The sequence below is a fragment of the Chlorocebus sabaeus genome, chromosome 2 (genome assembly GCF_047675955.1).
Source record: "Chlorocebus sabaeus isolate Y175 chromosome 2, mChlSab1.0.hap1, whole genome shotgun sequence".
Classification (NCBI taxonomy): domain Eukaryota; kingdom Metazoa; phylum Chordata; class Mammalia; order Primates; family Cercopithecidae; genus Chlorocebus; species Chlorocebus sabaeus.
Window position 1 is genome coordinate 35912422 of NC_132905.1, and position 71603 is coordinate 35984024.

Here is a 71603-nt window from a genome sequence, read left to right on the forward strand (position 1 = left end):
CAAAGTGCTGGGATTACAGGTATAAGCCACCGTGCTCAGCCTATTCCTTTACTTTCTTAACAAACTTGCCTTCACTTTACTCTATGGACTCGCCCTGAATTCTTTCTTGTGCAAGACCCAAGAACCTTCTCTTGGGGTCTCGATAGGGACCCCTTTCTGGTAACATGACCAACTTTCACTCTGCTTGGAGACCCTCTGCAAACCCAAGGCTGCTGTTGAAAGAGGTCTTGCTCTTCCCTATCCCAGAGGCCAGTGTTCAATTCTTTGACACTGCGGTCTGCCCCCTTACTGACCACTGATTTGACAGATGGCCCCTACCTCTGCCAGAAGACAGTGAGGGCTGTCTCCTGGTGTCCCTAGCTTTGGGGCAGCCAATATGCTGCCAAGTAGAGCCCTCTTTGGAGTATGCAACATTCTGTCAGCACCCAACATGCTCCCAGCCATAAACTTCCCTTCCTGTGCCTCCAGGGAGGCCAGGTCTGAAAGCCCAGAACCTGCTGTAGACTCACGGTGTGAAATGTCTGCTTCCAGGCCGTAATACTGGCTGCCTTTTTAACTCTGTAAAACTTGGGTGAGATGCCTGAAATTGTGGGTGACCTTTCAGATAGACTATCTGCCTGGTAAAGAATGGAAACTTTGGGCTCAAAATATTGGTCTATGTGGCCGCAGCAGCTGGGTCATCCAGTTCAGAGCACCCCAGACAGCCCAGTGTATTGTCTAACCCACTGTCCTCCCAAGGGTCCAGTGGGCCACAGCCATCACCTCCATGCTGGTTGGATGTATGTGGTTGATACTATCCAGCTGAAGACTGAAATGCCTGCAATCTCATGGGAATGTGACAAGTAGGAATATGACATTTTACTCAAAGCTAACAAGCATGGTTCCTAGGTATGGGTTCTTTTGCTAGCCATGTACAGCTATCTACTTGGGCTTGTATATCTTTTCATGTAAAGTTATGTTTCACCCATTTACCTGATGGCCGCCTTCCTCACTGAGGCCCTCAGAGCATCACATAAGCATCTGGGGAGACTGACAAAGGGACAATCTGTGCTTAGGATTACTATTTGGTTCACAAGACTGATCATGTGAGTTTTAAAACCTAACAACCCCCTCCCCAAGGTCCTTTGGTCATGCTAAAACTCCCAACAGCCAGCAGCCATCAGTTAAGGAGTCAGTTAAGTTGAAACTAGAAAGGCGAATGTAGACCCAATCTACTCTGTTGCGGGTCTTTAGTTCTTGACAGACTTTAGGGGAAAAAGTAGTTTTTTTTTTTTTTTTAATGGGTTATGAGCTAAGAGGGACAGTTTGCACAGTTTGGACAAAATAGAAGTACTCTTACCAATAAATATGTCTCAAAATGACAAATAAAGCTCTCCAATTGGTGGCTCGGAATCCCAGCAAGAAGTGATGGGCACAGGCACGATGAGCTATGTACAGAGTGTAAACAGTAAGGCCCTTGAGGGGAAGTAATAAGGGCTAGGGCCAGGTGATGGGGTGTGCACGGAGGAGCCTGGGTGGCGGAGAGTGGGCCCATGGATAAATACAACAGGCTTGTATGACGGCCATACAATCTGCCACCAAAGCTTGTGTGGTGGTGGTAGGTCCACTGGGTTCCTCCAGTCGGCAGTAAGAAGGAGAAATTTGTCCATTGAGGAGCCCTGGTCCCACTGACTTTTTCCCTAAGGGAGGCACTGGGTTAGCCGACCAAAGCTTCTGTGCCCATTCTCCAGAAGAGGAGGGGCAGGCCTTCCTGGGCATGCTTGGGGCTGTCTACTCAGGGTTCAGGGCATGGAGGATGGGGCAGTGTTTCTCAAATAGGGATTGGGAGCAAATGGCCCACGGAGCCCGCAGCCCCTCCCTTCTAAGAAAAGAGTTCTGGGCACCTGAGTCCAGCAGGGGGCCCCATTACTTTTCACCTTTCAAGGGCTCCAGCCTCAAGCTCCACCCAGTTCCTCAGGGATGCCACAGAGCAGCTGCCCTCATCAGTTTCCGGGTCTCCGATTTGCACGGGGTCTCTTAGAACAACGCCAGCCTCCCTTTCTAGGCCCCCTTACCCCCAAGCCCAGCACACTCCGCGGCCTAGCTCTGGGGTCCTTAAATATCAGTCTCCCGCAGGTTACTGTAGTCGGCCAATTCGTAGGCCTGGCAGGCGGCGCCCTCGGCCACCTCGTGGGGAACGCCTAGGGACACGGCCTCCACCTCCAAGCGCTGGGAGCACGCTGCCTCTGCGCGCTGCGCGCCCCCGGCGCAAATCTTGTGCGACAGGCTGGAGACTTTGGCGCGCAGCTGGGTGGTGGGTCTCCGGAGAGGCCCCAGCAGCCTCCACTCGCGGAAGGCGCTGGGTGGCTTTCGACGACTGGCCACCGGAGCCTGCATCTCCGGCGTGCCTGGGGGGTCGGGGTCGGGGAGCGCGGTGAGGGCCAGCGGCGCTCCGGGAGGCGCGTCGCCAGAGCTCCGGTTGCAATCCTGGCGCAGGCCGCTGGTGGAGGCCCGCCAGTGGTGGCCGTAGACACGCCAGAGAGGGCGGCGGCGCCGGCGACGACGGCACTGGCAGCGCAGGAGACGGAGGAAGGCGCGCTTGAACTCGCGGCTGGAACAGGGGTAGATGAGCGGGTTCACGCAGCTGTTGAAGTAGCCGAGCCAGAAGATGACTTTGAAGACGCCCTCCGATGGCTTCAGCTGCGGGAACAAGGAGCCTGTAGGGAGCAGAGACCGATACTGGTTAGCTGCTTGGGGAGGGGGAGGCCAGGCGGCTCTGGGCGCAAAGGGGAGATCCTTCAGTAGCCTTGGCTGAGTCATTGACTAGGAGTTCTCAAGGGATCCGTGCTGTAAATCAGGAGGTCCATGAACTTGGATAGACAAAAAATAATAATTGTTTTCACTCACCTCTACCTGATATTGAAGATTACCTTCAATGAATGTAGGCAACAAACCTGAGTAGAGTTAGACAAAACCAAGTGCAATTGCTGTTTTTGTAGCTCAAAACCGGTTCAATATTGGCAGTTTCGTATTATGAGACAAAGTAACAAACATAGCCATGTTTGCTCATTTCTGCGTGCCAGCATAATTTCACAAAGTCCCCGACTCTGTGACAAAGTACGGCTCTCTGGAAAGATGCGTTGAAGATAAAATAGGATAGAACATATGCCCCTGCCTCCCTGCCACATCTCTTGTCTGAGTCACTATATTCCTGAAATGATAAATGACCCTAGTTCTTGCCTCTTCCTACACAGAAGATAACGTCTGACTAGGTTAGTAATTATGCTGCTATGAACAGATATACTCTTACACCCCAAACTCAATATAATTCTGCTTTAATAGAACTTCTGAACAAGTTCAATATAATTTTGTACATATGGAACCCCTGCCACCTATATATAAACAGTAGATTAAAATACTGAGCTGGAGCAGTCTGATATAACCTCTCTGAAGGGCTGGGCTACAGGGCTTAGTCTATAGTCCTCAATAATACTTCTAAATAAAACTAATGTTAATTTTTAAAAGCTTTTTTTCTTTAATTGATAATATGATTCAAACGAATATTAGCAGTCCCCACAGATATTTTTCTATCACTTTCAGTTGTTGCAGATGTTTTGAAATATTCTCTATGCTCACTTTTGGGAAGTGACAGTCATTAGAATGCACCACAGATCTTGTTTTTTTTTTTTTTTTTTTAGACCCACAGAGTCAATTTATTTGTGATAAAGGTACAAAGATAATTCAATAGAGAAAGGGTAGTCTTTTCATTTGTCTTTTCAACAAATGATCCTAGAACAATTGAACTAGATCTTGTTATGTAATACCTTAATGCAGAAGCATATTCATTACCAAGTCACGCATTTCCTGTAAAAATATTTTGATGGCTTTTCCAATAACATCAGTTTCATTTGTAATCTTTTGTATTTTGTTTTATGCTTTTGAAAGCGTGACTCTGAGAAGGGACCCATATGCTTCCCCAGGTGCCTAAGTAGTCTGCAACAAAAAGGGGTAAGAACCTTCGAATTAAATGTTGGCCAAGGTTTGCTCCCTGCCAGGTGCTGTGCTGGGTTCACACACACGAGGAGGCATTACACATGGCCCTTATTTCCTAGCTAGTATGTGAATCAATATCTTTGAGATGCAGGTGGGGTGATGATGGTGGTGCTCAGTGTAGACAGTCCCTGACTTTTGATGGTTTGACTTAATTTTTTGACTTTACAATGGTGCAAAAGTGATATGCATTCAGTAGAAACCATACTTCAAGTACCCAAACAACCATCCTGTTTTTCACTTTCAATATAGTAGTTAATAAATTACATGAGATACGCAACACTTTATTATAAAATAGGTTTTGTGCTAGATGATTTTGCCCAACTGTAGGTGAATATAAGTGTTCTGAGTGTGTTTAAGATAGACTAGGGTAAGCTATGATGTTCGGTAAGTTGTATGTATGAAATGCATTTTGACCTATGATATTTTCAATTTATGACAGGTTTAACAGGACATAACCCCCATTGTAGCTCCCCGTTGCCGCTGCGTGTGCATGTAGGGTGGCAGCCACAGGCTCAGAGACAGCTTAGGGGTTTTAGAGGATGTACAAGAGTCAGCCAGGATGAGGCATCACAGAGGGTATTACAGGTGGAAGGGACAGGTGGGCAAGAAAATACCAAGTTTGGGTCCTGGGAATATCCTACAGGAGAAACTCAGAAAATCTCATTTGGGACAAACAGTGAAGGGGCTTACATGCTGTGAAGTTCAGCTTTCATTTTGTGGATGCTTACAAGCCGTGAATATTTTTAAGCAGGTGAGAGATAGAGCCCGGAATTAAGCCTCCATAAACACACTGCTCATGGGCTGTTGAAATGCAGGGCAATGGGGCTGTTCCAGTGGAAGTGGTCAGGAAAGGCTCCTGGGATGGCTTTGAAAAAGGAGAGTGCCAGGCAGGATGGGGCAGGGACACTAGGATCTGAGTTGTGCCAGGAAGACCCTCCTTTCCACAAACATCTCCCCTGACATCCCTATCATGGACCCAGAAAAGGTCATTTTTCCAGAAAGGCACATGACCAAATGCAAAGGTACGATCCAGGCAGCAGAGGCCACTCTTTCACCCTCACTTACCCTCAGCAGCAGTAGGGGCAAGAGAGCAGGGGGCCAGGGGTGTTCCCTCCTGGATAGAGGCTGCAGGTGCCTGTGAGACCATGCAGGCCAGGGGTTGGGGGAGTCCTTGACAAATTATGGGACATTCTCTCTCTTCCTCTTGCCTTCAAAGAAAAAAGAGCAGGGATCCCTACTGAGGAGGCAGAGGCATCATTCCCCTCTCTTCGACCTGGGGATTATTAACTTTACTGATCACTTCTCCTCCCACTATACAGGGACAGTTTCTGGTGCTAACAGCCACCGCAGGGGAAGAGGAGGGTCCCATAGCATCATGGCACAGGCTTCTCAAACCTTGGTCATGTGGCCCTGAGCAAGTTATGTGGCCATCTAAGTTTTTTTTTTTTTTTTTTTTTTTTTAGATGGAGTCTCGCTCTGTCACCCAGGCTGGAGGACACTGGTGCGATCTCGGCTCACTACAATCTCCGCCTCCTAGGTTCAAGCAATTCTCCTGCCTCAGCCTCCTGAGTAACTGGGACATGCCACCATGCCCAGCTAATTTTTGTATTTTTAGTAGAGGCGGGGTTTCACCATGTTGGTCAGGCTGGTCTCCAACTCCTGACCTTGTGATCCGCCTGCCTCAGCCTCCCAAAGTGCTGGGATTACAAGTGTGAGTCACCGTGCCTGGCCCATCTAAGTCTTGCTTTCCTTTTAATATTATTTTTCTAGAAGGAATTTTGTGAAGATTCATATATTTTAGGTCCCAGCACTTAGCAGGTTCTTAAAAAGTATTGGTATCTATTACTTTTTTTTTTTTTTTGAGACAGGGTTTCTCTCCCATCGCCCAGGCTACACTTTGGTGGCACGCTCTTGGCTCATTACAATCTTCTCCTCCTAGGCTAAAGTGATCCCCCTGCCTCGGCCTCCTGAGTAGCTGGGACTACAGGCGTGCACCATCACACCCAGCTAATTTTTGTGTTTGTAGTAGTGTTTTGCCATGTTGGCCAGGCTGGTCTTGAACTACTGACCTCAAGTGATCTGCCTGCCTCAGCCTTCCAAAGTGCTGGGATTACAGGTGTGAGCCACTGTGTCTGGCCTATTAGTATCTATTACTTACCCCCATTTCTGTGGCTTTGAGTGAAGAGACCTCAGATCTGGGAAGGGACCCAGTTTCTAGCTCTGGAGAGTGGCCAGAAACAGCAGCTGAGACCTAGTGGGTTTAGGGGCCACTGGTGCATCAGTCAGGATGTGTGAAGGAGATTATTTTCCCTGGGAGAGGGGTTGGGCCGTCCCTGGAATGTGGCGGCCACTAGTGTTGACCTCAGCCTCCAGGAAAGTGGCCCTCAAGAACAGCATTGCTCAATGGCTGCGAAGTAAGACAGAGTGCTGAAAATAGCCTTCTGACTCAGGCTACAATTCTTTTATATTTAGCCCAGGATGACAAATCAGTGGACTATGCTTTTCAGTGGTGAGCCTGAAGCTGGCCAAAGGGCATTGTTATTTGCATGGTTTTTATTCAGACTGGTGGGCAACATGGTATACTGTGGTATGGCCAGGTCACGTAAACATTAATGTGGTAATTTATGCTCAATCAACCTGAAGTCTGCTGTGAGCAGGGAAGTCCTTACATGAGAAGGAGCTGTAATACAAACTCAGCCTTTAATCTCCAAGGTTTTCCCACTGTATCCTGTTGAGGTTTTGTCTTACTTTGGGCTCTCCCAGAGCAGATTGACAAGAATAGAAATACAAGTTGTTAATTTGGGAGATAAATAAAACAGCTTGAGTGGAGTGGGAAAAAGAGACAGGGAAGAGAAGGAAGCCAATAAAATGTGTGTTATCAAGTTATTGATCACTATGGGCAATGGGGTAGCTCCGGGTGGCTATGAAAAGGACAAACCTCAGTGTTCTCACACCAGTAGGGTAAGGGAGGTGGGGTATTTATACGCCCATTCCCATCAGTCATTGTTTGGGCTGCTCCCTCTGGGTGTTAATTTTCCACACTTTCTGTCTGCCACATGAGTGTGCAGAGAAGTCCCTGGGCAAAGAAATGCAGGCAGGTGCTTCAACAGAATTTGGCCCTCATGCACTAAAGCTCTGGGGGAGATGGGTGTGGAACCAGTGGCATCTGCCACAGCTTTGTTTTACGTGCTCTCTGCCCACTGCATGTAGACATGTTGCCTGGAAATACAAACAATCTGTGTGTTGGGCTCTGGATTCCACAGGCAGTGGCTCTCAAGAGACTTCTCCTGTTCTGCTCACAGATGGCAGGTCTGAACTTCACACCCGCCTCTGCCCACAGTGCTCCAATCCACCACCTACACCTCCCTGCACTTGCCCACTCTCTTGGCTGCACCTCTCAGCATTCTCTCATGGGCCCACAGCCTCATGCAGGGATCTCTGGGAGTCAGAAGGACAACTGGGCATTTCCTTCGCTGTGGCATACCATGAGTGTGAAATGGGGAACTGCCCCAAGACCCCTGAGCATGGGCACGTGGCTCACGGGCCTTGTTCTCTTGTGGCTCCAGTGTCTCTCTGCAGTCCTCTGTCTTCATGTGCAACAGCCAAGTGGCCATGCTGAGTCATGCTGCACTCTGGCCACAAGGGGCTCCCCCGTTTTGCCTCTGGGCTCTTGCACATGATTATCCTGGAATGCCCTTCCTCTATATCTGGTAGTGCCAGCTCCAGTGGCACCTCCTTCTGGAAGTCTCTCTTACGCCACCTGCTCCTGACCCAGCCGAGCTATTTTACTCCTCTCCCATCCGCAGAACATCACACTCCCTTTTAAGTGCCTAGAGCATTATTAGGTAATGATCAATTTCCTGTCTATTTCACCTGTAAAGGTAAGCTAGTAGGTACCTGATACATTCTTGGACTCTTTTCTGTGTATCGCATCTTGCAGCTCATCCATCACCAACTCCTGTTGGCTCCTAAGTCCCCTCTACTTTGTATCACCTTCGTGTTACTACCTTAGTCCAGGCTACCATCCTTGTCTACCTGCAGTGCCTCTTTCTTTTCCTTCTTTTCTTCCTTCCCTTCCTCCCTTCCTCCCTCCCTCCCTCCCTTCCTTCCTTCCTTTTTTTTTTTTTTTGACATGGGGGTTTCACCATGTTGGCCAGGCTGGTCTCCAACTCCTGACCTCAGGTGATCCGCCTCAGCCTCGGCCTCCCAAAGTGCTGGGATTACAGGCATGAGCCACTGCTCCTGGCCCCTGCAGTGCCTTTCTAAGCAGGCTTACTGCTCCTGCCTTGTGCCCCCGAAGCTTGCTCTCTATACACAGCTGGGGATCGTTTTAAAATACAAGCCTGAGCATTTCATTTCTTCACTTAAAACCCATTAGCCACTGAGTGCAACTTCCTGCCTTCTCTCTCTCTTCCTTATCTGTACTTTGACCTCCTGCCAACTCCTTGGATTCCTCCTGTCATCTCCTTCTCTGCTTAGCTGAGACTCCTACTCACCAGCACCTCAACTGTTCTCTTTTCCACCACCCCACCTCCTCATCCTTCTGGATGTAGGGAGACTCATCCAGCCAGATCCTGACTCTGGAGCACTTTAACCGCTCCCTGAACATGCTTGGGGTCTCCGACCTCAGCTCTATGTCCCATATTTCCAGTGATCTAGGCTCCTGTCCTCTGCCAGCTCTCTCCCTTTTCCTGTACGGCTCTTTACTGCATTGCAGGTAGACAATGATGGGAGTGTTGATCAAGGTGGCATTAAGGAGGTGGTGCAAAGTTGGGGGGATTTGGCAGCCAAAAGGAGTTGGTAACGGATGAGGTGCAAGGTGTGATACAAAGAGAAGAGTCCAAGAATGTATGAGGTACCTACTACGTGCCAAGCATGGTGTGGGGAGCTTAGCCTTAAAAGGTGAAATAGAGAGGAAACATAGAGTTACCTACAGTGTAGCCTTTCCTATACCAAATCTTTACCCCTCTCTCCAAGCCTTGCAGCCTGCCCCTTCTTCTCCAGAGCAGTTAATCTTACCTCCTGTTTCACAGGGAAAGCAGAGGCCACAGAAACTAGGCACTCGCCCCGCCTTCCTCACCTCTCATCTTCTTTGGTAAGGAAGGGATATCTCCTCCCACCCAAGGTTAGTGTCCCTACTTGTATGGTGGAGCCCTCGATCCTTAAGCCACCCATAAGCCTGCCTTGGTTATAGCTGCTGCCTCTCTGGTGGCTCCCTGGCTACCACCTTGTTCTCTCCACCTCTCCAGCCCTCACCTACAGTCTCCTCGTCCCCACCTGACCTCACTCTTTGCTCTGATGCTTTACCCGACATGTTCTGCCCCTCCCAGGCCTTCAACCTGTGGACACTGCCCTCATCCTTCTGGGTGCCACTCATCTCATCTGTGGCTTCCAGGATGACAGTCTCTTGGTTTTTCCTACTCCTTGTCAGTTTCCTTGCTGCTCCTTCCTCACATCCTCACTGCTAAAATGTAGGAGTGCTTCATTTAGTCTTGCAGTTTCCTGTCTTTGCATTCTCCTGTCAATGTCATCCAGGCTCACGGTGTTAAATATTGACTTTACAGCTCAGACCTCTCTCCTTAATTCCAGACTCATAGATCCAGCTGCCTCCTAGACATTTCCATTTTGGTGTCTAGTGGATCTCACTTATCCTGTCCTCATGAAGCTTACATTTCATTGGGGAAGACAGGAAATAAACAGGATAAACAAGGAAAATGTAAAGGTATCAAAAGGTAAAGGTATACTAGGAGAAAAAAATGAAGTGGGAAGGAAGATAGGAGGTGAATATGCCTGTGATATGTGGCTGGGAGTGGTGGTATAAATTCTGGATAAGGTGGCCAGGAAAGTCCTGATGAGAATGTGACGTTTGAGTAAAGAGCTGAATGAAGTGAGTGAATGAGGTATGTGGAGATCTGGGGAGGAACATTCCAGCAGAGGAAATGGCACATGCAAAGGCCCTGAGGTGGCCCTGGTATGTCTGTAGAATGATGACAAGGTTGGTGTGGACAGAATGCAGTGACTGAGGGCAGAGAGGAAGCAGATGAGGTTAGAACTCAACCACCCACCCTCAATGTGCCCTCCCACCCTGTCTGAGACACCATCATCACTTGCCTTGATGAATCCAGCAGCCCCCTCACTGCTTGTGCCCCTGCCCCCTGAATTCTTTCTCAACCTGGCAGTTAGAAAGATTTAAAAGACTGGTCATGTCACTCCTCTGCTCAGAACCCTCCAATAGCTCATCTGCCTCCTCCTGGCAAGAGCCTATGACTTACACAGCTCAACATGTGCCCCCAAATCTCTCGTCTTCTCTCCTTCCCCTACCTACTCTGTTCCAGCCACACTGCCTTCCCTGTTGCTTTTTGGACATGCCAGATGCACACCCACCTTGGACCTCTGCACTTTTTCCCCAGAATTTTCTTCCTCTAATATCCATGTGATTCACACCCTCACCTTTGTGATGAGATCATGCTGACTTCACCTTTATAATTGCAATATCCCCCAACTCTGTGCTCCCTGCCTGGCTCAGCTTGCTCTGTTGTGCCTCATGGTACTTGTCACCTCGTGTCCTATTTGAGTCACGATTCATATGTCTATTGTCTCTCTCCCTGCAATGAACATCCCTGGGGTGGGGCCGGGGTCTGTTTTGCTTGGTGCTGCATTCCCATTGCCAAGAAGACCTCACAGGCATATCATGCACACAGCAGGTGCACAATACTTGCTGAGTTTGCTGAATGAATCCCTCCTCTGTATTCTACACATTCAACTGGTCACCACGTCCTGTGCGGTAGATGTGCTTTTTAGCAGGTCCCCCGCACTTCACCATGTTCGTTAAGCCTTGGCTTGCTCTGTCATTTCATTTTGCTTAGGTGGCAGCAGCAGCCCCTGACAGTGCCTGGTTTCACAGCCCCTGGCCTCAACCCATATCCTTTCCACTCTGCACACAGCTGCTGGGAGACTTTTCCTTAAAAGCTGGTTTCTCTCCTTTCCCTTCTGAAAACTGTCAGTGGCTTCCAGTGGCTCAGAGGAATCAATCGAAACATGTTGCTGCCCACAAGGAAACACAACGTTTCTAGGGCCACTGCTGTCTTTGTCCTGCCTTCCTCCAAATTCAGCCACGTTAAGCCCCAAGCAGATCCTCCCACAGCTGGGCTTCTTCTGCCTTTCTGCCAGGACTTGCTGCTCCCAGAAGCCTCCTCCCCCAGTCCCTGCAGCCCCAGGTCAGGTGTCTCCCCACCCAGCCTGGCTCAGCTGTCCTTTCCCATGCAACTACAGGTTCAAACAATTTGCTATTGCTCCATCTACTCTATGTGACTCTTGGTTTCTTGAAGGCAGGGATGGGACCTCCCTCCCTCCCTCCCTCCCTCCTTCCCTTCTTTCTTTGCTTCCTTCCTTCCTTCCTTCCTTCCTTCCTTCCTTCCTTCCTTCCTTCCTTCCTTCCTTCCTTCCTTCCTTCCTTTTTTCTTTTTTAAGTTTTTAGAGACTGGGTCTTGCTGTCACCCAGGTTGGAGTATAGTGGTGCAATCATGGCTCACTGAACTCCTGGGCTCAAGTGAGCCTCTTGCCTCAGCCTTCCAATTAGTTGGGACTACAGGCACGTGCCACTGCACCTGGCTAATTGTTATTATTATTATTATTTTTTTGTAAAGACAGGGTCTTGCTATGTTTCCTAGGCTAGTCTTGAAACCCTGGCCTCAAGTGATCCTCCTGCCTCGGCCTCCCAAAGTGCTGGGATTCCAGGAGTAAGACACTGTGTTTGGCCTGAGAAATTTTCTAAAAGGCATGTTTTTGCACTGTCCAATATGTTTTTCTTTTTATCCCAGCCTCTAGCACAAGTGCCTGACTCAAACGAAGCAGGGACTCTGAAATATCTGTTGAATGAACAAGTAAATGGCACTTGAATAGGTGGCCTCTAATGTGCAGAGGAAGGAAAAGGGAGCTGATGTTTTCTGAGTGTTTAGTACCTTCTAGGCACCGTGCTGGGCCTTTTATGTAGCTCTCAATGAATCCTCATGGCATCCTGCTTTGCAGAACGATTCTAGTTACCCAGAGAGCAAGTAGCCCTTAGGGTCAGGACATGTATCTGAGTTGGTCTAGTCCTGAAGCTCCTGGTCCTCTCCTGATGTCACTTAAACATAGAAACAGAACTCCCCTTGGGCTTCCAGGGACACTGGGGTCAGGAGGCACAGCCACTCCCTTTGTTCTTCCTGGCAGCTGCCCCACCAGCGGTGAGCCCATCCCACCTCTGGGTTTTCTCTCTCTTTCTTCCTTTCTTCTTCCTTTCTTCTTCCATTCTCCTTCCTTCCTTCCTTCTGTTTTTTTTTTTTTTTTTTTTTTTTTTTTTTTTTTTTTTTACAGAGTATTGCTCTCTTGCCCAGGCTGGAGTGTAGTGGCGTGATCCCGGCTCACTGCAACCTCCGCCTCCCAGGTTCAAGCAACTCTCCTGCCTCAGCCTCCCAAGTAGCTGGGAAAACAGGCGCCTATTACCACGCCCGGCTAATTTTTTGTATTTTCAGTAGAGATGGGGCTTTGCCATGTTGGCCAGGTTGGTCTTGAACTCCTGACCTCAGGTAATCCTCCCGCCTCGGCCTCCTAAAATGCTGGGATTACAGGCATGAGCCACCGCGCCCGGCAGCCTCTGGGTTTTCACAAGGCTGGTCTATCGAGGAGGCTAGTCCTCCTCCTCTCTCCATAGGGGGCATTTCCCTTGGAGCTCAGCCTCGGCTCAGCCTAGAACCTTCTCCAAGGGTGTTCCTGTGATTGCCTACTCTGCTGGGGTTTGAGGGGGTGATAGCGGCTTCTGGAGCGTGTGTGCTCAGAGCACACTTCATTCTGCTTACACCAGGCCATGTGGCATTTGCTGGCCTGCATGTCCTCAAGGGCGCCTTGCAGGGCCTGCCACATCAGGTTCAGCTCCACGTCCATCCATCCAGACTGCTCAGAAGGGTTGGGGTGGGGCTTGCTGGCTGGAGAGAGTATCAGAATGACCCCAGACTCCTGGGAGGAACCCAGAGAGCTGCTTGGCTATCTCTTTCACCTCCTTCAAGTCTTTGCTCACAAAGTCTCTTTTAGGCTTGAAGTCAGGTACTGTTGGTGCCCTGCCCAGGGCCCCCCAGGTGCTGTGTTTGCTGTCAGAGGCTGGCCATTGTGCCTTCTCTGGACAACTGCCCTCAGTCAGTGGGAGCTGCTTCGACTGGATCCATGACACCTGCTTCCCAAGGGGACAGCCTGCAGCCAATGACAGCCAGTGTGGTGATAGAGAAGGCTGGGCCCCTTGCCTCAGCACAGTCCTGTTCTGCCTTTCTTGCACCAGGGATCCCTGTGGGGTTGGGCTAAGGCCAAGCTTTGCCTCAACCACATCCTGGCTTTAGCTCTTCCCTTCTGGCTTCCTGCCCTCCCTCACAGGTGTCTCCTGAAATCCCTCTTTCAAAAAATTCCTAACTGGGCACAGTGGTGCATGTCTGTAGTCCCAGCTACTTGGGAGGCTGAGGCGAGAGGACTGCTTAAGCCCAGGAGTTCAAACCCAGCCTGGGCAATTTAGGGAAACCCTGACTCTAAAAAATAAAATAAAATATTTACTTTTTAAAAAATCATCCAGGCTGGATATGGTGGCTCACGCACATAAATCCCAGCACTTTGGGAGGCTGAAGTAGGTGAATCTCTTGAGCCCAAGAGTTCCAGACTAGCCTGTGCAACATGGTAAAACTCCATCTCTATAAAAAGATATAAAAATTAGCCAGGTGTGGTGGTGCACACCTGTAACCCCAGCTACTTGGGAGACTGAGGTGGGAGGATCACTTGAATATGGGAGGTTGAGGCTGCAATGAGCTATGATTGCACCACTGCACTCCAGTCTGGGCAACAGAGGTGGGTACATGCAGCCACCATGCAGGTGGCTGCATGTACCTGCCTTTTTTTGAGACCGTGTCTGGAAAAGAAAAAAGATCACCCAGCACCATGAGATCTGTTAGAAAAAAACAAAATCCTTCAAGAAGAACCCCCATCTCAAACTCTGCTTCTAGGGAACCCAACCCAAGACATTCTTTGTCAGTGCATGGACACGTCTTCCAGTGTTTTTGCTTGATCCCCAAAACCTTGGGACCAGGGATTAGCCCTTAATGGCCATCATCACTCTTCTTCCCCCTGCTGGGGAAAGGTGGGACCTGAGTGTGCACGTTTGTGTTCATTTCTCCCCATTCAACAGGAGGCTTGCAATGGGGTGGGGGTGAGCATGGCTGCATGAACCCACCTCTGAGGAGACCCAGTAAGGACGCAGGGAGGAGACGGCCAAAAATAGCACTCCCGCCTGCTCCTCTCTGTTTCTTGTTCTTGTTCTCCCTTGTGGCGAGTCACCATCCAGCTGGCTGGGCTGCTCCAGCCTGCCTTCCCCATTCCCTGTATTGGGGTGCCCATGTCAGGAGTCTAACCTAATGTTTGGGGGACTGGGCATCCTCTGGTCAGAAGAAGTGGAGTCTCTCCTGTGTCAGCAAGAAAAGCCACTCTCTGGCGTGTTGGCTGGGCCGACCTGGCCCACATATTGTTGGGGAAACTGAAGCAGGCGGTTGTTTACAGCCCGGATTATCATAAGCCAATCCGTTTTCCTAAGGAACAGGAATGGCCAGGCCTGCAGGAGCTGGTGAGATGCTGCTAAGGCAGGGAGGGACATGGCTGGAGTCGAGCAACTGACTGGCCAAGGCTTGCTGAGCGCTGAAGTCAAGGGGCGGACTGTGTGATTAATAGCACTCTTTTGGCCTCACCAGAAGGAACTTGTTCTTGGCAGATTGACAGAATTCACAGCCAGCCTTGCTCCATAACTTGTAGACGACCATGAAATATCAGGCTGCACCTCAGCTTCCCCCATCTTCCTACCCTCTCCTCCACTGGGACTTTTCTATCCATAGTAAGCCATTCCCCTGGCCACAGAGATATAGAGGAGTAAAAACACCCCATCCTTCTAGATATTCAGTCTCCTCCCACCCTGCCAGCAGGGCTAGGAGAGAAGGAATTCCCAGCCCCAGACTCCCTTCCTCTCCCCCAGTTTGCTCAGCTGCTCACGCAATGGCCCTAACCTTGGAGCGCAGTAGCAGCCCTCCCCAGGAGAGGCTGGGACCTCTGTCCTTCACAGGCCTCTTTGCTACATTATAAAGGGTCAGCAAGCCTCTCTAATACAGTACACTTGAGCTGAGACCTGAAGACCCTGTGAGGGAGTGAGCCACGCATCTATTGGAGGAAAGAAAATTCCAGGCAGAGGGAAAAGCATGTGCAAAGGCCCTGAGGCAGCTGGGTGCCTGACAAGTTGGAGAGACACCCAGGAAGTTAGGACTGCCAAAGTGGAGAAGGGGAGGAGGAGAGTGGTAAGAGATAAGGCTGTTTTGAAGGGGACACAATCATGGAAACCTGTCAGGAGGAGGTGACCTGGATACGGTCCAGATCTCAGATGGATTGTGAAGACTGGAAGGGGTGAGTCGAGGGCACCCTGGGGCCTGCTGTGCCAAGCCAAGTCTCTTGCCTTCCTTGCATCACCAATTTTCTGTGGTGAGAGGTAACTGACAGGGTCCTCTCACTTGAGATGCACCAGGCGTAGGTCAGAAGTCCTTCTGTGCCCTTGTGTTTGCCTTGGGATCCTTGAGCTACCTGGGGCTGGCCCCTGACTCCCTTCTGTAGCTGAGGGGCAGGTGAAGGGAGGGCAGCTCCTAGAGCAACGGAGGCTGCCTGATGGAGCCCAAGCTAGGGAGATGAGCCACAGGCCTGTCCCACATCCTCTTGCCTCCTCTAGGCCTCCACCACACCCCACCCATTTCTCTTTGACTCTTTGTTTGCCTCTTCTTCTTCCTTCTCTCTTCCCACATTCCATCTTTCTCCCCCTTCTTTCTCCTCTTTGTTGTCACTTCTTAACTCACTTATTTCCTGATTTGTGGTTTTGGAATGGCCACACCCCAAGCTCTGAGTGACCAAGGCTGCAGTTCTGTCCCATGGCCAGGCTGGACCCTGATCCAAGCATGAGCCTCTCGGCTCTGGGGCCACACTGACAAATGGCTCCTGGGTGTGGGCAGAGCAGCACTAATACCAGGGGAGAGAAGGTTCCCAGGCAGTGGCCGTGCTGTCCGGGAATCCCAGCACTGAGCCGACTGGGCTTTGCCCACTGGGCTCCACACTGGCTTTCAGAGACTCAAGACCCTGTTCTCCTAGGTGATCAGTTGCAAAGTGAGGGAAGTCCTACCCTCCAGCGTGCACAGGGTGCATGGCGGGGCTGGAGGGTGCACGGCAGGCCTGGGCTCAGGTGGGGGCAGAGATGGGCTTAGGGACTCAGAGACTTCCTCAGGGACTCTGGGGGTCTGCCAGGGCCTGGGAGAGGATCGGGCCATGCAGGAAGGGGCCACGTCCCATGGCAGTCCTCAAGATCCCCTCGTGGCCAGTATCCAAGACATGGAAGTGAGCCTGGGGGATGTGTGTAGGGGCTTCAGGCTTTGGTGAGATGGAAAGGTGAACACGTGGCTTCTAACTACGGCCCTTAACCCTGGCCCCAGCCCGACCTCTGACCCAGGCAAGAAATAACATGGACTCTGGGGCCAAAGTAGTTGGGTTACAATGCCAGATCTGACACTTATAAGCTGGGGGGACTTTGGTCATATTACTCAACCTCTCTGGTGCCTCAGTTTTCTCATCTGTAAATGGGGCTGCTACTAGCATCTGCCTCATAGGACTGTTGGGGGATAAAATGATTCGAACAGCACCTGGCACGCAGGATATATGTGTTTGTGATTAGTTAATTAAGGTGGGAGAGTGGGAATGGGAAAACCAAAACAGACTGAGGGATGTTTGGGAGGTCGGAGTGCCTGCGTGGGGCATGAGGAGGAGCTGAGGCTGATGCTCAGGTTCCTGGCTTGGACTCCAGAGGACAGACAGAGATGCCATTTGCCAAGATGAAGAATTTGCGGGGAGTGGCAGGCTCGGGGGAAGAAGCAGAAAGGTGGGCCTAGAAGAGGAGGACAGTGTGGCTGGGGTGTGGGAGTGTGGTAGATGGAATAATGCCCCCAAGACGTCCAGACCTGTGAATGTCACCTTCCATGGCACAGGGATCCTGAGATGGGCAGATTGTCCTGGAGAATCCAGGTGGGCACAAAGGAATGACAAGACTCCTCAGACGGGAAGCAGGGAGGCAGGAGGCTCAGAGCCAGAGAGGGAGAGGTGGCAATAAAAGCAGCAGTCGGACCATTCTGCGGATGGATGGAGGCAGGGCCACGAGCCGAGGCATCCAGTGGTCTCTAGAAGGTGGAAGGGGACAGGGAGAGAATTCTCCCCAAGTCTCCAGAGGAAATGTGGCTTGCTGAGGCTTGGATGTTAGGACTTCTGGCCTTCAGAACTGGAAGGTAATATATTCTTTTAAGCCACTCAGTTTATGGTAATTCGTTACAGCAGTAACAGGAAATGAATACAGTTTGTCTGAGGGGCTGCTGGCACTTTAGCGGCTGGACTTGGGGCTGGAGCTGAAGAGGGCTTGTCTGGAAATGTGGATCTGAAGGGGAGAGGGGTCTCCGAGGAAGGCTGAGAAGGAGCAGCCAGAGGACCAGGATGGGGATGGGAGAGAGATATTAAGGATCATAAGAAGAAAGGGGAGAGGGACAAACTGATATACAGGAGTGAATGAAAGGACTTAAAAGAGACCCCTAGCCAGATGTGGTCTCAGCTACTGGGGAGGCTGAGATGTGGGAGATTGCTTGAGCCCAGGAGTTGGAGGCTGCAGTGAGCTGTGATCATATGACTGCACCCCAGCCTGGGCAACAGAGTAAGACCCTGTCTCTTTCTTTAAAAACAATTAAAACAAAAATTTCACTCCATTATTCTGCTCTGATAGACTCTGTCTCTTGAAAAAAAGAAAGAAAGAAAGTAAAAAGAGCCCTCTGAATGTGAGCATCTGGCAGCCTCCGGTGACAGTGCTAAGGCAGATCCAGGGAAGTGTGTGCCCTTAGCTCTGGGGCAGGTGTGAGAATGGCAGGAGCTACCCTGAGTGGGGCTGATGCATGTGGCAGGTGGAAGGTGGAAAAAGGTGTTCTAATCAAGACAATGTCAGGACTTTTTTTTTTTTTTTTTTTGAGATGGAGTCTTGCTCTGTCACCCAGGTTGGAGTGCAACGGCTCCATCTCGGCTCACTGCAACCTCCGCCTCCCAGGTTCAAACGATTCTCCTGCCTCAGCCTCGCAAGTAGCTGGGACTACAGGCGCATGCGACCGTGCCTAATTTTTGTATGTATGTATGTATGTATGTATGTATGTATGTATGTATTTATTTATTTATTTTAGTAGAGATGGGGTTTCGCCATGTTGGTCAGGCTGATCTCAAAATCCTGACCTCAGGTGATCCACCGGCCTCAGCCTCCCAAAGTGCTGGGATTAGAGGTGTGAGCCACCACGCCTAGCTGACAGGATATTCTTTTAAGAGTGAAGAGGGTCGGCCGGGTGCAGTGGCTCAAGCCTGTAATCTCAGCACTTTGGGAGGCTGAGGTGGGCAGATCACTTGAGGTCAGGAGTTTGAGACCAGCCTGGCCAACATGGTGAAACTCCATCTCTACTAAAAATTTAAAACATTAGCCGGGTATGGTGGTGGGCGTCTGTAGTCCCAGCTACTTGGGAGGTTGAGGCAGGAGAATCACTTGAACTTGGGAGGCGGAGGTTGCAGTGAGCAGAGATCATGCCACTGCACTCCAAACTGGGCGACAGAGCAAGACTCTGTCTCAAAAAATAAAAAACAAATAAAATAAAATAAAATAAAATAAAGCAGCTATTAATCTTTAAAAAAAAAGATTAAGAGGGTAAGTAGCAAAGAATATGAAAGACTACAGCACTAAGTGGGGGAGGGCTGAGGACAAAGGGGTCCACGGGTTGAGGGAGAATCTTTAAGAAAGCTCTGGACATGTCGATGTGCTGTGTGTGTGGACAGGAGACAGGTGGGAGACAAAGACGGTTGAGGAGTAACTGAAAGAGTAAGGCTCCTTAGAAAGGAAAAAGGGTTGAGAGAGAGTCAGAGCTCACAGAGAATCTGCAGGACTTTTGGGGAGACCCTGAGGACTGTGTCGAGGCAGCAGCCTGACTATGGAAAGTGTGACTTTTCTCCAGCAAGTGCTCAGCTAGACCTTGGTTTGCACTAGTTTGCTACAATTTCAGAAATGCTGTGATCTCTCTTTGGAATATTTACACCATGAAAATAGGCAGACGCTATAAATCAGCCTCCATCTCAGAGCCAATTGTTAAAAATTTACCAGGACATCATAGGGAGGAATGGTGTAATTCAGGATCTGGGGCTCACAGAATTAGGAGGAAGTGAGGGAATTAAAGACGGCAAGAGAGGATGAGGTGACAGATCATGGGAGCTGGCTAAGGAAGGGATGCATAATTGACTGGGAGACAAGGTGAGGGCAGGAAGGTGAAGGCTTGGTCAAGGCTGGGGTTGATAAGCAGGTGTAATGGGAACCAAGCAGGGAGGACAGGAGCAGATGGACTCAGGAGGAAGAGCTTCGCCGAGAATTCTGGGGGAGGGAGATTAAAATGGGCACATGGACCAGGGCATAGGCCTTGGAGGAGGGGAGGAGGGGAAGGTCCCTGTAGTCTCAAGGCCAGAGTGTCATCATGGGTCATCCTCAGTACAGTGGAATCACACTGATGATCAGGGTAGGGGTGGGAGTGGGGAAAAAACAGTGTGATTCCGATGCCCAGATCTTTAATGAATGGAGCAGGGTGACCAACAGTTCGTCAGATGTTTGGGACAAACATATCAGCAGGAGCTGGGCAGAGGACAAGATCTTCAGGGGAGGCGGAGGAGGAATATATGCCCCAGGACAGAAGCCCCCGACAGTGTTGTGTTTTTCTTCTACCGAAAATAAAATGTATTTCCTAGATCTGTCCATTGAATCAGTGACCAACTCAGTATTAATGAACAGCTCACACACAGTCATCTTCCATTTAAAGAGACTAGGGCTCTTTAGAGAAATGGCTAATTCTAGGTCTAGGGCAGAAAAAAATGCAAGCTGAGCCTGAAGCATCTTATCAGACCAGAAAGCGAAGAAGAGCTCAAGATGCTCCAGGTTCTGCCAAAGATCTCTGAAGCCAACTGGAAGGAGTACCCACTGGCCAAGCCCAAAACAATGATGTCTGTGATGTGCTGGAACAGCAAGGATGTCTAAAAATAATGACATTACCATGGTACTAAAGCAGCCGCAGTGGTCACGTCTGGAGAGAATGCTAGAGAACTGACTCTTCCTCTGATAAATAAAGAGGAATATTGAACATCTTCCCTGCCTTTGCTGTACAGATTCTATTTAAATCAAACAGTTAGTGGTGAAATCATTTTAGAATGCTAGTGAATAAATGCAGAAGGAATGACAGGATTAGAATATCCCTGCTTCAAGCCCCAGTGATATAATGGGTCTAGGCCATGGTCAATGGCTGCCAAAACCAACGGGTGAAAGGCTGATGGGTCACTTTGTAATGGACAGAGCAGGCTGACAGCACATGAACTCTGGTCAGTCTTCACACCACAAAAGAGAAGAATTCTTGCCAGACCAAACCTGCACCCAGGAAGTACAGGGAACAGAGGGACACGTTAAATGGCACTGTGGAGATGCAAACTCCAGACTGTGGGATACACCTGGGGACAATCTGGTTTCTTCACTAAATAAATGGAAAGAAAAAAAAAGCAGTGGAGGCTTCCCAAGTAAAGAAACCTAGTAGGCAAATTGACCATATGTGATGTGTGCTCCTTCTGTGGATTCTGCTTCAAACCAACCAACCAAAAATTTACGAGGCAGACAGCAACATTTCAACACTAAGTAGATATTTGATGATATTAAATGATTTTATTTTATGTGTTATAATGGATTGTGGCCCTTTTTTACAGTTATTATCTTCTAGAACTATACATTGAAGGGTTTACAGATGAAGGGATACCATTTCTGGATGTTCTTCAAAATAATCTACAGTGGCCGGGCACAGTGGCTCATGCCTGTGATACCAGCACTTTGGGAGGCTGAGGCAGGTGGATCACCTGAGGTCAGGATTTAGATATCAGCCTGGCCAACATGGTGAAACCTCATCTCTGCTAAAAATACAAAAATTAGCTGGGCATGGTGGTGCACACCTATAATCCCAGCTACTTGGGAGGTTGAGGCAGGAGAATCACTTGAATCTGGGAGGTGGAGGTTGCAGTAAGCTGAGATTGCGCCACTGCACTCCATACTGGGAGACAGAGAGACTCCATCTCAAAAAAAAAAAAATAAAAAATAAAAAAAATAAAGATAAAAAAATCCGAAATAATCTGGAGTGACGGGAAAGTGGGTGAGGATGGAAAGAATCGAGGTTAGCTTTTGGGTTGAAGTTGGGTCACAGGTACACAGGGGTTCATTATACCAACAGGGGTTCTTTCTACCAATGTATGTGTTTGAAATTTTCCATGATAAAAACATGAAAAAACCCCAACCCTAGCTCATTGTTTACTCATAATAATCACTCCATAAATATTAACTGTTCTGTTAAAGATTTTTTTTAGGTCACAAAAATGGGGAATCACCCCCAACCCATGACAGATAAGAAGAGTTGTCTTTGAACAGAGGGCTGTTACGCTAAGCGAAATAAGCCAGTCACAGAAGGAGAAATACTGCATGATTCCACTTGTATGGGAGTATCTAAAATACTCAAATTCATAGACTCAAAGAGTGGGATGGTGGTTTCCAGGGAGAAAGGGGGCCAGGAAATTGGGAATTGCTAATCGACAGGCATAAAGTTTCAGTATGGCAAGATAGATAAGTTCTAGGGATCTGATATGCAACAGTGTGCTATAGTTAATGATATGGTATTTACACTTAAAAGTGTGTTAAGATGGTAGTTTTCATGCTACATGCTCTTGCCACAATACAAGAAAATTAAAATAATAAATAAATGGAGGGCTGTGCTTTGCCACCCAGACCCTTGGCATGGCAGGATGGGAATAGAACATGGGTTCTACCGTTTCCTTCTTCTGCACACATTTACTGAGCACCTATTATGTGCCAGGTGCCACAAAAGCACAGACAGGAGATGTAATGCCAGCCCTTTCTTCAGGCTTTTGGGGCAGGAGACAATGATGCCATTACTGAGGACCTACCACAAAGCACCCCTCACGTCTCCCCTTCATCCACAGACCCCTGCACAACCTCAGGCAGCCTGTGGAGATGAGTCCTTTAGCACCTGGCCGACTCTCAGACATATGCATAATCCACTCTCCACATGGGGCCACCAAAGTATGCCTTCCAGCCTGGACACCAATCACTAAGCATGGCTCACAGTCTCCCTCCTGCCTCCTCCTGCCTTCTCTCTAGCTGTAACGAAGGCATAACATGTAGACAGTTAAATTTAAAAAGCATGTGTATCTGAAGCACACAGCCTGATGGCCTTGTATATGCAGGCACCAATGACATCACTGCCCAGGTCAAGGTATGGAGCTGTCCCAGCCCTTCAGAAAGTTTTCTAGCATTCTCTTCCAGTTAGTACGCTCACTGCACACACACAGGTGGGTAACCACTATCCTGGATTTTATCACCATTGATAAGTTTCCCCGGTTTTTGAACTTCATCTACACAGAATCATAATGTGTGTACACTTTCAGTTTCAGATCTGGCTTATTTTGCCCGGTGTAAACATCCATGAAATTCATCCATGTGTGCATCAGTAGTTTGCTATTTTTCCTTGTACAGTGGTCCAGTCTATGAATACATGGTTTATTTATCCATTCTCCTGCAGCCGACATCTGGCCTCATCTCTTGACCCCTCTTCTCATAGGCTACACATTTTAGGTCTCCCAAACCACATAGCAACCCAGCAATACTGCTACTCCTGTGCCTACATATGTGTACTTCCCGTTGCCCTCACACTTCATGATACATATCTGAATATTGACAATTACAGTGCATTGTGATAAAAGTTCATGCAGAGTGTTTCAGGAATACATGGGACATCTAAGTCTGGGGGTCGTGAGGGACACAGGCACTGCCACAGAGCACAGACTGACAAGATACGAGAGAGGCTCAGGTGTGGCTCTCAGATGGCTGGAGTGGGACATTGGCTGGGCTGTCCTGGGACTTCTGATATCAGAGCCTCTGCCCAGCTTGTATGCCTTGAGGTGCATTTGAGGGGGGGCCCTTTGCTGTGAGTCTCTGGGCTGCTTTGAGTGGATGGCATTTGGAGGGCGGAGGTCAGTGATGCTCGGTGACCTGTCTAACAGGAGAGTGCTGGGATTGAAGGCCTGGGGTCTGTGAGTGGTCACTAGGAATGACAGGGGTGGGGCTGGTGTGTGTGTGTGTTTGTGTGTGTATGTAGGTCTCGGCAGACAGTCCACCTCTGGGCATGGCTGGGGGACACTTGCCAGGCAGCCCAAAGCCAAACGCAGTGAGATGCTGCCGCCATGAAAACAGGCAGGAGGGACACGGCCTCTGGAGGCTCCTGGGAGAGGAGGAAGCTTTTCTGCAGGTGGGTACTTGCCTGGGGCAGGGTTTCCCTAGCCCCTCTGGTACCCCTCACACCCACAGGGAGGATAATCTGCATTCTACACCAAACAACTGGCCTAGACCTCTAGGGTCAGGGGATTCTCGCACCAAGTGTCTCTGCCCAGAGGCTGCAGAGGCTTTTATCAGGGACTTTTCCAACAGGCCCACCTGTCCCAACAACGCAGCCCCGCTTCAGCCACGCCCCCTCTCTCTGGGTCCTCCCTGAAAGTCCGCAAGCAGCAGGCTCTCACTGCAGCCCCTCCCACACTCACTCTGCAAGTCTGGGCTCCTCAGGGCATCCAGCTGAAGGATCCCGTTGAGGAGGGCAGATTTAGACAATTCCCTGTGATTTTCCATGGCACCCAGCCCTGCACCAGCTTGCTGCGGTGAGGGTAGGGGATTGTACCTGGCATGGGCAGGGCTGCCAAGAGCGCCTCCTCCACAGGCCCCAGGGATTGGTGTCCCTACGTTCCATCTCCAAGGTGGAGCACCTCTGACTGAAAGCGGAGCACTACTAGCTATCCCCCCTGGTCACAGGCAGGGAACAGGACTGTCGTGGGTCACTATGCACGGAGCAGATGGCTCAACTGGACATCACCACGGAACACGCCAGGAGGGTGCCCTCCCCTCTCTCTAGGTGAGGGGCATTCTACATGCACCTCTGCACCTCCCGCACCAGCAGCTTCCTGGGGGTCCCAGAGGAGCCGGTGCTGCCCTCCCTGGCCCTGCTCCCTGAAATCGCAGCATCGGGGCATTTGAGGTCTAAGGTGCTCGGTGACCCTCTGCCTGCCTTGGGGACATGCCCTGCAGTTTGTCCTCACAGGGAAAGTGGGGCAGCTGGAAGTGTGGGGGATGATACCCAGCTACTCTCTGGGATTCTCTGGATTTTAGGTGTCCACATCTGTGTCCCAGTCTCTCCCAGCCAGTGACTTGGGTCCTTAGATGCCCCCACAGTTCAGGACAGCCCGCCTGTGGTGCTGCCTCTCTGGCCTGACCACAGCATTCCAGGTTTACAGGTGACAGCCCATGGCTCACAGTGCCAATGTTCCTCTGGAACTCCAGGCTCTTCCCTGAGGCTCTGGGTGCCCTCCAGGCCACTGTGGCTGCTGCTACCACCTGGCTTTGTGTGCGGAAGTGAGAGTGAGAGCACCCCAGGTCTGCTGTGGCCCTACTGGGTGCCTTTACTTCCAGGGCCTAGGTGGGCCCATTTCTTGCTGGCATAGACATCACTTCTCAATCTCTCTGTCTCTGGTGCTTGTCACAGCTGGTGTGGTGATCAGGACGTGGGAGAAGGCAGGTACCACCTCAACAGCCATCCTGCTCCTCCTGGCTGCCTCTTTTTCTGCCTCCTTTGGGTCTTTCAACATCAATGCTCCCCGAAGCTCTGTCCTGAGATCCTTTCTTCTCTTCTCTCCCCTCCTCTTTCTGGGAAACTGCACCCCATGCTCCTGCAACCATCCCAATCTTTGATCCCTGCATCCAAGTTTCCAATGTTCTCTATCCCCTACCACATACCTGGTACCTCCATACCAACAAATGCCAGCCCCTGGGGGTCCACATTTCCCCCAAAAGTTGCTGCTCAGTGTTCCCTGTTCCTTTAAAGGCGTATCCCTCCTCCCAGGCCTGGGCCTCATGCTGGGGGTGTCAGGACCTCCTGGCCCCCTCTCCTTCCTGCACAACCTTCAGACCCCTCCTGCTCCAAATGGGCTCTGCCCTCCCTCTCTGCTGCTTCTGCCCTCCAAGCTATACTGGGGCAGATCGCAATATTTTGTTTCCTTGTTTGGCCTCTGTCCTGTTTGCTCATCATTGCCAGATTCAACTCAATTCAGCTCCACCAATGTCCCTGGGCTCTGCTCTGAGGCACTCGGAAAGGTGCCCTGAGAAGCCTGGTGCAGCACAGACCATTAGGAAGGAGGAGGTAGGGCCTCCTCCACCCCCCAATTCCCTACATCACATGTGAGGCACAGCAGAAATGTAAGGACTGAGAAAGAGCTGTGGGTGCCAGCAAGGAGCAAAGGTCATGGAAACTAAGGGATGACTTCCTGGAAGAGCGAGTCACGTGATGTGGACCTCAAAGAAAGCAGTGGCCTTTTGCAGTGTTGATTGGAACAAGGAAGAGGTAGAAAAACCTAACATTCAGCAGGATCAGCACACTGTGGAATACTCTCAAATGTACTGCTGTGAAAATGGCCCAGCATGGATAAATCTCAGCCACATAATGTTGGGTGAAATGGCAAATTGAAGAATGATGATATGCATGGCATGGTGCCATTCATATAAATCTCAAAGACACACAAAACAATATATTATTATGGATACAGATGTTTGTAGCAAGGGTATAAACATCTGTATAAGAGTGATAAACTCCAGATTTATCTCTGGGGAGGCAGGGAGAGAAAGAGGAAGGGACAGGAGAAGGGGATCTAGTTATGGCTTGTTCTATTTATTTGAAAAGAGAGAGGAAGGGGTCTAAGGCAAATATGGCAAAACGTTAACATCTGTTCAATACACGTGATTACAGGTATGTGGATTCTTGCGGTCATGTTTTCTCCTTATTTGTGCATTAAACTAAAATTTTAAAGGAAGTTAAAAGGAAAAAAAACAGGGAGCTGGCATTCTACACAGGTTGGGCATTCCCTACAGGGGCCCAGTGTGAACCAAGGGGCAGGGGTTGAATGAGGGTACCCAGGAGCCCAGCACAGCTGGGCGAGGCTGGAGCAGGGGTTGGGGCGATGGGCCTGGGGGATGGGCTTGTGTGTCTAAAGGGGTGGGCACCAACTTTCTCCTCCCTGCTTACTTACCTCCTTCTCCTAGTGTGTTGCTTAGGTTCAGCTGCTTGCCCCATCCCTGCAACAACCTTTGGCTGGATGATTTTCAAGGGTTACTTATTCATTCCTTACCCTGTATTGAGTATCCACTACAAAAGCTACATTTCCACGATGGTCCTATAGATAGGCATTGTTACCATCACCTCTTCTCTATTTTATAGATAAAAAAGCAACCAGAGAGGGGTTAAAGGATTTGCCCACGGTTACACAGCTAGCAGGAGAGAGGCAGAGCTGGGATTGGCGCCAGAGCCTGTAGTCCCCACTGCAGTGCTCTCTATTGCTCCCCACATACCAGGCACCATGCTGAGTGCCATGGACTCAGTGATGACCCAGGTGACACCGCCCTGCCCTCACACAGCTTCTGGGCCAGTTCCAGAAACACACCAAGCAGCACACAGATGTAATTACGACCGATGATCTAGTGAAGGAAGAGAACCTTGTGCTTCAAGGGAGAAAACAAGGACACGACTGAGGGTCAAGGGTCCAAGAAGGTCCCTCTGAAGAGGGAACATTTAAGACCTAAAGGATAGAGTTGGCCAGGAGGGATTGGGAAGGGCAGTGAAGACAGAGAGAACAGCAAGTGCAAAGGCCTGAGGACAGGCGTGGGCTCCGGCAAGAAACCGGAAAGGGTCAGAGGGGAGGAACCCAGAGCAGAGGGAAGCGGCAAGGCCGTGAGGGCAGAGGGGGAGAGGGCAGAGAGGGAGACAGCTCTCATTTGAGATCTCCATTGTAGGAAGGGGGACCACATGTCTGCATGGCTCCAGTTCTAGCCTGTGGTCCCAGTGTAAATATTCATAGTGTCCTATTTTGGTTTGGACAACAATGCATTTGAAGGTCAGCCTCTCATAGGTGATGATAGAGAGTTTGGATTTTGTTCTCAGGACAGTGGGAAAGCACTGAGGGCTTTTAATAGGAGAGTGACACATCTAATTTATAATATATAAAGTTCACTGTGGCTGCAGTGTGGAAAGGGCTTTCGGGGGCACAGGAAGGAGGCCATTGTCTCTTTCCTGACTCAGCCTGGCAGTGTGGAAGGGTCCAGGCCTGGGAAAGGCAGCGAAGGCCCAGCTTGGGCCTGCGGAGGTTGCAGCCATGGGTGGATTTGACTCCCGGCAAATTCGTCCCCGGAGATGCTCTTCCCCCTCTACTCCTCGCACTGGTCCAGCCTCCAGTCCCAGACCCGGGGCTTCCAAGAGGGGCCTCAAGGGGTAGGAGGCGGCCTCTGAAAACAGCTGCCCACCTCCCAGGACTGCAGGGCAGCTTGTGAAAGAAGCAGGAAAGTTCCCCGGAAGAGCTCAAGGACTCAGTAAGCTTAAGAAATAACGATTAACAGTATGAACTTTCCGTTTGATAAGTTATCCCTATCCCTGTGCTTCTCATCGCTACACAATCTCCTTCCTTTCCAAGAGGGGATTTCAGAAATGAGAGCCCAGGGCACTCAGAAACACAGCTGGGGAGGGTCTCAAAATGGGGCCAGCTTCCAAACTGAATGAGTGCTGGGGAAAAGCGGGTGGCTTCTGGCATCTGCTAACGTACCTGTTGACTGGCCAGGGCTTGCTGCCCATGAATGAACACATGGAGGCCCACCCACTCTGTGCACCCACCTCCCGGGAGGGGGATCTGTAGGGGGACACACATACTGCCGACCACATATGGGCAGATGCCCGCCCAGATTTTCACAGACGTTTTATTTTTAGAGGGGCCAGCAGCATAAGCCCAAGGCTTGGAAGAGAAGAAGGGAAGGACAGAAAAGTTAGAAGCCTGTGAAACAAACCTGGCGAGGATGAAGACCCTCTCTTTGGCACTCCACAAAATGGTGCATGCTCACCTGCCTCTTAGGAGACTCAGGACTTGCTAAGCCAACCTTCCAGGTTCAGGTGGGGGTCGCCCAAGTCTGGGTGCCACAAGGACACCGCCATAGGCTCAGGGAGAACAGGAGGGGCCGGTGGGAGAGGGGTCACTCACCGAGCGGCAGGACAAAGAAGAAAGGGAACCAGCAGAGCACGAAGACGCCCACGACGATGGCCAGCGTCTTGGCCGCTTTCTTCTCACGGGAGAACTTGAGCAGGCGCACGGAGAGCGAGCTGCGGAAGGTGTGGCCCTTGGCGCTGCGCATGCCGTGCGCCCCGTCGGCGCCCGTGGCCGCGCTACGACAGTGGATGCGCAACACCACCTCGGAGGCCTTGCCTCGCTCGCGCTTGACGCCCGCCTCGAGGCTGCGCGTGGTGCTGCGCGCGACCACGTACACACGGCAATACATGACCACGATGACCGCCATGGGCAGGTAGAAGGAGCACACGGAGGAGAAGACAGCGTAGCCCGCCTCCTCGGTGATACCGCAAAAGCGCTCGTCAGGGGGCACGGGCTCCTTCCAGCCCAGCAGGGGCCCTACGGACACCACCAGGGCTACGACCCAAAGCAGCGCCAGGATGGCGGCCGCCTTGCGCTCGGTCATGATGGCTGGGTACTTGAGTGAGTGGCGCACGCCCACGTACCGGTCCACGGAGATGGTGCAGAGGCTGAGGATGGAGGCTGTGCAGCACAGCACGTCCACGGCGGCCCACACGTCGCAGAAGGCCCGGCCAAAGGCCCAGAAGCCCAGAACCTCCATGGTGGCCGAGAAGGGCAGTACCGTGGCACTCAGCAGCAGGTCGGCCACGGCCAGGTTCACGATGAAATAGTTGGTGACAGTCTGCAGGTGTCGGTTGCAGGCCACTGAGAGGATGACAAGCAAGTTACCTGCCACGGCCATAAGGATGAAGGCTGCCAGGAAGACGCCCACGCCCACGCCCTGCGCGCTCACCACCAGTCCCCCGACGGCCGCCGTGCCATTCACGTCGCTGCCCGGGCCAGCGCTCCCTGGCTCCCCCGCGGAGCTCCGGTTGTCCTCGCCGCTGCCTGCGCCCACCACGCCGCCACCGCCGCCCGCGCCCCCCGGCACGCCGCCCACCGCCGGGCCCTCCGAGGGGGCCGCGCCGCCCGCGCTGCCCCCGCCGCCGCCCGCGCTGGAGCCCCCTGCGCTGCTGTCCGGGCGGGGTCCCTCGAAACTGAGGCTCAGGAGATCGCGGAAAGTCATCTCAACGTGCGGCCGTCGGTGGCCGGGCCGGGACGCAGAACGAGCGGCCAGCAGGAAAGGGAGCACAGGGCATAGCCGCGGGGCTCCAGATGCAGCTCCGCACACGGGTCTTGTTGGGGTCCTGCCTAAGTTCCTGTGACGCGGAGCGCGGCTGTCCGAGAGCGGAGCTGCCTGGCCCGGGCGGCGGCCGGGCTCCCCGAGGCCGGCAGTGGACTAGAACCGAAGAGCCGGGGCTGGCGACGCGCGCGGCTCTCTGATCGTGTCCAGCAAGCGGGCAAAGCGGCGGCTCCGGGGCCGGGCGGTGCAGGCAGCGGCCACTGCGGCGCTCCCAACTCTGCGCGGGGGGCGGGACCGAGGAGGGGCAGCGCCAGGAAGGAGGAGGGGGCGACCCGGGCCGAGAGAGGGGCACCACACTCCAGGGGAGAAGGGACCCTTCGCTCAGGACAAGCAAGTGTGTCGGGGTCTAGGGGGGCTGCGGCGCTGGCGCGCGCTCGGGTCCCGCAGCAGCCACCCACGCCCGTCCGCAAGTGCCCAAGCCCGCCCTCTCCCCCTCGCGGTGCCCTTTGCGTTCCTTCCCGCTCCTCTCCCGGACCCCCTCCCCCTTGGTCCTCAGCGGCGTCCCTGTTCCTCCCGCCCTCTCCCCCGAGTCTCTCGGTCACTCGCTGGTGCCCTTGGGCGCGCGGTGCGTTGAAGGCGCGAGTCCCGGGTCTTCGGGATACCGGCTTTGGCCGCCAGAGAGCAGCAAGCGCCTGGGATCTGGGGACTGCGGACCGGACGGCGCAGTGCCGCTGCGGGTTGCCTCTTGGGACTGCCCATATGGATCTGCTGCACCTCCTTTTTCTCAGGCCACTGGCCAGGGCAGGGTTTCAGACACCTCTGCCCAGTGCGATGTCGTGAAGAGCGCCCAGGAAGGGTTGGAAACCTGTTCTGGGCTGAGGCTGGGTACGATGGGCTCAGGAGCAGGATGCTGTGGCTGCAGCCCTCGGACCCTGCCCAAGACACGCTGGTCTACATACACTGTTACTTGTCTCTGTATCAGATGCGGGAATAAATCTTTCTATAGCTACCCTAAATAAGGGGCCTTGTTCTTGTTCTGGCCTTGTTAAGAGGGAGGGTGTAAGTGCCGGAGGATGGGAAAGGGCACTTGGCAGGATGGTTAAATGGGGCGGGTGTGAGACAGTCTGGCTCCGCATCTGAATCCAGGCTCCGCCCCATATTAACTGTGAGACCTCTTTGTGCCTCAGTTCCTCATCTGTAAAATGAGAATAAGAAGTGATGTCTACCTCCTGGCCTGAGGGTTAACTGAGTAAATATGGGTGAGGGCCCCAGAGAAGTGCCTGGGTATGTCAGCGGAGTAGGGCTTGTTCAGGGCAGGCTTTTAACAGGGAGGATGGAAGGCAGAGGAGGTGTGGGGCTGGTATGCACCCCCGGATGCAGGTGTGGGAGAGGGTATGAGAAGCTTCTTGAGCAGCAGCAAGACTGGGTAGGGAGAGGCTCAAAGAAATCATACAGTTAGCCAACATAAAAATACCGGCTGCTGGCACATGGCAGGCACCATGCTGGATACACTAACTGTAAGGAGGGTAATGCCATCTCATAGTCGCAGAATGAGGAGGGCTTGAGCCCTACCAGGGAGATGAGGGCCTGTTTGCAGAAGTGTCTGGGAGGGGACAGAGAACCCATAGCCCTAGTGTCCACTGGTTGTGGTTGACACAGGGGCAGGATGTCTGAGTTTTAGATGAGAAGCTGCTTTGGAGAAAAAGTAAAAAACTGGAGAAATGTTGAGAGATGAGTGACCTCCCTCCTCTCCATTGCCCAGTCCAGGAAGATAAGGCTTTTATAATCATAGGTTGGAAACAGCTCTTCCATGGCCTTCCCCATTAAATCTTTTATTTTGGTTTTTGGAAACTTACTATAGTGAGTTGAAATGAAAGCAACGTGACTTCTAGGGATTAGCCAGCAGCTGACCAAAAGTAAAATCTTGGGTTTGGGCTTCCTCTCTGAGAGGGGAGGGACAGTGGGAACGGAAAGGGGAGGCCAGGAGCTCCTCTCTGGGGAGAGTTAGATGGCAGGTCAGTGTCTATGGGTGGCTGCTGTCACATAGTGTGGGATAGGTGCAACCTTGGTGGAATCCATTCTATTCTGGGATTGGCCAGTTTTCAAAGACTGGGAAGAGGAGACATAGTTAAACCTAGAGCTGGGGCTGGGGTGCTGGGGACTACTTGACTGGTGTCACATAGAGATGTGTGCCTGATTCTGGTGTGGAGAGCCAGCAGAAGGCTGACTGGAGGTGTTCCTGCCAGCAGGGTAGGAGGAGTTGTGGGATAGAATGCCTGGAAGAAGATGGGGAAGTCTTTCCCCATTTCAGGTCTTGGTGGTCCTCTGAAGTTCTGCAAGATGATTCCAGACGTTCTGGAGCTCTTGGGAAATGAATATGGAAGGACAGTGGTTGTGAGATCGTTGTGAGTTTCCTGTACCTGCTTATCAGACGCTGAAATCCGGGAACGGGCCGGCACAACATGCTGGTGGCAGGGGCAACAAGAGAAAGAGCTGTCTCTCTCTGAAAGGAGATCTTAGCAGTGGAGGGCTGGGATAAAGCTCAATATCATCCCAAGCACACCATTCACACCCAGATCTTTGCTTGGATGCCTCATGAGCACCTCGAATTAAGCATGTTCCTAAGTTAAACTCACCATCTCTGACACTAAAATCTTCAACTTACTGTATTCACTTATGAAAATGGAACCAGCATCTATGCAATTGCTGCAGTTGGAAACCTAAACTCCTTCTGTTTCACTGTCCACCCCAAATTTAGCCAGTCCTAGAGTGGTGTTGATTGTGTTTGCCTACTTGACTTTGTGAACCCATCCCCTTCTCTCCAACATCTCTGCCTAAGGTCAGGCCCTGATCATGCCTTACTCAGATTTTCATTCATACTCCAATAATGCCTCCTAGTCTGTTGCCATATGGGTCTTCCCAAATCTGATCATTTCACTCTTTCAAAAATATTTCTTTGATGACTCACCACTGCTTTTAAGTTCATAGCACATTTAGTCTAGTGGGACTGGACTCTTTCCTGTTTCTTACTTTTTTTTTTTTTGGTGGGGGAATGCTCAAAGTAAGTTGTTTGGAAGGCGATTTGTAGGAAGCATGTTGAGGTGGTTGTTTCTTTAAAATGGATGCTGCTTTGAAACTGGGCCACATGGGACCCTGGGATTTATTTGGATTATAAATGAATGAATGTGAATCAGAGGCTTTTGTTCCTGAAATGATTCTTACATGAGATTTGTGTTCTAGCATCTCATACATGAATAGAATGCTATCCAGAGGGACATCCTCTGGAAAAATGACTAGAACTTTTCCTATCTGAACTCAGGGTCCAGAAACTGAGTCTCTCAGGCACATAGGTACAGCATTTTGTTTGTTTGTTTATTTATTTACTTATTTAGTTAGTTTTTGTAGTGACAGGATCTCGTTATGTTGTCCACGCTGGTCTCAAACTCCTGGGCTCAAGCGATCCTCCCACCTTGACCTCCCAAAGTGCTGGGATTACAGGCATGAGCCACCATGGCACCCGGCCTCCAGAGCATTTTGATCTGGAGTCTGTCACCTCCAGATTATCCTTAAGGGTGATTATCCTTAAGGGCTTCCTGGAGGAAGTGAATTTTAGAGAGAGCTTAAATGCCCTTTGGGTCAAGAATTAACTTCCTTCCTTCATCATTCCCTACTTTGACTTGGTCTGTGAAAGTGGGACCATCTTTCTCTAAAGAAATGTTGGGGCCGGGCGCAGTGGCTCACGCCTGTAATCCCAGCACTTTGGGAGGCCGAGGTGGGAGGATCACGAGGTCAAGAGATTGAGACCATCTGGCCAACATGGTGAAACCCCATCTCTACTAAAAATACAAAAATTAGCTGGGTGTGGTGGCGCGTACCTGTAGTCCCAGCTACTCAGGAGGCTGAGGCAGGAGAATTGCTTGAACCTGGGAGGCAGAGGTTGCAGTGAGCTGAGATCGTGCCATTGCACTCCAGCCTGGCAACAGAGCAAGACTCTGTCTCAAAAAAAAAAAAAAAAAAAAAAAAAGAAAAAAAGAAAGAAAGAAATGTTGGTGGGCTTTCCGAAACTACCATGTGTATGACCCGTCAGTGTTCTCGGCTGAAGGATACTGCTGGGTTTATTCCTTTGGGTAAAATATTTGCCGTAGGTGATAGAAGAAGAATGGTTGGGGCTGGTGGTAGCATCATTTGTGATATTGTGATATGATGTGAACTCCTCTCCCTTATTCCATCAACTATCCTCTCAGCTGTCCCCATTAAAGTCAAGTTCCTAGCAGGCCATATGTTTTCCAAATGCAGAGCCTTTCCTGGGGCAGCAAGGGAAGTCATAGCAGTTTTGGCAAGAACTCTTACCTAAGAGCCAAACATTGGTGTTCTGTGCTTCCTCCCTATATGGTCTTTGGCAAATATTTGGACCTGGTTGTGTCCTTTATAAAATGGGGCAAATGGGATTGAACTAGATCAGAGATCAAAGCAAGCTAATTCTTTAAGTGAAGCCTTCATAGAAACCCAGTATAGGCTGGAGTATGGGAGCTCACGTCTGTAATCTCAGCACTTTGGGAGGCCAAGGCAAGAGGATTGCTTGAGTCCAGGAGTTTAAGACCAGCCCGGGCAATATAGTGAGACTTTGTCCCTACCAGAAAAAAAGAAAAAGAAAAAAAAGAAAAAGCTGACTGTGGTGGTGTGCAGCTGAAGTCCCAGAAACTCTGGAGGCTGAGGTGGGAGGATTGCTTGAGCTTGGGAGGTTGAGGTTGCAGTGAGCCGTGATGGCAGCACTAAACTCAGCCTGGGTGACAGAGTGAGACCCTGTCTCAAAAAAAAAAAAAAAAAAAAAAAAAAAAAGAAGCCCAATATAAACAAGCAGATATTTGTGGAGAGGCTTTGATTGGATCATAGGCAAAGTCCTGAGACCCTTGAGGACTCCCTCTCACGGTGCATCCTGTTCCCTGAGGCATTCTCATGGCCTTGTGAGTCCAGGAGCCTTGCGAGCCACGGGCAAATTGCTGGCCCAGTGAGCCTAGAGACCCTGTTGGTCTATGGGTTCTGTGTGATTTGGCAGTATGGCGCCCAGTTTACATGGAAGACTAAGCACCTGCATTTATCTCTTCTCCCTTATGAGACCTCTTTAGAGTGACAGCAAATAAAAAGGAGCAGTTTGTCTCACAACTGAGAAGTTAACTCCTATACTGACAAACCCTGGACTCTAGCCCCTAAAAAGGAGGCTTGATGGAACTCTGCAAGGGGCCATGAAGGCATTGAGGAGTTCTGGACCACCTCCTTGCTTGTGAAGATGATACAGATTGGTTGGCACTGTCAGAGTCAGGATGCCAAATGGGAGACAATGGTGATGGAGAAGAAATCATGACAGATGTATCCTGTTTGCGGGAACCAGCTGGTCAACCCCCAGTTTCATCCCACCTCATCAAGCCTGGGCAGCCTTTATTCATTCATTCAATACAAGTTAACTAAGCACCAGCTATATGCCAAAGAACTGTTCTGGGCATTGGGGATATATATATATATATATATATTTATTTATTTATTTTTTCTTTCTTTCTTTCTTTTTGAGAGAGAGAGGGTCCCACTCTGTTTACCCAGGCTGGAGTGCAGTGGCATGATCATAGCTCATTGTGAACTCAACCTCCCAGGCTCAAGCCATCCTCTTGCCTCAGCCTCCTGAGTAACTGGGACAATAGGCACGTGCCACCATGCTCGGCTAATTAATTTTTTTTTTTTTTTTTGGTAGAGACAGGGCCTTGCCATGTTGCCCAGACTGGTCTCAAACTCCTGGGCTCAAGCTATCCTCCTGCCTCAGCCTTCCAAAGTGCTGGGATTACAGGCATGAGCCACCTCGCTCAGCTCATGATGTTAAATAAAGCAAATTTCCTGCTATCCTGGGGCTTGCATTCAAATGGCAGAGAGTGCTACCCGGAAGAGTTGGGAGGAGAGTTTCGCATTGCCATGGACAGAAGTTTTCTCTGGGTTTGATATCTGGGTCTTGAAGATTCTTTGCAATGAAATCGCCAAAGAAAATCTAAATCTAAAAGAACCCTTTTTCAGAACCTCCTCATCCTAGAATAGCAGTGGGAGCTGATTGCCAGAGCAAAGGGTGCAAATTCATGCATGTCATTGGAAGACTTCATTAAAGCTGCCAGTTCCTGGGATCAGCTCCTATAAAGAATATGGATATCCATTTCATTCTTCAGCTGCACATTGATCTCTGGCCCTGGCTTGACCTTTTACCTTACCATGCCTGATCCTTACCCTTGCTACATCCTAACCCATAATACTGACTGATCCAAAACCTTCCTGACCCCCTTAATTAGGCCATTCTTCCCTAGATCCATGCTGTGGTAGGGAAGGGCACTGGGTGAAAGGGTAAGGTCTCAGTGTGACCCTCCCATACGTTCAGGACAGCAGAGTTTGGTGCTCAGGTCATGGGTCAGGGAGTATCTGGAGAAAGAATGTGGTTTCTGCAGGAAGGAATTTCTCAGTAGTCCATCCTCTCAGTCCCATCCCTATGTCAGCAAAGGTTGGAGGGAACTTGAGCCAGTTATGATTTGATGATTTGTGCTAATATTTGCCTACAATTAATAAAGTTGGAAATTAATAGAAATGGTAGTAGGTGGCAATGAAATGAAATTCCCACTCAGAACCTGGCTAGCAGCCTAGTGCTCTAGGGACCTTTGGAATGGCTCTTCGCTTTGCAGCTGTGTTTGCTTCTGCTTCTAAGAGATATTCTTTTGTTTCTTTTTACTTTCTTCAGGAGACAAGATAAGCTGGGAAGCAGGATAGTGAACAAAGTTGGAAGACACACTGGAGTGGAAAACTCTCAGGGCAGAGATTAGTCAGGATATGTTAAAACCTATAATGAGCAACGCCCACATTTCAGTGACTTAACACAATACAACTTCATTTCTCATTTACTCAAAGGCCAATGTGAAAGTACTTGATTGAACAGCTGTCCTGGACAGATCTCCTCTATGGGACCACTCAGGGATCTAGGCTCCTTTTGATGTGTGAATTCATTGTTTTCTAGAGACTTGGAATGCTCCAGAACCCTGGAGATTTCTTCTGGATTGTCTATAAAAGACATCCAAAGAAGAAAGGGAGACTGTGGAGAATTACATGGATATTTTAGAAACCAAAAACAACAGTTGTGTCTAAACCCATTAGTCCCATGCCCTCACTTACTTGCAACGGGGAAATGTGGTTTAGCCAGGTGCCTAGGAATAGGGAATGGGTTTGGCAACTGTCCAGCCTGTCTATACTGCAGGACAGCAAGAGTCCCAGGAATACTCAATTTGGGTCTTGGCTAGGAAATGCCTTATGAGGTGCATAGTGAAAAGAGCAGAGAGATTGACTGCCCTGAACCACCCCCACTAGTACTCTACCCAGGCCCAGTGGACTCTTCCATGACTTTTCATGTTTGCTGTTTCTTCCAGACCAGGCCCAACATCTACATTTCCAGCATGGCTTGCTAAAAAGGGCTAGAATTGGGAATGCCATTTGGGAATGTGCTGCTGACAGTTGGTGACAATTCCAACTCACTCAGCTCTGGGAATGCAATAGGAAAGTTAAGGTGGGCATCAGGGGCTCAGCTAACATTGTTCTAACCTTCACAGAGAGTAAGCAATCAATCCCTCCCTATAGAATCTACCTCATGGGATTCTCTTACCTTCCTTTATCAGGAATTTTACCTGAAATTCCACCCCTATAATCTGGGTTTACTAACTCCAAGAGCAAGTGTGTTTCTCATTATATTAAATTCATCTCCTAGTAGACGTGACATACAAGGTCACTATCTCCTCCAGCCCCTTAGATCTGCTTAGCCATTGTGGGATGGTGAACTAGGAGGAGTAGGGAACCCATCCAATGGGAATATTCGGTGGTGATGGAAAGAAAGGTGAGAAAGTTCCAGGGATAAACTTTACAAACCTGACAAGTGCTCTGGCTCCCAAATGGAGCAGCAAGTGCTAATGGGATTTCCTAACACAGAATGAAAATAGGCAGTCCATTCAGAGGAAGTGACCTATAATCAGGTTGAGAGGCTAGGCAGGGTTGCCTGACTCCAATCCCAATTAGGGAGGCTGAGATAACTCCTGCTGGGATGTCAACCCTCCAGCTCATGAATAAGATGGCCCAGAGCCATTTTCCATTTCCTTTCTCCTGGGCCAAGATTCAATATCTGGAGAAGACAGTGAAGAAGGACTTCCCTTCATAATGATTCCCTGGAGAAATGGAAGAATGGAGAAAGCAAAAAATTCCAACTGTCCCAGGAAAGATATTAGGAAGTGAGGCTGGCCTTTCCTACTTCGGAGTTCTCCATGCCTGATCCTTTGGGCTCCTACAACTCTCCTTCCTCTCCTCTCTGTGAGTTAGTCACTTAATCTTTCTGATCTTATATTTTCCCATTTGTAAAATGGTGATAATAACCCTGCCCCCTTTGGGGATTAAGTGTCTGTGAAGCTCCCATTTATCTTCTCCATTGTGTCCCTATTGTCTTTGATTGATTCCTCTGTAGAGCACTATTTAGTAATTTAGTTGCTTACCTGTCCTATTCCTATCTGGAGATAGTGAACTTCTTGGGTTTTTCAGTGATTATAACATATTTATCTTTTTATGCTCAGCAGCCAGTGCAGTGCTCGCTTCTTGAAGTGGCTCAGTGAATGTTTATTGAGTCAGTGGATGAAAACATGCATCAACAAATGAGTAAACAAATGAATGCATGAAGGACTGTGCACCTCTGAGTGTTACTGAGGGTTACAGTATATGTCTGTGTCCCAAGGTGTCAGCTCTTCTGCAAGAGATGATTGGAGAGGGCTTTCATTCATCCCAAGGAGCATAGTCTGTCGAGGGTAGGACTGGGGACCTTTCTCCTAGGAGGAACACTTTGAGAGGCACGAACACAGGGCTGGATCAGAGGAGTACATGCCCCTGGTGTCAACGTGGGGGTGACTGTCCCATGGACTAGAACTTATCTCTGATGTAAGCCATGAGCCCTACCTAGGAATCCCTTCCTTAGGAGTGGTCCCTACATTCATGTAGATAGACCTGTGTAGGAATAGTGTTCCCTGGTAGTGGGTAGATAAATCTGCTTAAGCATGGGGCTCTTGTCTCATCAGGCTTGGGATTTAGCAGAGAGGTTGGAGCCTAGCACACTGGATTTTCGCCTCAAGGAAGATGCTGCTGCATACTATGTGGGTGGATTTTTTCCCCAAAGCAATTGTGGCTGAGGCAAAGATTGGTCTATAAGTGCATGAAGATGGAATAATTAGTGACCACATTTCACTCCTCTGTAGTAATATTATACATCCGTACCCCTTCCATAGCCTCATGGTGGGAACAATAATTGTCTCTGCCCCTTGATATTGAGGTTGGCCATATGACTTGCTTTGGCCAAGGGGATGTTGGCAGATGTGACAAAAGCAGGAGCTTGAATTTGCTTGTGTGATTGGGTTTGCGTTCTTGTGCTTCTGCCATCACCACAAAAATACCATATTTCAGGTTGCCGTTGCATCTTCATGTCAGACACCAAAATGAGACATCTGGAGTGAAGCTATGCCAACCAATCTGTGGACATATGAACGAGAAATAAATGTTTCTAGCCACATGTTATGGAGATGTCAAGGGAGTTTGTTATGTAGCAAAAGTTGACTGATACAAGGCGAAATGAGTTTTTTAAATTTCAGGCTTTTTGACATCGACAGTTGAGGAAATTATTTACTGCGTTTAATTTGCAAGGCAGCAGTTACTAAAGCTTAATATACATATAACCTGTGATCTAGAAATGCCTACGGGGGAGATAATCAGCTTATGTCCCCCCATAGACATGTATAAAAATATTCATAGCAACTTCGGCCATAATACTAAACCTGGAAATAACTCAGATGTCCTCCAGTACAGCACAGAAGGCCAAGGGGGGAATGGGAGTGAGAAAGTAGAGGCAGGAAGTTGTGGCGGATGCAAAAAGAGATGAAAGAACAAATGGGAGCGGAATCTTTCTGATGGAAGAGGTTTGAGTGTGTTTATAAGCATTGAGAAAAGATTCAATAAGGGGTAGAAGTTGAAGGTTCAGGAGGAGGTGCAACGGGATAGTCAGATGTTCGACAGGTAGCAGGGCGTGGAATTCTAAGCCCAGATGCAGGAGTTTGCTTCAGAGAGAAAACTGGAACACAGGGTAGGAAGATGAAGGTGTTTGTAGGTTGCTGGGGTCAGAAATCCAGAAGTGTCCTTTCTGATGTGGGTGGTGGGGAGTTAGGGGAATTAAAAAGAATAACGAGAATTTGTAATAACCATTGTGGGAAATGAGAAAGGGGCCAGTAAGATTGTCCAGGAGCAAATATGATTGCTAATCAGTTCCAAAAGTCCAGCTGAGAGGCTGGAGACCAGGAAATTGTGATGCTTTCTAATAAGATTCAGCAACCTGGATATGGGAACCAAGAAATTAAGAGATTGGCCTGCTCTATGTCTGGGATTTTAGGGTATAGAGGAGCCTGAGGAGCTAGTGATTCTGTGGGAGGAATACATGTTGGACTCAACAGTCCTACTCTTTTATTTTATTTTTTTGAGATGGAATCTCATTCTGTCACCCAGACTAGAGTGCGGTGGCATGATCTTGGCTCATTACAACCTCCACCTTCTTGAGTTAAAGTGATTCTCCTGCCTCAGTCTCCCAAGTAGCTGGGATTACAGGCGCCCACCACGACATCTGGCTAATTTTTGTATTTTTAATAGAGGTGGGGTTTCACTGTGTTGGCCAGGCTGGTCTTCAACTCCTGACCTCAAGTGATCCACCCTCCTCAGCCTCCCAAAGTGCTGGGATTACAGGTATGAGTCATCGTGCCCGGCAATAGTCCTACTCTTTTTAGTGATATAAGGAGATTGGTGCCTTAGAACCTGGTGAGTCTGAGGATCTGAGAAGTCATTTAAGGCAGTGGATGAGGCCTTGGAGGTCTCTCCCTCTATTGCTCCAAGCAGAGTGGCTCAGCTGTTATCTTTTGGGTAAGATTGACTTTTTTTTTCAGATAACTTTATTGAAAGATAATGGGCATCCAGTTAATCGTGAACATTAAAGTGTACAATTTGATTAGTTTTACCTTATATGTACAACTGTGAAACCGTCACCATAATTAAGATAATCAACATAAACATAATCCCTCAGATTTCCTTATGCCCTTTTGTAATCCTTCACTGATCTGCTTTTTTCACTATAAATTGGTGTGTATTTTAAAGAATTTTATGCGAATGAAATCATAGGGTATGTACTCTTTTATTGTCTGGCTTCTTTCATTCAGCTTAATTATTTTGAGATATTGTTTCATGTATCAATAATTCATCTTTTGTTGCTGAGTAGTATACCATAGTGTGTAGATGCCACCATGCGTTCGCCCATTCACCTGTTGATGGGACATAGCCAATATTTGGCTATTACAAACAAAGCTGCTGTGAACATTCAAGTACAAGTCTTGGTAGGGACACAGGCTTTCATTTCTCTTGGGTAAATATCTGGGAGTAGCATGGTCATGTGGTAGGTGTTTGACTTTTGAAGAAACTACCAAACATTTTTCCAAAATGCCATACCACTTTAAATTTCCATTAGCCCTGTATGAGTGTTCTAGTTGCTCTAGATCTTCTCTGATGTTTTAAATTTAGCTCCTCTAATAGGTATGTGATAATATCTTATAGTGGTTTTAATTTGCATTTCCTAATGACGGTGAGTTATTTTAAGGAGCTTATTTGCCGTCCATGTATATTTGGTGAAGTATCAGTTCAAACCGTTCCCCATTTTTAAAAATTGGGTTGTTGGTTTTCTTATTATTGGCTGTTGAGAGTTCTTAATATATTCTGAATACAAGCCACTTATCAGATATATGATTTACAGATGTTTCTCCTGGTCTGTGGCTTGTCTTTTCATTCTCTTGACAGTGTCTTTTGAAGAGCAGATGTTTTTAATTTAGTTGAAGTTCAAATGATCAAATTTTCTTTTATGGATCATGTACTTGATGTTGTAACTAATAAATCTTTGTCTAACTCTGATTCACAAAGGTTTCCTCCTATGTTTTCTTCTCACTGGAAACAATGCAGGACAGAATGCAGCGAAGCAATATCTTTAAAATACTGAAAAAAAAATGGCAACCTAGAATTTTGTGCCCAGTAAAATTTATTTCAAACACAAAGAACAAATTAAAAATGAGATGACAGATCTAAACTTAGCTATATAAATAATTACATGAAGTGTATATTTCCCTATCCTTTTGCTTTAATCTATTTTTGTCTTTATAGGTAAAGTATTGAAAGTCATGGTGAAAACTGCAATTACTTTTGAACCAACCTAATATATTTGTTGTAGCCAGCCTGTAGTTTGGTGTGCTGTCATACTTATCTTTGTTCCTCTATATGTCATACATCTTCTCCCTCAGTCTACTTTTAAGATTTTCTCTTTTACACTTAAAAAATTTGGTTATGATGTGTGTTGGATTGCTAGATTTATAGTTTGCATCAAATTTGGGAAATCTTCAGCCATTATATCTTCAAATATTTTTTCTCATCCTTCCTGCCTGCTTTAGGGACTCCAATTACCCATATATTATACCACCTGAAGTTGTCTCATACCTCACTCATGGTATATTTTCCCCATCTTCTTTCTCTTCCTTCTCTTTGTCCTCCTTTTCCTCTAATTATTTTTTTTTTCTCTGTGTGTTTTATTTTTGGACAGTTTATCTTGCCATGTCTTCATGTTACTAATCTTTTCGTCTGCAATGTCTAATCTGTTGTTAATTTCCTGTAGTATATTTTTTATCTCAGATATTTTAGTTTTCCTTTATACAAGTTTGACTTGGGTCTTTTAAATACTTTCCATGAATCTATTTAACTTTTTGAATATGTGAAATACTGTTACAGGTGTTTTAATGTCTTTTCTCACTTAACATCTATGTCAGCTGTGGTGTGATTTTGATGCACTGATTTTTCTCCTTATTACAGGTTATATTTTTCTACTTCTTTGAAGATCTGGTAAATTTTAGTTGTGGATTGAATTTATAGACATTGTGGATTTTGCCTGTTTGAGTGCTGGATATTTTTTGTGTCATTATAAATATTCTTGAACTTTGTTCTGGGATGCAGTTAAGTTACTTGGAAATAGTTTGGTCCTTTTAGATATTGTTTTTATGTTTTTCTTTTAGACGGGACCACCACAATGCTTGATATAGGGGTAATTTTGCCATGCTATTAAGTCAAAACCCTTTTCAGTACTATTCCTAGTGGTCTGTGAATGGTGAGCTTTTCCAGTCTGGTTGGTGGCAACAGGTACTATTCAGGGCCATATGTGAGTGTCAGAAATCATAGGTCTAATCCTTTTAGGGTGTTTTTTCCCCCAGCTTGGGTAGTTTCCTCACATTCATGCACAGATCATTGCTTTGCTGAGTGTTGAAGGGGGACTTGGTGCACATCTCAAGAGCTCTCTTTCCATGCAGCTGTCTCCTCTTTGGTGCTCTATTCTACACATTCTAGCTTCCCTGGCTCCCTGAGTTCCTTGCCCCATCTTCTCACCTCAGGGAGTTTCAGGACTCCACTTGGGTGCCCCTTCTCTTTGGCTTGGCCTGGAAAATCTCTCAAGGGAGTAATGTGAGGCAATTTTAGGACTCATTTGTTTTTCATTTCTCAGGGATCACTGTTCCTACTTACTAATGTTCAATACCTTGAAAGCCATTTTATTATATATTTTGTCCAGTTTTTTGTTTGCTTCCAGTGGAAAGTAAATCTGATCTTTGTTAAGCAGTCTTGGCTAGAAGTGGAATTCTGATAAGGCCAACTTAGAAAAAAGCTCCCTGCATTATCTTTAGCTCTCCAGAAACAGATCCTGACCCATGTATAATGATTCTTCCAGGAGAAATAGGTAACGTTTGGGACACAAGGCAAGGGAGAAAGCCAAGCAAGGGTATTGTCTCCTGCAATGTCCCACAGAGGAAGCTTTAACCTGATCCTGCAGGGAAGCTCTGAAATATATGTTATGCCTCAGAAATGTCTCCAGAAGAGCGAAGGAGCCAGACTCTTAGTTCCACCCCCACTTGGCAGTCATTAATTCAGGGCCATCATTTAAGAAGGGCCCAAGGGTTACATTTAAGGGCTAAGACATCGGGAAATTTTGTGGGCTATTTGACATATCTGCCACCTGTGTGGTGTGTTTAAGGAAGAGGTTGAACGAAGGTGGCAGCATTCATTGTAGAAATAACAGCACCCATATCTACCAGGAGTCAATGAGGTTGACCGTCTATATTTATAATAGTTAATTTGCCCTAGATGTTTAAGGGTAAGGCAGGATATTGAGTACGTTTTCTTTCCTTAGAGAACCCTCATCCCTCATTCACCTAAATTGAGAGACTTTTTTGTTTTTTTTCTAATGGGATTCTTTTTTTTCCAGTGTCCCTTCTGTTTATGATATCTAAATATATCGTCATTAGTACAGGTGACCAGTTTGGAAGTGAGCCATCTAGAGCTCTTTGATCTGCAGGGTTGTAACAGTTGGGTTCTCCCACTGTCCCTCTCCTGGCGGAACAGAACCAACAGGATATATATATATATATGTGTGTGTATATATATACCTGTTTGGTCTGGGTCTGTTTCTCTGGGATATATATACATATATGTGTGTGTGTGTGTGTGTGTGTGTGTGTGTATAACATTTTTTTCTTTATTTTAAGGAATTGACTCACTCAATTGTGGGGGCTGACAAGTCTGAAATCTGTAGGGCAGGCTACAGGCTGGAAACTCAGGTGGCATGTCTGTTACAGTTTTGAAGCAGAATTCTTTCCTCTCTGGAAAATCTCAGTATGTGCTCTTAGGGCCTCTTAAGCTGATTGGATGAGGCCCACTCACATGATGGAGGGTAATCTCTTTTACTTAAGGTCAGCTGATTAGAGATGTCAGTCACATCTATTAATACAAAATACCTTCACAGCAACATCTAGACTAGTGTTTGAGCAAACAATGGGGTATCATAGCCTAGGTTTTCTTTTTTTGCATGATGAGATTATAGTACAATAGATTTTTATCGGAAATATTTCAGGTAGGGCTTTTAGGAGATTTTGCCCTACTTTTTGGGCCTGTTTTTTCATCTTGAGGTTTGTTGTGGAAAGAGGGATCCAGGTGGGTCCAATCACCTTTAGTAGGATTTAGCATCTGATCAAATTTTCTTTTATGGATCATGTACTTGATGTTGTAACTAATAAATCTTTGTCTAACTCTGATTCACAAAGGTGTGTAATGTGTCACAAAGGTGACCAACGTGTGTAAAATTGATAGAGGTCTGGTAACCCTGGGCCACATGCACCCCAAATAATTCTAAATTCATCTGGGAATAGTTGCTGGTCTTGTCTGGGTTTAGGAAAATCTGTTCTTATGGTTATTAATTCAATTCTGTCCCAAGGTTTAAATTCCACAGTTGTTTGCCTATCTGGCTCATGGAAGGGGATGTATCTTTGAGGCACCTGGCATTTAACGATCTTAGGAATTGCTGACAAAGGATTGGGAACTGGGTAAGGGAAGAGGAGGGAGGAGTCAGCAGAAGTGCAGAGGGAGAGCAATAAGCGGGGAGAGGGAGGACTGGATCCAGGGAAGAAACTTGAGGACAAGGAGCTGCAGATTGACTAGGAAAATGTGTCTAGTCTGCTGTTAAGTTTTTCAACTTGCTCATTACCTTTGGGTAGATAATGTTTCACCGAAGCAATTTTAAAATCAGAATTGTATCTGCAGGCCTCTGCACCCTGATCAAAGTATCTTATTCTCTTTGCTTTTTAAGGTGCCTCTCAAATGAACAGTTTTGTTCAAGTCACACATTCTCCACAGTGGCCATGGAGATCAAAATGATTCTTGATGGAGTTAGGCTATTTAGAGAGATGAGGCACAATAATTAGAATTCTAATGAAGGTTTATGTAAGAATCAGGAGTTTTTCCTGGAAGAGGAGAGGATTTTTATTCAGATGACCCCATGAGAGCCCTTGGGTACCTTGTGTCTTGGGTCCCCAGCCTGATGGCTAATGGTCTCCAAAGGGAGACCTAACAATTTGCACTTCTTGCAGAAAACCAGAGAGAACATTCTCTCTGGACAAAAGATGGCAGACAAACCTTACCCAAGTTTATTGGAGACTCACAGCAAAGTTTGTCTGAATGGATTCTGATCCACTAAGAACCACAAACTCACCAGTCTAGGAGGTTGACTTGATCAACAGGCCTGTGGGATGTATGCCTGTGTTTTACCCTGTGATTCTTGTTCTGTGACAAACAATAATTTTGACAGCATAGCAGAAAATGGAAGAACAAAAGAAAAGAAAAAGAATGGTCTGATTGTACCAAAGACGCAAACAAATGGGAAGAATAATAAAAATCAGGGGCAAAACTAAAATAAATAGCTGAGAACTCACTGCAAAGAGAGTGGAGTTCAAACCTAGCGCTGACTTCCCACACTGGTGTGGATTTGACAAGCCACAGGCGGCAATGCACAGGAAACCTCTGCAAGTACCGCACGTGGCCAGAGGCTGAGGTCCGTGGTGATGGGCAGTGCAGACTGTATCTCAGCAGGACCTCCAGGAAAACTGTGGAAATAAATGAAGACCACCCACATGAGAAAAGACAGAAGCCATTTACTCAGAACTTGCAAAGGAGTCAGCCATCATTTGCATTTGGAAGTGACTCAAAAGCAGGCAGAGACTGGGAAACTTCATAGTGGAAAAAAAAAAAAAAGGAAGACTGCAGGTGTGCTGTGATTGGAGGTTGCTGGCATGGGAACACCAGAGGTGGGTGAACGGGAAGAGGGGCATCTTATATGGTTGACTGGGGAGCATATTTGACTTTTTCTAATTGGTCTTGAGTTGGAAGCAGGGGCAAAAAATAGGGAAGCTGAAAGTCATTGACCAATTCCTGGCCAGGTGCAGTGGCTCACGAATGTAACCCCAGCACTTTGGGAGCCTGAGGCCAGTGGATTGCTTCGAGACCAGCCCTGGGCAATGTGGTGAAACTCCATTTCTATGAAAAATACAAAAATTAGCTGGGTGTGGTGGTGCATGCCTGTAGTTCCAGCTACTTGGGAGGCTGAAGTGGGAGGATTGCTTGAGCCTGGGAGGCAGAGGTTGCAGTGAGCCGAGATTGTGCCACTGTAGTCCAGCCTGAGTAACAGAGGGAAACTCTGTCTCAAAAAAAAAGAAAAGAGAAGAAAAGAAAAGAAAGTCATTAACCAATTCCTGCCCACCATTCTGGGTTGATTACTGCAGGGATTTGGCTTCCTGCGCTGGTTGCTGCAGACTCTATTGTTGTATACAGTCTGGCCATTGTGGATTTGTATGTTAAGTCCCTGAGGAGGTATTGTTGCGTTGTTCCAAAAAGTTCACAGTCAGGGTAAGAAAATTAGATGTACATTCAAAAACAAGATTGTCTGTTCCTGGGATCAGGCATCTGCATGAGGCCAGGCTGAAGGTCAGGCTGCAGGTAGAGGGACGGCTGGGTTGTATTCAGGTGAGGGTTTGGGCTGTGGATAGGTGAGTGGTCAGAGTAGGGCAAGGGGGTTGGCCAGAAGCTTCTTTCAGAGGGTAGGTCACCAATGTAGGACTGACTCAGTGACCCTGGCCCAATTAGCCCTGTCTCTGACCAGCTCTGATTTAAGGTCATGCTCTTCCTACTTTCCTAACATTTCGCTGGCATGAAGAAACTTCCTCCAGCTGCACCTGGTCCCTTGAGGGAATTCTTTTAGGCATAGTCTAAGGTTGGGGAGGAAGTGGTAGGGCTTTGATAATAGGCAACTGGGGTGAAACTGCAGCCTGCAGTCTCTCCCTGCTGTGTGATGAAAGCATCATCTCACCTGCACAGGAAGGTGCTCTTAGACCCCCCCCTCCTCTGACAAGCCGGAACTGCCCCTGTGCCGTTGTGTTAAGAATCGAGATGCTGTGACTGGCTGATCTCTCAGGTTGGTAGGGGTGTGAGGAGATGGTGGGAATGAAAGGGGGCTTTGTTCCTTTCATTGTGCTGTTTAATGCATTTCCTTCTCCATGAAACGTTGGCTGTCGGAGTAACTATCATCCATAATTTTCGCTCATTGCTTATCTAGGGTGATTGAATTGAGGGGTAACCTCACTTACTGTCTTATCACAGTGCCTAAAAGGCTACATTATTGCTCTACTTTTTCAGGTTGAACATTGCTTTCTTTTTTTGTTTTTTGTTTTTGTGCCTCAGCCTCCTGAATATCTGGGATTACAGGCATGTGCCACCATGCTGGCTATTTATTATTTATTAATTTATTTATTTTTGTATTTTTAGTGGAGATGGAGTTTTGCCATGTTGGCCAGGCTGGTCTTGAACTCCTGACCTCAAGTGATCCACCCACCTTGGCCTCCCAAAGTGTGGGATTACGGGTGTGAGCCACCACACCTGGCCAATGTTGCTTTCTACATCTTCATTAATTCATGCCACACATATATATTACAGGTGTAAACTATGTATCAAGTACTTTGCTGGTTATTGGGGATAAAATGTTGAGTAGGACAAAGCCTTGACTTTCATGGATCTCACAGTCTATTATAGGAAACAGGTGATAAGAATAAAAGTGCAATGAGGAACACATCCAGGGTACCGGGCAGGATAATGGAGGGGATGGGTTACTTAGGTGGAGGGGAGAGGGCAAGCCTATCTGAGGGTGGGACGTCAAATGAGATTGGATATTGAGGAAATGCCAGGTTCTGAAGAGCAGATGAAAAACATGTGGAAAAGCCTTGGCATTCCTGGCACCAAATGAAGGCTGGTGAATTTAGAGCACAGAGGATGAGATTGAGGGCACGAGGTGCAGCTGGAGAGGAAGCTGGGGGCCACTCGGAGATGCAGAAAGGTGCAAATATAAGAGGAGGCCCAGGAGGAGTTTAGGTAGGAATGTTACAATATGATTGGGTTTAGGCTTTATAATAGTTTCATTTTATGGCCAGGCACAGTGGCTCATGCCTGTAATTCCAGCACTTTGGAAGGTTCAGGCAGGTGAATCACTTAAGGCCAGGAGTTCAAGACCAGCCTGGGCAACATGGTGAAACCCCATCTCTACAAAAATACAAACATTGGCTGCACTCTGATGGTGTGGGCTTTGTGGCGCACACCTGTAGTTCCTGCTTTTTGGGAGGCTGAGGAGGGAGGGTTTCTTGGGTTTTTTATTTTTTATTTTTTTGAGACGGAGTCTTGCTCTGTCACTCAGGCTGGAAGTGCAGTGGCGCAATCTTGGCTCACTGCAACCTCTGCCTCCCGGGTTCAAGCAATTCTCCTGCCTCAGCCTCCTGAGGGAAGATGTCTTGAGCCCAGAGGTTGAGGCTGCCGTGAGCCATGATTGCGCCACTGCATTCCAGACTGGGCAACAGAGTGAGACCCTGTCTTAAAATAAATAAATAAATGAATAGTCTCATCTATAAAACAAAGTCATGATTGTTGCTTTTATAAACATGACCATGTGCATGACAAACATTTCACAAAATAGGGAAAAGTAAACTAAGAGGAGCAATGATTCACTGTGATGTCTATTTTTAACCCATTCCTTTGGGTGCCAGGCTACGAATGGCAAGAATAGGAGTGGGAACTCATTCATTAGTCACTTATTGATTAAACAAATACCTGTGAAGCACCTACTCTGTCACACACTCTTTTCAGCTGTGGGATGTGGCGAACATAGCCAAGCAGGTTCCTGCATTCTTGGGGAGGTACAAGGAAACGAACAAGTTGGATGCAGCTGGTGATTAGTGATATGCAGACAACCAAACAGGCTAACACAACATGAAGGCAGTGTCTTGAGATTCCTAATGAGAGGATCTCTCTTTGGAGGGGTGACATCTGAGCTACGATATGAGTGACAAGTAGGAGCCAGGAGAAGAAGCCAAGGCTGTGGGCAGGAACGAGTGTGGGGGCCGGGCTATGGTGGGCTTTGTGGGTGGTAATGAACTGCCTGGGCTTTGTTTTAGATGTGATGGGAAGGTACAGAAATTCATTCAGAACTTTGTACACAACCAGGCAGGAGCTGATGGTGGCTCTGAGAGGGAGAGGATCAGTGTTGAGATGTATTTTGGAGGTGAACTGACTCCTGATGAACTGGATGTGGAGGGGGATTGAGGGAATGCAAGGCGTCAGGGATGACTCCCAGATTTCTGACTTACATAACTGGTTGAATGGTGGGAGGTACTATTTACTGACATGGGGAAGAATGGAGAGGGGGAAGAAGGACATTTTTAGTGAACATTGAGAGTTAATGTTGGGACAAATTAAATTTGAGATGTTGTGAGACAGCCAAGTGGAGGTATGGAAGCATTTTTTTTTTCTTGAGACAGGGTCTTACTCTGTTGCCCAGGCCAGTGAGTGATCTCAGCTCACTGCAGCCTCGATCCCCTAGGTTTACGTGATCCTTCTGCCTTAGTCTCCTGAGTAGCTGGAACCTCAGGTATGCACCGCCACAACTGGCTAATCTTTTTTTTTTTTTTTTTCTTTTTTTTTTGTAGAGACGAGTTCTCCCTATGTTGCCCAGGCTTGTTTCAAACTCCTGGGTTCAAGTGAACCTCTCGCCTCAGCCTCCCAAAGTGCTGAGATTACAGGTGTAAGCCACTGCACCTGGCCCTCAGGAGGCATTTTGATACTAGATTAGAGTCCTGAGGAGAAGTCTAAGGGAAGTTAATTTGGGAGTGGAGGGCACACAGATGGCCTTGGAAATGGCTAAAGTCACCTGGGAAAATAATGCAGGTAGAGAGCAAAAACATGCCTCTGGAGGTACAAGATAAAGGAGGAAGAGCTGGCAGTGGAGCAGAGGAAGAACTGCTAGGGAGGTTGGTGGAAACCTGGAAGGTGGCAACATGAAAGCAGGAGGGAACGAAGCTTTAAAAGGGAAGATGTGGTCAAAAATACTGAATGATGCTGAGAAAAGAAAATTATCCGTTGGTTTGGTAACATGGAAGTCCCTGGGGACCTTGACAAGAACATCTCCTGTGTCATGTTGGAGGAGGAGCCAGGTTGAAGTGGATTGAAGAAGGAACACACAGGCAGAAAAGGAAGCTTGAAGAGCCAACACGTATGTGAAAAGATGCACAGTGCTACCACTAATTAAAGAAATGCAAGGGAGGCAACAATGAGACATCATTTCTTACCCATCTCATTGGCCAACAATCAAAATGTCTTATGGTAGGTGTTAAAACTGAAGTTTTGACTGGGGCTCCCAGTGACACGGATGAGATATCCCAGAGACAGATCCCTGTAAGTAGAGTTTAAAAAGGAAATGGTCCCCAAGGCTGTGATTCTTGGGCCCCAGAATCAGAGCAAGGAGACCAGAAGGGCCAGACAGTGAAGAAGAGAGGACTGGGTGAGGAGATTCCTCTGGAATGAGTCAGTGCTCTGTGGTGAGGCCTCACCATGGATGCCAGGTGGAGAGGCCTGCAGGATGTAGCCTCCTCACTTTAAGGTTAGTGACTTGGTCAGCTCATGCTGCTGTAACAAGTACCATAGACTGGGTGGCTTAAACAACATTTATTTCTCACAGTAATGGAGGCTGGGAAGTTCAAGGTCAAGGTTCTGGCTGATTGAGCGCCTCCTGAGAACCCGCCTCCTGAGTTGTAGACAGTTGCCTTCTCACTGTATCTTCGCATGAGAAGGAGAGAGATCATCTCTCATCTCTTCTTCTTTTTTATAATATTTTATTTATTTTTTTGAGACAAGGTCTCACTCTTTCACCCAGGCTGGAATGTAGTGGTGCAATCACAGCTGACTGCAGCCTCAAACTCCTGGGCTCAGGTGGTCCTTCCAACTCAGCCTCCTGAGTAGCTGAGACCACAGGCACACACCACCATGCCAGGCTAATTTTTGTATTTTTGATAGAGATGGGGTTTCACCATGTTGCCCACACTGGTCCTGAACTCCTGGGCTCAAGTGATCCTCCTGCCTTGGCCTCCTAAAGTGCTGGGATTACAGCGGCAAGCCACCATGCCCAGCTCGTGTCTCTTCTTATTAGGGTGCTAAATCCCATAATGAGGGCTCTATCCTTTGGAATAATTACCTCCCAAAGGCTCCATCTCAAAATACTATCACGTTGCGGACTAGGGCTTCAACATATGCATTTTGGAGGGACACAAAAAGTCAGTCCATAGCAACTAGCAAGCCTTCTGGGGAGGTTTGCTGTGTGTTCACTACAGTTAGAGGCACAGAGAAAACTCACACTGAAGAAAGCTAAAGTGATAACCAGCAGTAGGAACTTTGTCTCATTTCTGATCTCAGGAGGGACATATCTTAGTCAGTTTGGACTGCCATACCAACATACCATAGACTGGGGTCCTTAAGCAACAGAAATTTATTTCTCACAGTTCTGGAGCCTGGGAAGTTCAAGATCAAGGCACCAGCGGACTCAGTGTCTGGTGAGTGCTCCCTTCCTGGTTCATAGAGAGCCATCTTTTCACTGTGTTCTCACATGGCAAAAGAGGCCAAGGATCTCTCTGAGGCCAAGGATCTCTCTGGGGTCTTTTCTTTTTTTTTTTTTTTTCATAAGGGTACTAATTTCATTCGTGAGGGCTCCACCTTTGTGGCCTAATCACCTCCCAAAGGCTCTACCTCCTAATACCATGACATAGGGGATTAGGTTTCAAAAACATGAATTTGAAGGGGATACAACACTCAGTCTATGGTAGAAAGGTTTAAATTTGTCATTTTTTTCGTTTTTCTTTCTTTCTTTTTTTTTTTTTTTTTTTTTTTTTTTTTGAGATGGAGTCTCTCTCTGTACCCAGGCTGGAGTGCAGTGATGCAATCTTGGCTCACGGCAACCTCTGCTGCCCGTGTTCAAGCGATTCTCCTGCCTCAGCCTCCCGAGTAGCTGGGATTACAGGCGCCTGCCACTGCGCCTGGCTAATTTTTGTAGTTTTTTAGTAGAGACGGGGCTTCACCATCTTGGCCAGGCTGGTCTTAAACTCCTGACCTTGTGATCCACCCGCCTTGGCCTCCCAAAGTGCTGGGATTACAGGAGCAAGCCACTGCGCCCAGCCTCAGCTTTTTATTTTATGTAGGGCTTTTGTTGATATTATTCTTTAGCTTAAGGAAATTATACGAAATTATACTATTAGTTTGCTAACTGTGTTTTCAAAAATCATAAACAGGTGTTGAGTTTTATCAAATGCTTTTTCTGCATCTATTGAGAATCCAACTCTGAAGCTAAGTAGAGTCTTTGGAATTCTCGTGGTGCTGAGGAGGCAAAAATAAATTTTCAAAGCCTTCCAACGGGGAGGGACATCAGTGAACATCCAGACTTTCAGGTTAGACCCGTGAAGATACCTCAAAGCATCTCCATCCCTGGTTGGATTAAGGCAATTTTCTCTACTGTGTGCCATAAAAAAAGGGTTACAACATAATCCTAAACTGTCTATAATTTTTCTTAAACAATGTCTGATATTCAATCAGAAATTACCAGGGATATCAAGAGGTCAAAGCAATTGACTTGAAATCAAAGGAATAAAAAAAGCCCACAGGAAATCCGGATACTGAATGTATCAGAGTTTTAAATAACCATGGTTAGCATGCTTAAGAATATAAGTGATAAGATGGAGAATTTCACCAGAGAACTAGAATCTAATTTAATAAAAATTAAGAGAAATTATTCTCTAAGCTTATCTGGAAATTTCATTTATACTTTCCACCACCCTCTTTTGCCAAAGTATTTTAATGAAAATCTGTGAATATCGATTCATCTGTAAACACTTGGTGATGTCCTATATTTTTTCCTTGCACAAACACATGAGTGCTTTATGATCATTTGAAACCTGTACATACATGCTTTCACATTTTTGGGTTTATTTTGTACAGTTTACAATTAAATAAAAAGAGTGGTCTATATTCACTGTCATCATTTCTTGTAAACACCCCATCCCTACCAGTTCCCTCCCTCCACCCTCTTCAAATATTCCTTGCAATGGAATACATATTTTTTTCTTCAGAGACAGAGTCTTGCTATGTTGCCCAGGCTGGAGTACAGTGACTATTCATAGGGTATCATAGTGCACTGCAGTCTCTAATTCCTGGGCCCAAGCAGTTCTCCTGCCTCAGCGTTTCAAGCAGCTGTGACTACAAGCATGTACCACCACACCTGGCTGGAATATTTTTAAAGTAAACTTTGTATTAAAGTAATACATATATAGAGAAACATGCACATATCACAGGCAAACAGCTTGCTGAATTTTCATAAAATAAACACACCTGTGTAACCATCACCCAAATCAAGAAACAGAATGTTTTCTCGCTCCTTTCCTGTTGGAGACTTCCAGGGGCATCTGGACCTTCTCAACTGCAAGTGTCCGGCAAATATTTATTCAAGTAATTAATAAAGGAATACTGGCTGGTTTTCATTTTAGTTCCACGTTGCAACTTGAACCAGCGAGCGACCCGCTATCAGTGGACCTCCATCAAAGGCATGAAGGCTGACTCTGAATGGGAGCAAGGAGTTGTTATGGCCACCTGCAGTCAATTTCTTCACAAACAAAGTTAAAGTAGACATAGGTTTATAATTACAAATGCTTGCAGAGTCACTTTGGGTGTGAAGAAGCCAGTAGGCAGCATTTGGCAAAGGAATTATTCTTTTTTTGTACAGTCATTCTTTGGCTGCTCTTCTTTGCTTAGGCCTAGTCTTTTTATTTATTTAAAGATGACAGCTTTGTTGGTATAGATCATATACCACACAGTTCACCTATTTAAAGTATACACTTCAGTGGTTTTTAGTAAATTCACAGATGTGTAACCATCATTAAAGTCAGTTTTAGAACATTTTTATCATCCCTTTATAAAACCTTCTATCCATTAGCAGTCACTCCCTATCCTTCCACAGCCATTTTCCCTCATTCTAGGCAATCATGAATCTATTTTTTTATCACTATGAATTTGTCTATTTTGGATATTTTATATAAATAGAATCATATGATCTTTTGTGACTAGCTTTTTTCACTTAGCATAATGTTTTCAAAGTTCATCCATGTTGATGGATGGAACTTTAGCATGTATCATCACTGCATTCTTTGTATGGCTGAATATTATTCCATTCCATTTAAAATAGCTGATTTGACTGGGCATGATGGCTTATGCCTATAATTCCAGCACTTTGGGAGACTGAGGCAGGAGGACTGCCCACGAGTTTGAGATTAGCCTGGGCAACATAGTGCGACCCCTATCTCTAAACAAACAAACAAAATAACATTGCTGAGTTGAAGTCTTTGTCTGGTAAATTTGCCATCTGGATTTCTTTAGGAGCTGTGTCTGTTGATTGCTTTATTCCCTGTATATGGATCATATTTTCTTATTTATTTGCATGTCTCCTTTTTTGTTTAAATCTATATGTATAAAATAATATAGTGTGGCAACTTCAGAAATCAGATTACTGATTAGCTTAAGGAAATTACTTTATACTACCAGTTGACTAGCTGTGTTTTTAAACATCATGAGTTTGTTGTTGTTGCTTGTGGTGTAGATCTTGTTGCTGTCTGTTTAATGACTTTTCTGAACTTATAATCTGTATTCTTTGTCATGTGTGGTCACTGAAGTCTCTACTTGGTGAGTTTAGTGGTCAGATGATGACTGGGCAGAGATTACTTACATGTCTGAAACCAGTAAGTCTCCCCTTTGCCAAGGGGTCTCTATGTGAGTGTTGGGAAACACTCAGCCAGGCAAGTGACATGCCTTTCTCAGCCTTCATTTGCTTGTACAGGTCCTCAAATTCAGCCAGAGGTGAGGGCCGAGGGCCTCCTCAGGGCTTTCCTGAGCATGTGCACAGCCCTGAGCATGCATGTGGCCTTTTAGGTTCCTGGAAATATGTCAGAGATTTTCAAAGCCCCCATGGACATCCCATTCCCCAGCTCCTCCTTTTTGGTTAGTCCAATGTTTGCTCCAACTGTTATCCACCACCTTACATAGTGTGAAGTTAAACATTTGTCTTTAATTGTTTTCAATATCTCCAAGGGGAAAAAAACCTATTCACCCTGAGAAAGTACTGAGTCAGGTTAAAAAAAAAATTGAAATAAAGAGAGTCTTGCAAGTGGAATCTTCCAGGGAATTACCACACATGTCAAATAATGACAATTCTTTAGGATTGAGACTTTGAAAGTGTTCCAGCTCTGTCTTGCTCTGTCTGGTGGCTGCCAGGATGCTACTTCGCTCTGTGAGTGCAGGATGTTCTTTTTCTTTTGAGATGGAGTCTTGCTCTGTCACACAGGATGGAATGCAGTGGCATGATCTCAGCTCACTGCAACTTCCGCTTCCCAGGTTCAAATGATTTTTCTCCCTCAGCCTCCTGAGTAGCTGGGGTTACAGGCATGTGCCAACATGCCTGGCTAATTTTTCTGTGTTTAGTAGAGATGGGGTTTTACCATGTTGGCCAGGCTGGTCTCGAACTCCTAACCTCAAGTGATCCACCTGCCTTGGCCTCCCAAAGTTCTGGGATTACAGTTGTGAGCCACCGTGACTGGCCTAGGCTGTTATTATTATTATTTTTCCTTTTAGGCTATTCTTTTTTAAGGCAATTAAGGAGCGAGGGAGTGGAAAATAGGAAGGGGCAAGTTAAAATGCCACAAAGCTTGCTGTTTTTAATGAGATTCGGTCATTTTTCTTGAATAAATGCTCTGTTAACAATGAACTCTGGTTAAATTTCAGAGTTCTAAAAAAGTTGATTCTGACCATTTTTTTCTCAGCCAGTTTTTCATTGCTTTTGTGGAGGACAGAATTTTCAGAGGTCTTTACTCTCTCATTTTTGCTGACATCATCTCTTGTATTAATCTGTTCTCATGCTGCTAATAATGACATATCTGAGACTGGGTAATTTATAAAGGAAAGAAGTTTAATTGACTCACAGTTCAGCATGGCTGGGGAAACCTCAGGAAACTTACGATCATGGCAGAAGGGGAAGCAAACACATCCGTCTTCACATGGTGGCAAGAAGTGCCGAGTGAAGTGGGGAAGAGAGCATCAGATCTCATGAGAACTCACTCACTATCATGAGAACAGCATGGGGGAAACCACCCCCATGTCTTTTGGGGACTTCTGGGAATTTTTTATCATTCTTAAAAAAAGACACAGGGAAAAGACAGTAAGTTTTAGAAATGATTGTTTCTGATGTAATGCTTGGAATATGTGCAGCCATCTTGGGACCATGAGGCAACTCAGATTGAAAGGTTAACGTGCCGGGGCTGGCAGAATAAAAAGATGGAAGGATTCTGGGTTCTTGATGATTGTGTTGAAGTACTTAATCAATGGCAGCCCTGGAGCTGCCATTTTGTCATGGAAAACAATACATGTCCTTATACACTATTTTGAGTTGGACTTTCTGTTATTTATATCCATAAGTGTCATAACTGACACCATGAGGCTGGAGGAGGTTGGAAAATGTACATATATCTTCAGACATATTGCCATCCCCAACCACAGAAGGATTTGCCACTAAATACATATAAAGAGATACATATGTAGATGTGTGTGTGTTCATGTGTGCCTGTGTGTGTGCATACATTTGTGTATAGATTATCTCTAGAAAGATTCTAAGAGACTGGTAATATAATTCTTACCTACAGGGGCAAGTTTGGAAGACGGACATACTTTTCAGTGTTTGCCTATGTGTTTTCAATATGTGTTGAAAGTGGTTAAGAACCTGACACTGTGGAATATAAAATCAGTTATGGAGGGAGTGAATGCAGGAAAAGCTTCTAGGATGCCATGCAACAGGCCAAAGAGATGAAATTAATAAAAGGAAGGATGACAGTTCCTGAAGAGCAAACCAGAAAGCCACCACAAAAATGGAAAGGAAGTAACAATCAAAGGCATAAAATAATATTTTTCTGAGATGAGAAAGGATGATCAAAAGAGCTGAACTGTGTTTCACCAACACATATTGAAAAATATAAAAAATATTAACAGAGTCTGATATTTCAATGCATCCTGGTGAAGATTTTATGTTTTGGGTAAATGGGAAAAGAAATTCAGTCTGAACTTGGATCTCTCCTTTATCAAGAAAATGTGGTGAATAGTACAGCATCGGTTCTTAAGTAGATGTTATGCCCATCATTGTTTTGGGAGACCAAGAGGTATGCTCGGAAAGGTAGATATCTTAATCAATCAAACATGCTTGGGAAATGCTATAGGCTTCCTTTGGAAATTTACAGAGCTTATTACCTCAGTAAAAAATGATTTATCTTTGTTTATCCATATTTTCAAATAAAGTTTTTTAATTTTTAATTTTATGCAGAGATGGGGGTCTCACTATGTTGCCCAGGCTGGTCTCAAACCTGGGCTCAAGAGATCCTCCCACCTCAGGGTCCCAAAGTACTGAGATTATAGGCATGAACTGTGCATGCCCTTACAAGAAAAAATTTTGTACTTTTATTAATGTCCATATAAAAGTGTCTCAGAAACTGCTACTTTGGAAATTATTCAGCAGCAGAGTTCCAGGATTGTGACCCAAAAATTCTTGGCTCCACTAAGTTGTTCATATGTAAAGGTAACAGGACTTTGTGTATTTATATTGAGTTATAGCCAAGATATGCAAAGTTTTAGACAATGTATAATTCTATGCACCTCTCCTTTAAGGTTGCTGCCAACATGAGCTCTAGGGCTGAATTAGCATGCAGTGTTCATTTAGAGATGGGAATGACCAGAGGTAGTAGGGTGTGGTGGAGATAGTACCAGGCTAGGAATCAGCAAAGCCGATGTTAAACACAATGCAAAATCCACTGGCTACTAGTCATGTGATTTCAGCTGGATATCTTAACTTTTTGGATATCAATTCCAAACCCTAACAATGAGAATAATTCCTGCTTCTTTAGACTGCTGGGAGATTAAATAGGGTAAAAGATATGAAATTACACTCAAAGGGATAAGATACATATTATTTCAATTTGAGTTCCCCAAGAAGCAGACAATGAGATAAGATTTTCGAGTACAGGTAGTTTACCTGGGAGATGATCCAAGGAAACACTGGTTGGGAGTGGGGAAGGGAGACAGAGAAGGGAAGGCAGTCAACAAAGATGAGATCTCAAGCCAGTTACCACTGTGGGCATGTAGGGCACTGTCCACTGCAGAACTCTGGGACCTAGCACGGAACAAACACCTTAGAGTTATCTCCATAGTGGGGTCAGGGAGGTGGGGTATCTACATGCCCATTCCCATCAGTCATTGATGTGGGCTGCTGGGGGTGGGCGTTAATTCCCTGTTGCTCCTAGCCTGCCCCCAGTTCATGCAGGGAGAGCTCCAGCAGCCCAAGGGGAGCCCCTAGGAAAGGAGTTGCAGGTTCAGGCAGTTGGAAGTCATGGAAATTGTTGGTTCTGATGGGATACAGGTGGAGCACTGATGGTATCTACTACTGTAACTATCCTTCAAATTCCATTACAGCATACTAATTATCATAATCAAAATAGTATTTGGATAGAGGTGCTTGCGTTAGTGTTTCCCCAAATCTCTTTACAATTACTGTCTCAAAACCTACCTTGTCCATGGGAACGGCTCCGGCCCACGCTCAAGTCTAAACTCCTATGACCCAGTGGCATGGCCTCATTTGGCCTTTCTCATACTTGTTGGTCTTGTCCTCTTTGACACTGTCTCCTGCCCCTCTCCCACCTCCCACCTAGCAAGGGATTAGGAACACGCAGATGCTCAGGAAGGACTTGTTAACCTAGAGAATTAAATTCAGGATGCAACATGAGTTTTCACTCATGTGTATTCCCATTTCCATCCAGAAATTTCATTTTTGAGCCAGATACCTCCTGATGAGAATGAGGTGTCAGGGAGGCCTGCGTAAATAAAAGTCACGAATGATGGCCAAACCTCTTCTTAAAAATTAGATTCCATCTTCTCCCCCAGCAAAATGTTCAGTGGAACTGCTCACATGGAGGAAAATCAACTGGCTTGAGTTTCTCCTCTGCCACTCTGGAGCAACCCTCTTGGGACATTTATGTTTTAAAAACATCTTCTTATCTCAAAATCTTCTCTATCCCCTGTTGCCAACCCCTCATACCACTGGTCCTCAGCTCCTGGGTGCTTGCCTCTTTCAGTAAAGACCAGGGCTCCCTCCTGCAGCCTTTGTGGGCTTGGCAGACTGTTCAGGTGTCTCATTCTCACCCCACTGCCCACCACCCCCATGCCAACCCATGTGGCGAGCTTTCAAAATTGCTTCTTAACTGACCTTCCCAACGGAAGGTCCACTGGCCTGAGACCTGCTGTGAGTGAGGGGTCAAGAGAGAGATAGGCCCTCCTCTGCAAGAATATCTGTCTTCTTCCCTCGTAAGCTTGACATCTCGAAGCCATATTTACTTCTGGGAAACAACTGAGGGCCTTGGTTTTTCCATTGTCATCTTTTTAAAAAAATTGGTTCATGAGAGGTGAAAACCTTAGATAGAAAAACTCAAAACAGTGCCTGGAACAACCCACTGCACGTTCTCAAAAACACTAGTGATCTGCCTGCAGCTTAATTTTTTTGATAATACACAACAGAGCTGTCTGCATTTTTTCCCACTCAATTGAGTGACTTTTTGATGGATTTGACTGGTTGTTTTGGCATCGCGTAGGCACAAACTCGAGCTGGGGCTCCACAGAGGCGGCGAAATCAGACATGAATAATAATCATAATAAACCTTCAAAACATTTGAAAGTTTCCAAAGTGCTTTCCTGCACATTTACCTCGTTCCATCCTAAAGCACTCTGCGACATAGACAGAATTGGTGTTACGGCGTCCGTTGTGCCAGTGGGGGACAGAGAAGACCAGAGATGGGTGCTGGCTTTTCCTGGTCCTGATCAGAACTAGACTCCTCATCCAGGGCCCTTTCCACACTGGGAGAGAGTGAGAGAGAGGATATCTGGTGGGGCCTGCAGGGCAGGAGGCTGGGGCAGAGACTCTTCAGAATGTTAGCTTGGGTAGGGTCAGCGGGGTTCAGGGAATCAGGTTCTGAAGAGGAAAGCAAACAGTAGGTGTTGGACACCAGCCTGGGACCAAGACCCGGATGAGATGTGTGAGCCAGCATTAGGGCTTGCAGAGCACCATATGTGAAGAGGTCTGCAGGGCACCTTACCTCCTCATCTCCTAGGGCTAGTGCCAGGCATAGCTGTGAGGTGGGCACACTTCATCTCCAGTGCCCCTTCTGGGCTCCCTGCTCTTGTGGGCTGGCCTTTCTACCAGCTCCATTGGCCCCAGGCACATCTCCTGTTCATTCTTGGCCCCAGGCTCTCTTGCTCTGGCCCACTGTTTCCATCTGCCTCATTCCCAGGGGAGCTCCCTACCCCATCTTCCCCTTCCTGGGATCCAGCTCTCTTTGCTTGTGGATGTAACAAACTGCTTGCCAGAGAATATCTCCTCAGTCCCCTGGGTAAAATTTATCTGTTTTTATAGGAGCCTTCTCAGGATGGTACTGCCTCTCAGCTTGGCCCAAGCTATCATCCTGAGATGTGAACTTCCCATTGACCTTTCCTTGGAGGACTTGCTCAAATACTGCTTCCTCCAGGAAGCCTTTGTTGATTGCTCTGGTCCACATTGATCTTGGGCTTTTGTGATCTACTGAAAAGGGGCTGTGGTCCCCAGCTGCTTCTTATTCTTTTTCTTTTTTTTTGAGATGGAGTCTTGCTCTGTTGCCCAGGCTGGAATGCAGTGGCACGATCTTGGCTCACTGCAAGCTCTGCCTCCTGGGTTCACGCCATTCTCCTGCCTCAGCCTCCTGAGTAGCTGGGACTACAGGTGCCCGCCACCACGCCCGGCTAATGTTTTTTTGTACTTTTGGTAGAGATGGAGTTTCACTGTGTTAGCCAGGATGGTCTCGATCTCCTGACCTCGTGATCCGCCCTCCTTGGCCTCCCAAAGTGTTGGGATTACAGGCGTGAGCCACGGCGCCAGGCCCCAGCTTCTTTATATTCATCCCCCTCCTCCTCTTCCTCTTCCTCCTCCTTTAAGAAGTAATAGTGGTTTCTTTGTTTGCGCTTATGGCCTGTGAAAAAGAAAACACTATGCTTGACTTCCTCCCTTTCTCCCTCCTTTCATTTTAACAAATGTGAGGTCCTTCATTATATTCCAATAAGAAGCTTAAATATTTTCACTTAATGAGAGATCATACTTATTTAAGCAACCAAATGACCATCTTTCCCAGTATAATTGCAAAAGATCATTAGTGAATTCTTCTTGTAGCTGCTGCCTTGTATGTCAGTCCACTGACCAGGAATTCTGTTCCAGGAGAAGGTCTCTCCAAGGTCTCTCTGCCCATTCCCTTCACCTCCTATACACCCTTCCATCCTTAGCTGACTGCCATCTTCACCTTTTCACTCTGCCTTTTCTAGCCTAGTTTCTAGGCAAACAAATATTCTTATAGTGTTGGGTTTTTCCTGGAAAGTTCCCTTGACTTTCTTGCCTTGAGTAAAATGTCACTTTTCATCAAACATGGAGCTGTGTTGGGTTCCAAGTATCACTTTTATACCATCACTTTATAACACCCTTGAAAAAAATTCTTTGCTTGTGATACATGCCACCTGCTGTCTCTCCTCATCATTGGAAAGCATGTATTTCTGGTCACTTTCCTTGTTAAAGGGTCTCAAAGTTCTTGTCCCCATTGTTTCTCCACCAATATCATCCTCAAAATGTCTAACATCAAATCAACCCAACCACCCACTCCACTCCTGCACCTACATTGCTAGGCTGTTGGAGAACATCACACAAAGGTAGGGATTCCTGCCACTGGAAGCTTCTGGTCTCCCTGGCATCTAGTTTCCTTCTACTTTTTTGGAGTGTCCGTTTCTCCACCTTTTCTCCACCCACCTTCCTGGTTTCCTTCTCCCTCTCTTCTGGCTCTGTCATACACACACAGTGGATTTCCAGTGTCCTCAAGGTTACTCCCCATGCCTCTTACCAAAAGGTTGTGGGAACTAATAAACCTCTTCCTCTGGGTCTTTTCAATCTGGAGTCATGAAATGCAGCACTAGTGGTGGAGCTCCAGGCCTCAGCTGGGGCAGGTTTGAGTGAGGTTGTGAGTTCATCTGAGAACTCCTGAAATTTATAAATGGGGGGGTTCGGGTTTGTGACATGTGGCACTGAATTGACTACCTTTCTGTCATTTTGACATATCTTGTTTTCAACTCATCTTCCAGTAGACATGGAGAATGTTTCTCACCTTGGAAGGAATATCTAAATGGGGTGCTGCTGAGTGAGGCGGGAGATGGGAGAAGGGAGCAGACACGGGCAGAGGAGTGGCTGCTGCTCCTGCTTAAGCTCCCTGCACAGGCCTCCTCCACATCCCCTAGATGTCTCCTCTGCTTAGGGGTGGGGGCCCCTCCTGGCCTCCTCCCATGGTGGTCCCCATGCTCCTAGGCTGCAGATGCCCTTCCTGTCTTCCACACACTCAGGGTGGCACAGGTGGCTGCCATGAGGTCAGCACTGGGTGCCCAGTTGGGAAGCTGAGGATGGCCATCACTGGCCACCATGGTCCAGCTCAGGACACAAGCTCCAGGGTGCTTGGGGATGTGTCCTTGTCCTTCTGGGGATCATGGGGGTTCTGGGCCCTCCCCACCCCATCCTACTCCAATTTCCCTTTGAAGGGCCTGACAAAGGCAGGGTTTCCCTCCCTTCACCCTTCTGTACAAATGTGAATCATATTTCATTTTATGGCATTTTCTTTCAGTGAAAAACACATAGTTTGACCAATTAAAGCCTCTTTTGGATCAAGCCCCTGACAGAACTGGAGAGGCAACTGAAAAGGACGTCCTGTTCCTATGGTTTTTTGTCTCTCTCTCCTTTTTTTTTTTTTTTTTTTTTTTTTTTCCTTGGTCATGGTTCAGATTTAGAGGGAAGCAGTGATGGGAATAAACTGTGTCCACTCTGGCCTCTTGGCGGCTGTAGGGATCCAGCTCCTGCCAGACCAGAGAGACAGAAATGTACTTGGAGAGCTCTGAGTGAGCTCCCAGGCTGGGAGAGGAAGGAGGGAAAGGGGCTGTCTTCTTGGGAGTTCCATAGTGGATGTGAGGGGAAGGGCCCACTCAGGGGAGAGCAGAGAAGGTAGGAGGGAGAGGCCAGCATGGTCAGGGGCACCCCTCACATGCTGGCCCTGCTTCAGGCACGTGTCAAACCTGGTGGAAGGAGATGCTGCAAGTATGATGTTAAGGAGCATCATGATAATGCTATGGGCAGGGGCACTCACACTGTCCTGTGAGCCCTGCAGACAGTGGCTTAGTGGGTCCTGAAGGTGAGGCTGGGGCAGAAGAGGAAAAACAAGCTGAATGTGATGTGGCAAAGGTAGCTGATGGGTTATCTTGTGAGACCCTCTGGGGACTCTCAGAATCACTGAGCAAGCAAAGAGGAGGTATCTTTCGTGAGCAGCACCAGCAACATGCACCTTCTTACGGCCAAGGTGACCCTACTTGTACAAACACAAAGGCTGGAAAGACCTGGGGAAACTGGATCATGGAAGAGTGGAAGGAAGGAATAAAAGTAAATTTGTTGGACGTTTATATACCTGACATGGTGTCAGGTCTGAATTAGGACAGCAGCTTCAGAGGTAGAGAGGAGTGAATGGTCCCAGGGCTAGTCAGGAAGTTGAATGGAGAGGACATGATCAATGTCGGAGTGATGCAACGGCCAACTCTTTTAGCTTGTGCAATTGGTGCAGGACTCTTGCTCTCAGATCCTGCTACTGATATGAGAAATGTAGCAGAGAAAGACACAAAAGTGAGCCCTCTTCCCATAAGATTCCAGCCTAGGAGGAAAGACAGTGAACTAAAAGTGACAAGTGTGGTGCATGGTAGTGAGTGATGAGGAAGAGGCCCCTAAGGTGGGTTAGGGCATCTGGCTAAGTTCTTGGAAGGTTCTAACTAGTGCAGGGTCTCTAGGGACACCAAGGAACCCAGATAGGAGGGGGGTTTGAGACAGAGGGAGAAAAGCAGGACTTGGAGCTAGTCTTTCACAGTTGGCAGGGTCGTTGAGTGGGCATTGCTAGCTGAAGGCTGAAGCACTTTACCCAGACAGTGGAGGAGTAGGGTTGCAGGTTTGGACGTGCTGAATCAGGTTCCTAGGAGACCTCCATGTGCTGATGTCCAGTGGGTGGTCAGAGAGATAAATGTGGTGTTCATCAGAGGACTCGTGGCTGTATATTGAGGTTTGAATCCCTTAACATATCTGTGGCAGTTGAGGTCATGGGATAGGGTTGCCCAGTGAAACGAATGAGTCCTGGAAATGACTGACCTCCCTTACTTCCCCCAACCTATTTCTCTCTCTCTCTCTTTGATAAAGCAGTACAAACCTACTTAACAAACTTTTGGGATGATAAAAGATGCACGTAATTAATATTCAAACAATACAAAAGAGTATACAGTGAACAGTGAGTTCCCCTCTCCCTCCCGATCCCTACAAACCCCATCCCTAGAGATATATCAGTTTCTTATGTGTTCTTTTAGAGATGTTCTATGTCTATGAAGCAATATATATATGTTAGCACACTCCATTTACCTTTCTATGTCTTTCTTCTAAAATTTAGCTAAATATGGTGGTGATCATTCCTTATGAGTACTAGAAATCCACCTCATTATTTTATATAGCTGGGTAATATTAATATAATGTCACAAGATATACATGTCCCATAATTTAATTAACCAGTTCTCTGCTAGTAGGGGTTCAGTCTGTTTTCAGGCTTTTGCTATATAGACAATGCCATAAAAATATTCTTGTGTATACAAACATTTAGGTATTGATTTTGGCTGCATGTAACAGAAAAATCAAACAACAGAAAAGTTTTTTTTTCTTTCATATAATAAGAAATTTAGCTTAGGCAAAACTGACATGGTTTAGTGGCTCAATAGTGTCACAGTGAGTTCTCATGCCCCTTTTCTTATTGTTACAAGACAGTTGCTGAAGCTCCAGCCACCACATCCATATTCCAGGCAGGACATGGGAGGGAAGACAATAAGAGGGAGAAGAGTTAATCACAAGCTAAGTCTGTCATATCCTTTTAAGATTTTCTGGAAGCTTTCCAAATAATTTTTGCTTATATCTCATTGGCCAGACCTGTGTCGAGCAACTGTTCCTATCTCAAGGGAGACTTGGAGTTGTCTTTTAGTTGGGCTCATTGTTTTTGCCAACAAAATCAGGTTTTGTTGTAAAGGAGAGAATGGACACTGGGTAGATGTCTAGTAGATTTTATCTCTAGTACAAATTTTTGTAAATGAAATTGCTGGATTAAATACTCTCAGACATTTGAAATTTTGACTGTGCCAAATTGTCATCCAAAGGAGTTGTGCCAGGGCACTTCCACAGTGCATGAATATGCCTGTTTCCCTACATCACTGCCTACAGCCTGCTGCCAAAATCTTCATGGTTTGCTAATCCAATTAGTGGAAAATGATTTCGCATTGTTTTAATTTTGCATTCCTCTTATTTTGAGTGAGGTTGAGCATCTTTTCATATGATTAAAAACATTGGCATTTAAAGGGTAATTGCAGAAAAAATTCCAGGAGAGGGAATGAGAAAATGAGAGAATGACAAGCAGTGATTGAGGAAGGAGGAGAAAACCAGGAGGGTCAAAGAAGGGGATGAACGAGCTTCAAAGACAAGAAGAGGATGTGAGGGACTCTGTCAGATGTGCAAAGAGGTAAGATGAGGACAAAGGAGTGCCCACTGGGTTTGACAATGTGGAGGCCACTTGGGACTCCATGTTAGAGTAGAAACCAAGTGAACCTCCTCTCCTGAGAAGTATTATTTTTTTTTCTGTTATTTAAATGAGTAAATTAATCCAGAGAGGTTAAATAACTGCTCAAGGTCGCAGAGCTTGTAATGGAGGAGCTGGAATTTGAATCCAGGTGTGTCGGACCCCCAGATACTCTGAAAGTGAATCCCATAGAGGCTGTGATGGAGGGAGAATGTTTGGAACTACTTCCTCGAAGACCTGGAAAGGGCCTTTCAGTTTATAGATCCCCTGACCCATTTTACAAACGAGGGAGCGGAGTTCCCTTAAAGTGAAGAGACTTGCTAGAAAGAGTGGGAGCCCAGCAAGAGCTCCAGATCCTGCCCCAGTCCTGCGCGTGTTGTCGGATCACTTCTTTGTCCAGCAGGGGGCGCCAGTCAGTAGCTCGGGCTAAGTTAAAAAAAAAAAATTTCACCTGAGGCGGTCAGCACCACGGACAGGGTAACCCACCTGGGCCCTAGGGGAAGTCCCCGCCTCCTGAAGGAGGAGACCTGGACCCAGGTCTTAATGTAATTATGTGCTCAAAAAAGACGGGGCTATTGTTAAATTTGGGGTCCAGTTGGTAGTCCTTTGGAAGTGATATAGGAGCTTAAAACAGACCTGAGAATTGCTTTTCCATCTTCTCTGGTGGCAGAACTTCTAAGTTGCCCCACCTGGGGTCACTAACATAAGTTATTATCTATCCTTGGCTCTCAGTAAAGCCAACCAGATGGCCAAACCCCTAGTGTGTTGATGGTTCATTGCCCATTCATTTAAAATATTTTTACAGTTAGGCTTAAATTAATGTATTGTAATTCTAACAAAATATGGGCTAGCACCCAGATAAACCCTGTTGAGGAGTTTGTTTAGAGTGGCAAAGTGCCCAGCCTCTGAAGACAAATCATGATTGGTTAAGCCAATCATGGTAATAGATTCCTTTTTTTTTTTTTTTTTTTTTTTTTGCTAATACTCACTTTCCCAGAAGCCCTTGCAACTAGATGGCGGTGGGGGTGGTCAAGAACACAGTTCTGACCAATGAGATGAAAGAGATGGGCATGTGAAGAGTGGTCATTGGTATTAGATCTTCCACCTTTTTCTTTCCTTGAGTATGGATATGGTGCCTGCAGTAGAGGCAGCCATCTTGTAACAGCAAGTGATCCTCTGAGCAGGTCGTGGATTTAGAACAGACCCTCTACTCCTCTATTTCCTCCCCTACCGTGCCTGCCCCAATGCTGGAAACCTCCCACAGACTGTCATTCCCTGGGTTATGACATTTTCTGATATCTTTGAACCTCCAAAGAGTGTCTGTGTCTAACAGAAACAGGAAGACGATCATGAGCAGAAAGATAGGTCCTTGATTTCATTACCAACCCTGGGTTCCCAATCTGTATTTCTTGTTCTGTGAGATGATTAAACATCCTTATTGTTTAAGCCACTGTTACTGAGGTGTCTTGAGTGTTTGTTTGTAGATTAAACCATTTCTGTTATACTATTGGGCTTTTTATTTATATCAAGGCTTACTTATTTTTCAGTGAATTGTATTCTTTAATATATCTTGGCGATTTGTTTATATCATTACATAAAGTCTGCCTCTTTTCTTTTTACAGGCATATAGTATTCCATTACAATACATGTACCACAATTTATTGCCCACTTCCTTATTAGTTAAAATTTAAATTACTTCTTTTTTTTTTTTTTTTTTTTTTGCTACCACAAAGCAGAGCTGTAATGAACATTTTGAATGTATGTATCAGATACTTCTTGTCAGTATGTGTGGAGGTTAAATTGCTAACTGTGGAATTGATGGAGAGAATGCTGTATAAATTATAAAACTTAGTGGTGTTGCCAAATTATTTTCCAGAAGGATTCTATCAATATACACTAATAGTGCACATATGCCTATTTTCCTAGACTGTCATTGCAATGGCTTCCATTAAATGTTTATATTCCTGATAGTACAATTAGTTTTTGGAAAGGTGTCTTCTTGTTTTAATTTGTATTTATTTATTAATTATTAGGATGGTCTTATGTATAATGGATGTTTGCATTTTTTTCTTTTGTAACCTTCTGTTCTTACCCTCTTCTCCATTTTTTTCCCCCATAGAATTGGTAGGCTCCTTCAGCTTTGTGCAGATTTTTTTTGTGAATTTGGAAGGTTAATCCTCTGACGTGTGTTGCAAATTTTACCACCCCAGTTTCCTGTTCATCTTTTGGCTTTCTTAATAGTATTTCTCATCCCTCAAAAGGATTTAATTTTTATGTGGTTGTAGGTATCAATCATTTCCTTATGGCTTCTGGGTTTTTTTAATCTTAGAAAGGACTTTGCCCTCCAGGATTATATATACATTTACCAATTCTTCCCTTCTCATACTTTTGTGGTTTTTAAATTACAGTTAAACATTTGCTTCTAATTGATTTTATCTTGTGTAAGGAGTAAGATAAGATTTGCTTTATATATTTTTTTCCAAATAGGCCCCTCTGCTGCTGGCTCTGAGAAACTGGACTTGTACTTGGGGGCCTGGATAAGTCATGATCGTCTTCCTGTTCCTGTTAGACACAGACACTCTTTGAAGGTTTGAAGGTACCAGAAAATGTCACAACCCAGGGGAATGATAGAGTGTGTGGGGTTTCCAGCACTAGGGCAGGCAGGGTAGTGGAGGAAATTGGGGAACAGAGGATCTGTTCTAAATCCACAACTTTCAGGATGATGATATTTTGAAGCGTCTTCTCTGAAAACTGACTGGTGGTGTCTAGATACCAGGGACTATGAGGATTTCCTTCTCATCAAAAGTTGGCCAGAACTGTCAGCAAGGAATCATCAGACAACTTCCAGGGGCTCCTGTAAAGCTCTTTCTGACAGGTTCAATTGTGGCCTTCCTTCCCCAGGTGTCCAGCAGCGACTCTTTCAACCGCATCCTGGCCTGGCTCTCTCCTGTCCTCCTAGCTCCTCAGTCAGTTACTTCCTTCCTGGCCCTGGGCTTCCCCAGGTCCTCATGCTGTGCCTGTCCCACCTGCAGAGACTTCCCACTAAAAGTCCCAACAGGAATTTTCCTCCCTGATCAGGAGTGGGTTGGAGGGAGACGCCAGAGTTCTTGGCACAAAGGAAATTGGGGTTATCCATGGATGTATATAGCAAACGCTGCATGAGGAGTGTAGATTTTGCAGATGGACTTGCTTTAAAACCATCTTTAAGATTATTTGAGAGGTTAAAATAAAAGAGAGTGAAAATACTAGTGTTAGCAAAGGTGTGGAGCAACCAGACCTCTCATATGTAGCTCATAGGAGCATACAACTACATTGGAAAACTACACAGGAAAACGGTCAGTGTCTACAAAAACTACATTGACCCCTACATCATGATGCAGCAATTCCACTCCTGGGAGTGCATGCCCAGGACATGAATATGTATGTTCCATAAAAACATGTGCTAGAGATGTTGATAGCAGCAATATATGCAATAGTCCCAAACTGGAAATGATTGAATGCATATTGATAAGAGAACAAATAAATAACTTGTTGTAGGGTTGGTCATACAGTGGAATACAATTCAGTAGTAAGAAAAGAAGAACAAACCAGTATTATCACGTTATGGACTGAATCATGTCCCTCTCCAAAACTCATATGTTAAAACCCTAACTCCTAGTATCTCAGAATACAACTGTATTTGGAGATAGGGTCTTTAAATATGTAATTAAATTACATGAGGTCATTAGGGCAGGCACTAATCCAATATGGCTGGTATCCTGCTAAGAAGAGGAGCTTAGGGCACAGACACAAAGGGAAGACCATGTGAAGATGCAGGGAGAAGGCGGCCATCTACAAGCCAAGGAAAAAGGCCCCAGAAGAAATGCAATCTGCCAAGAGGTCAGAGCTCTGGTCTCCAGAACTGTGGGGAAATAAATTTCTGTTGTTTAAGCCACCCGTCTATGGTGCTTCTTTATGGCAGCCTGAGCAAACAAATATAATATGCAACAATGTGGATGAATCTCATAGACACTATGTTGAGTGAAAGGAATCCCAGCACTTTGGGAGGCCAAGGCAGGTGGATCACCCGAGATCAGGGGTTCAAGACCAGCCTGGCCAACATGGTGAAAACCCATCTCTACTAAAAATACAAAACTTAGCTGGGTGTGGTGGTGGGTGCCTATAATCCCAGCTGCTTGAGAGGCTGAGGCAGGAGAATCACTGGAACCCAGGAGGTGGAGGTTGCAGTGAGCCGAGATCGCGCCACCGCACTCCAGCCTGGGTGGCAGAGTGAGACTCTGTATTTAAAAAAAAGAAAAAAATAAAGCATACATACTGCAGGATTCCATTTATATGACATTTAAGAGCTGGCAAAGCTAATTTTGTTAGCCTTAGGGGATGAGTATTGACTGGGAAGGGGCACAGGGGAGCCTTCTGGGGTGCTGGAAATGTTTTATGTCTTGATTTCGGTGGTAATTATATGGTTATACACCTATGTAAAAATGCATCAAGCTGCTCACACAAGATTCCTGAGATTTTTGCACTTTATTGTTTGTAAGATATACCTAATGAAAGTGTAACAAAAAATTCTTGAGAAGAGACATGAGCATTTTGGGGTCGGCATCACCTCTGTGCGCCTCATTCCATCGCCTTTACAAACAAGACGATGGGAATCGAGGCCAAGTGAGCACTGTCCAAGTCAGCTCCTTTTGAATCTCAGACAAAAATAACCACGTCTCAAGTATGTTCTCTCCTCTTTTTCCAAATGGGAAAGGCACAGACTTTTTTCACATTCCCAGCCAGAGGGAATCTTTCTCAAACTTTCCATAGAGATTCTCCTTTGGGCAGACACCAAACATGGACATTTTCCACCAGGGAAAACATGCTGCTGAGTTCCAGGCTTCTAGAAAGAGGGGGTTGGGAAGGAAGTGATGGCAGTCTCCCTCCCCCACTGCCTTCTTCCCAGTTGCCAGATTGGCTCTGCTTTGTCACCAAGGGGGCGCTGATCAAAGGGACTGTGACAATGATTCTACAGGACAAGGGAGGGAGAAAGGACTGAGTCAGAGAGGGACTGGGCTCCAGCCTCCTCTGATCACGAGGCTTTTCCCGCCTTGTGGGAAACGAAGGTTTAGATTTCCCCACCCCCTACATAAACGGAAGGAAGTCACAGATGTTAAAAAAATAGAGTGTAGGGTAATATGTAAAATGCGGACAGTGGAGGGAGCACCCCAGTCCTGTTCGGCTCTGTCCATCTGTCCCATGTGGAGAGGAGCCCGGTTTCCTGGCTGTATCTGCCTTACTTACCTCTCCTGACTTTTTCTCCTTGTTCAGTTTCTTCAGTTTTCTTCCTTGTTGCCTTCAAGACTGAGGGGTCGGGGCAGATCTTTAGGAATCACCTGTATCGAGCAGGCACTGTGACAACTTTGCCAGGAAGGTGTTCATTTTCAGGTGAGGAC

General features: G+C 46.9%; 1 protein-coding gene across 1 annotated transcript; it reads right to left on the reverse strand.

Moving 5' to 3' along the window:
• Window positions 1-222: 222 nt before the first annotated feature.
• ADRA1D (adrenoceptor alpha 1D) lies at window positions 223-30363 on the reverse strand. Its single transcript, XM_008019764.3, has 2 exons — window positions 28333-30363; window positions 223-2696 (listed from the first exon to the last, which is right to left on the reverse strand). The coding sequence occupies exons 1-2, from the start codon at window positions 29441-29443 to the stop codon at window positions 2095-2097; spliced, it is 1713 nt and encodes a 570-aa protein (XP_008017955.3). The 5' UTR covers window positions 29444-30363; the 3' UTR covers window positions 223-2094.
• Between the last annotated feature and the right edge of the window lie 41240 nt (window positions 30364-71603).

What these genes read in the sequence shown, in the direction of transcription:
- ADRA1D (XM_008019764.3), bottom strand. Translation starts at nt 29,443, where the DNA reads ATGACTTTCCGCGATCTCCTGAGCCTCAGTTTCGAGGGACCCCGCCCG. An exon ending in CTTCTTTGTCCTGCCGCTCG is followed by an intron (nt 2,697 to 28,332) that starts GTGAGTGACCCC and finishes TGCTCCCTACAG; the next exon opens with GCTCCTTGTTCCCGCAGCTG.